The sequence below is a fragment of the Esox lucius genome, chromosome 7, assembly GCF_011004845.1.
Source record: "Esox lucius isolate fEsoLuc1 chromosome 7, fEsoLuc1.pri, whole genome shotgun sequence".
NCBI lineage: Eukaryota > Metazoa > Chordata > Actinopteri > Esociformes > Esocidae > Esox > Esox lucius.
In genome coordinates this window covers 40,000,915-40,073,003 of record NC_047575.1, presented here as the reverse complement: position 1 = coordinate 40,073,003, position 72,089 = coordinate 40,000,915, and the positions used below count along the sequence as shown (strand labels likewise).

The window sequence follows — 72,089 nt, the reverse complement described above, 5'->3', positions numbered from 1 at the left end:
AAGGGACAACTGAATTCTGATGTGACAACACCAAAACTTTCTCTTCAGGATACTTCCAGGGCTGTATTCACAGAGTGTGGCGCGGGAAGGAACTGGCAGTCAGTGGTAGTGCATTGCCTGATGGGCAAGTTGAAATGGCAGTGGGATGCACCAATCCTGTCGATCCTAATGTGAATAAAATGAGGAGAGCTGAACATAGAACACAAACGACAACTCAAGGACACACACCAATGTGTGGGGACGTAACAGTGAACGAGCACAAAGCTGATTTACTTTGTTATACATAATGTCAGTCTGTGCAAATATGGTTGGTATCCTAAAACGTGTGGAGATTTCTATATACTTTAACCCGGATTAAATACAAGTCAGTCATATGGATTAAATACAAGTCAGTACACAACCTACGCAACAACCTCAGGGTTTTCTACAAACAGAAAATAGATTTCTTATGGAGTTCATTTAATTTCAGAAGTCCTATAGTGAAAAATGTTGCTCAATGTCAACACATTGTGTTGCTAAACAATGGGACCTGAAGAATGTTGTAGAAATCCCATAAAAGTTAACTGTGCATCAGTTAGGAATGTATGAAGTTATATATTCCAATAGTCTGCTAATTATGAAGTTATTTATAGCATAAGTGGTGTAAAAAAAACAACAATAACATCTCAGAAGTATGAAGAACATCTAGTTAGGGGTGCTAATATTCCTTTACTAACTGCACTGTGGGTTACATCAATAATGAGGAACTATAAGAAAGATTTAAATTGTGGCTGCAAGCATGCTACATTAAAAATTAGGATGGCACAGATTTCAGCTAACTATTGCAATGTTTGGAGAGCGTGGAGGGAATTATGATCAGTTGCAAATACCAGGAAATGTTGGCACAAAATCTTCAGGCGTGCATTATAAAGCTGAAGAAGATAAAGTTCACCTTTCAGCATGACTACGACGCAAAGCTCAAATCCAAATCCACAAAAACATGGTTTCACCAGAAGAAGATTAATGTTTTGGAATGGCTCAGCCAGAGTCCAGACCTGAATTCAATTGAACATCTGTGGGGTGATCTGAAGAGGGCTATGCACAGCAGATTTGGAGCACTTTTGCAAAGAAGAGTAGGCAAATATTGCTACGACAAATGTGCCATGCTAAGAGACTGTTATGGAAATTCTTGAACTAATGTACATTTGAGAAATGTCTGTTTTTATATTACCTGGTATGTAAGTCTTTGGTTGTGACACACATGTCTGCATAATATCAGAGGATCACTAGGTACTCTGACCATCAGTTCATCTGTCTAGACCAATAAAGGTATCTGTCCTTTGTTCCTTAGGAATGTAGGAGAGGGGGATCCGGTATTTGCCTAGGGGGCATCATTGACTGGTATCAGCAGATTATAGGGTTGCTCGTAAATCTGTACATCTGTAAAAATCATTAGAGCTTCTATTGTCTGTCCAAATGCTGTAAGTCCTCTTCAGAGTAAAAGAGGTTATCCATGTGGGGAAGGACAGCCTGCACCTTGTGTGAAACCTAGGTAGTAATAGAACAAAGGGAATTTTTATTTTTCCCCCTCAAAGATTTCAGTTTGTTTTTCAATTGAATTGTTCACAGTATAGGTACCATTAAAGGTGAAAAAGTTCTGACATGATTTATCTTTGTCTCATTCTTTTATTTCAGAAGAACCTGGCATTTAAACAGGGTTGTGCAGACCTATTATATCCATTGCACAGTGAAAACAATAATGGGCCCAAAACCAAGCCTTGAGGAACACCAAAACATATGTTTGATTTGTTAGAGGACATGCCATGCACACACACAAACATATTGTCACGTTTGAGAGGCAGGACACAAAGTGCAGAGCTGCAGAACATCTTTGTAAAGTTTTTTTCAGAAACAAAACTACAAAAGGAGAGTATTACCGTGAACTGGAGGGCAGTAAACACAAAGCTAACTCAAAACAATGACCTTTTAAAGCTAACTTTAAAAGCAGACTTAAAATAGGATCCCCAATCAGAGGCAATAGGGAGCAGCTGCCTGTGATTGGGGATAATGAAAAATAACCGCATAGATGCCAAGGGGCAATATAAAACAATAAAGACTGTTATAACTTCTATTATTTATTTATTTAAATAGTTTTGATTTGTAATTGTTTTTGATGATCATTTCCTTATAAGTAATATTTTTTTTAAATGAAGGGAAAAATAAACCTTCCTGTCACGGTTGACAGTTGATTATACAGAGTTGACAGTACTTATTAAGGCCTAAATGTGCAAAGAATAAATGCATATTTTATTTTTGGTTCTTTCTTAGAATATTGGAATTGGAACCAAGATTTGTTAAGAACTGGATTCGATAAGCAGAATCGGGATTGGCATCAGATATGATATAATTGAAACGATACCCAACCCTAATGTGGACACCTCACATAATCTTCATATCACATGTCGCTAAGGGAGTTCAGATACTCTGATTCTACTGCATAAAAGGGAGGTGCTGAGAGTGGAAGATTGTCTTACCCAGGCGTGATCTTTTCTTGTCAGGTGATAATCTGCTCCAATCTTCAGTACAGAGAAAATACCAAACAAGAACAGTCATCACCTTCAAGGAAAACCTTTCTGATCAATCTCTGGATTGTTAAAAAAAGGAACATGAGTTAATATCTTCAAGGGGAACTGACTTTTACTTTTTGGTGTGATTGCTTGATTTGTATTATTTTCATCATCTAACATTCTGTTCATTATTTTAAATGTTTCTCCCTATATGCATGTTCCATCATTTGTGATGATATTGTTTTCACTAATGTTTCATTTACAGTGGTTTTAAAGTATGGATATGTTGAAAACTGTGCATGGTGCGTTGTACTGTGTGTAGGTGGATGCTAAAGCAGGGTTGTTTTGGATTGTCCTTCTATGAATATGATCTCATGGATCTGAATACAAACTACACAGTTTGAAAAAGAACTATCAATGTTGTGTAGTGGACAGAGCCCCAGTGTGGTTGGTGGTTACTGAGGAGGCATCATATTATTATAAATATATAAAGCAATAATTTGTGTCTGCTGTTAATGACAACCCTGTTTAATTCCTCCCAGGAGATAGTGTTTGTGCTGCATGGATTAACATTTACGCAGACAAATGGACACATCTACTTTGTATTTATTCTTCTGCTATATCTCTTCACCATTTTTATTAATTTAACATTGGTTTTTGCTATTGCTCTGGAGAAAATGTTGCATGACCCAATGTATTTATTCCTCTGTAATCTGTGTTTTAATGGTATAATTGGTGCTTCATCTTTCTACCCAAAAATACTTTATGACATTTTATTTGACTCTCATGTGATAACATACATTGGGTGCTTGACCCAGGTATTTGTAATCTACTCCTATATTTACTGTGAATGTACTAACCTGACTGTAATGGCTTATGACAGATATGTTGCCATCTGTAAGCCACTCCACTACCACTCTATTATGACTACTAACAACATGTGGACACTGATTTTTCTAACATGGCTTTTCTCATGGCTGGAATGTGGCATCGGTATGGGATTGTTAGTTAGGTTACCCCTCTGTAATATCAATATCGATAAACTATATTGCTCCAACTGGGCAGTGGTGAAGCTTTCATGCATTGATACAACTCTGAACAACATATATGGCTTTATTCAAATATCTTTTCACATTTCTCAATTTACATTTATTGTTATTTCCTATTTGAATATCATCCGTGCATGTTTGCATTCCCGAGCACATAGGAGTAAATTCACGCAGACCTGTCTGCCTCATCTGATTATACTGACTAACTTCCTCATATCTCTTCTCTTTGATGTGATGTACGCTCGCTATGGCAGCAACACCAGTCTGTTGGCCCTGAGGAATATCATGGCTGTGGAGTTTCTAGTTGTTCCTCCTCTGGTAAATCCTATCATATATGGAATGAATCTCAGTCAGATTCGGAACAGAGTTGGTCAGATGTTCAACCTTAAAGTTGCTGTTTGAAAATAAATATATTGTTGCTATGCACTTGTGTGTATCGTGTTTGTCAATTTGACATAAATCTGTGTTCTGGAACTTGAACAATAACAAGTAAAACATTTTTTTAATTGCCAGTCAGCTCAATATTGTCTAAGTTCCTCCCTTTGATTCAATAATTTGTGAAGATGTAATGTTTTAACTACAATGCTTTGACTACATACAAAAGTGATATATTGATCACTGTATTGTTCTGTACTGTAGGTGGATCTTGAAGTTGGGTGGTTTTGGTTTTTCCTGTTAACAATTTCATGTTTAATATTCTTTATTGAGCTTCATTATTTTCTTTGTTTTAAACCAAAGTAGGTTGTTAAAAATATTTTGCTCATTTTTGTTTGGATCTCAAGAATCTATAATATGAATATTGTACACCGCTGAGCCAAAACATTATGACCACCTGCCTATTATACTGTTGGTCCTCTGTGTGCCGCCCAAATGGCACCAAATCGGTGAGGCATTGATTGAGGCCAGGGGAATTTGCTGTAGGCACTTGGACGGTGGACAGGGATCGTCATGGGCACTCTGACCGTTATGCGACTACGCAGCCCCGTACACAGCAAGGTGTGCTGCACTGTGAGTGAAACATTCCTCCCGTAAAAACACCATTAAAATGTTTTGTGACTTGTACCACAGTAGACCTGCTATTGGTTCGGACCAGACGGGATAGCCTTCATTGCCCTCGCGCATCGACAAACCTTGAGCGCACAACACCCGGTTGCCGGTTAGGTACTCACCACTGCTGACCGGGAGCACCCTACAAGCCTTGTTGTTTCAGAGATGCTCTGACCCAGTCGTCTGGCCATAATAATTTGGCCCTTGTCAAAGTTGCTCAGGGTTTTACTCCAGCCAATTTCTCCTGCATCCAACATGTTAACAATGAGAGGTGATTGTTCACTTACCATCTAATCTACCCAGACCTTGACTGGTGTACAGTGAGGAGAACAAGTATTTGATAATCCGCCAATTTTGCAGGTTTTCCCACTTACAAAGCATGTAAAAGTCTGTCATTTTTATCATAGGTACTCTTCAACTGTGAGTGATGGAATCTAAAACAAAAATCCAGAATAAAACATTGTATGATTTTTAAGTAAATTCTTTGCATTTTATTGCATGACATAACTATTTGATACATCTGAAAAGCAGAACTTAATATTTGGTACAGAAACCTTTGTTTGCAGTTACAGAGATCATACGTTTCCTGTAGTTCTTCACCAGGCTACATTTTTGTCTCATCAGACCACATGACCTCCCATTCCTCCTCTGGATCATCCAGATGGTCATTGGCAAACTTCAGATGGACCTGGACATGCGCTGGCTTGAGCAGGGGGACCTTGCGTGCGCTGCAGGATTTTCATCCATCAAGATGTGCCATGCTAATAGACTGCTAACCAAAAAGACTGCATGCTCTAATAAAATCAAAAGCTGTTTAAACAAAGTATTAGTTTAAGGGTGTGCTCACTTATGCAACCAGGTTATTGTGAGTTTTTTATTCTTCCCCCTCAAAGATTTCAATTTGTTTTTCAATTGAATTGTTCACGTTATAGGTCACATTAAAGGTGGAATAAGTTCTAACATGATTTGTCTTGGTCTCCTTCTTTTACATCACAAGAACCTGGCATTTTAACAGGATTTTGTAGACTTTTTATATCCACTGTACATACAAGATTTTAATGAACATTCAACTATTTATTTAGGCTAGTATTGAATCATAATACATTCAACATGTCACACATTACTGTTTTTCAATAGGAGATTCAGCATTCTTGTGTAGGCTAATTAATCAAATGTAAATCTGAAATGCAAATTTAAATAATTTTTCAGAATTTTTTAAGCAATCAATTACAAATTCAACAAATGTATTACACAGTTATTGTATTATTAGGAGAGCAAAATAAAATTGCATACACATCCTATCATCTCTCTGAATTTTCTCTTGGCGGCTTTTGTATGGTGACTGTTGAACAATGGAGATGGAGCTACTGCCACCCCTTCATATATTTTTAACTATATTGATGTCATAGCTGTGTATACAGATGGTCAGTGCTACGTCAGCGCAAAGAATCACATCAGCAACTGACGATGGACAGCTCTGCTCCTACAGTAGATGTCGACAGCACTCAGCAGTAAAACTATATGAAGATTTTAGATGATAGCGACATAGTCAAGAGCAAAAATCACTAATATCAGTTGGGTGAGAAAAGCACCAAAATCACAACTGTTTGAATTAAGGAAAACTCACAATACCTGACTGAAAAGGCCAAAGCATCGCTTGTCAGTTTTCTAACTTCAGATGTTCAAAGATGGAACTTGGATAGTAGAGTAATACTTTTTAATCCTGGATTGAGGCTGGTTTTCTAACTGTACCTCTAATACTAAAAACCTTTACTTATAGTGGGGAGAACAAGTATTTGATACACTGCCGATTTTGCAGGTTTTCCCATTTACAAAGCATGTAGAAGTTTATAATTTTTATCATAGGTACTTCAAATGAGTGGCTGAATCTAAAACAAAAATCCAGAAAATAAAATTGTATGATTTTTATGTAATTAATTTGCATTTTATTGCATGACATAAGTATTTGATACATCAGAAAAGCAGAACTTAATATTTGGTACAGAAACATTTGCAATTACAGAGATCATACGTTTCCTGTAGTTCTTGACCAGGTTTGCACACACTGCAGCTGAGACCAAAAAGCTCTATTTTGTCTAATCAGACCACATGACCTTCCATTCCTCCTCTTGATCATCCAGATGGTCATTGGCAAACTTCAGACGGGCCTGGACATGCACTGGCTTGAGCAGGGGGACCTTGCGTGCGCTGCAGGATTTTAATCCATGACGGCGTAGTGTGTTACTAATGGTTTTCTTTGAGACTGTGGTCCGAGCTCTCTTCAGGTCATTGACCAGGTCATGCCGTGTAGTTCTGGGCTTCCTCATTGTAAGTAGGAAAACCTGCAAATTCGGAAGTGTATCAAATACTTGTTCTCCCCACTGTATTTGTTATTTTATCCATTTATTGCTACATGATTCTAGGCTTGATGGCCTTGAGTATTCTATTCTAGCACAGTGATTCCTGTATAATGTATCATTTAATACAGTAAAACAGAATCATTTTAATGAAACCATCAGCAAATTTAAAATGATGTATAAACACGAACAAGTAAGGCCATTCCAAGATTTTTCCACATTGAGAGTTATAACAGCAATGTGATGTTAAGTAGTCCTTTGGGAGTACATTATATTTTCATATAATTTTCATATAGCACTCCCACTTTAGAGGGGGCAGTGTGTCATTACTCCATGCAGCTCACGTTGCTATGACGTTCAAGTCCTCTGATGCGACCCAATAAAAGTGTGGTTCAGATGGTGGAAAAGTGTCATACTCATGGACGATCTGGCCTGGTCAGGAGATGGTAATCTACTATGTCCGTCAGTATGGAGACCATACAGAATAAGAACTGCGATCAACTTTAAGGTGAACAGGATTTATTTTCTTATATGTTGTTCAAAAACCGTTATCGTGAGTGATTATCTTCAAGAAGAACTTTCATTTAGGACTTTGAAATGACAATTTGATTACTTATTTACTTATTTAAGCTCAATATATTCTACCTTCCTGCCTAACTTTGTTTTTCAAAATAATATTAGGTGGATTCTAAAGCAGATTTATTTTGGGTTGTCCTTTAATCAAAATCATGTTCAAAATCTCATTAACTGTTTAAAGAAGAGCTGTCAGTGTTGATAAGCTGGCAGGGTTGCTGTTCAGACCACAAATACTGTTAGAATGTCTTTAAATTTGGATGAACTGTAAACACTAATGACATCTCAGTTCAACTCCTCCCTGGAGATAGTGTTTGTTCTGCATGGACTGAACTTGACACATGCAAGCAGACACATCTATTTTGTATTTATTCTCATCCTCTACCTCTTCACCATTTTTATTAATTTAACACTGATCTTAACTATTGTTCTAGAGAAAATGTTACGTGACCCAATGTATTTATTCCTCTGTAGTCTGTGTATTAATGGTATCATTGGTGCTTCATCTTTCTACCCAAAGATACTTTATGACATTTCATTTGACTCTCATGTAATAACATACATTGGGTGCTTGACCCAGATATTAGTCATCTACTTCTATGTTTATTGTGAATTTACCAACTTAACAGTGATGGCTTATGACAGATATGTTGCCATCTGTAAGCCACTCCACTACCACTGTATTATGACTATTAGAAAAGTGTGGACACTGATTCTTCTAACATGGCTTTTCTCATTGCTAGAAATCACCATTGGGATAGTACCAACAGTTAGGTTACCTCTCTGTGGTGTTGACATTGATAAACTCTACTGCTCAAACTGGGCAGTTGTGCAGCTCTCATGTGTTGACACGACTGGGAACAACATCTCTGGCTTTATTTTCATATGTTCTCATTTCTTCCAAGCGTTGCTTATTCTGATTTCCTATGTTAACATCATCAAAGCATCTTTACGTTCCCGGGCAGATAGGAGGAAGTTCATGCAGACCTGTCTGCCTCATATTATCACCCTGACCAATTTTGTCATATCTCAACTCTTCGATGTGATGTATGCTCGTTATGGCAGCAACACCAGTCTGTTGGCCCTGAGGAATATCATGTCTGTGGAGTTCCTAGTTGTTCCTCCTCTGGTAAATCCTATCATATATGGGATGAAACTCACTCAGATTCAAAATCGAGTACGACAAATGTTTTACATTAAAGTTGCTGTAGTTAGATTGAGGTAATACAGCTAGGCATTTCTGTGTATCAACGTGTGCTTTGACAATTTCTAAATATTAAAATCATGAAGTTTTATCCTTTGGTTTTGTCAGATTTTTCTGTCAAGATTTTTCTGTCTTGTTTATTACTATGGCAGATTTATTATTTTTTATAACAAATATACTTTTTTACATAATGAAATCATAACTTTCACAATGAAAATAAATTTGTGTGTCAGTAAATTGAAAAACCTGCCAAGAAACTGTACACAAAATGAATAACACAAACAATTATGTAGAAATATTTCTGAATGTTTTAAGAGAAAAACCACATGATCATTTTAATTCCAAAATAAATTATTTTCCCGAAGTCCAACTGAATTGTTTTAAAACTGTTTTGTTTATGTATAGTGCTCAACATAATTATTGCTACCTCAGGTACATTTAAGCAAAAAAAAAACCATTGAAAATCATCAAAAATATTCATGAAAAGAAAGATGTAGAGATAGTAACTACTACAATTATTAGCAAATATGAAAAAAATTGCCACTGTAGTTTAACTGGTTGAGCTTACACTCACATCAAACACTTTAGTGAAACATAAAAACAATTTATTTTGTATTAAATCTTTTTTATTCAAAAATGTGTCACAAATATTGGCACCTATATAAAATCATATTAACTAAATCTAAATTATATTCGGTAACACTTTTTTAAAGGCCAATTGTGTAACACATAATACAGCATGGAGAGTGCCTGCCTCAAGTGGAGGAGTTTAAGTATCTAGGGGTCTTGTTCACGAGTGAGGGAAGGATGGAACGGGAGATTGACAGACGGATCGGTGCAGCTTCTGCAGTAATGCAGTCGATGTATCGGTCTGTCGTGGTGAAGAAAGAGCTGAGCCGCAAGGCGAAGCTCTCGATTTACCAGTCAATCTACGTTCCTACTCTCACCTATGGTCATGAGCTTTGGGTCATGACCGAAAGGACAAGATCCCGGATACAGGCGGCCGAAATGAGCTTTCTCCGCAGGGTGGCTGGGCGATCCCTTAGAGATAGGGTGAGAAGCTCGGTCACCCGGGAGGAGCTCAGAGTAGAGCCGCTGCTCCTCCACATCGAGAGGGGTCAGCTGAGGTGGCTTGGGCATCTTTTTCGGATGCCTCCGGAACGCCTTCCTGGGAAGGTGTTCCGGTCCCGTCCCACCGGGAGGAGACCCCGTGGAAGACCTAGGACACGCTGGAGGGACTATGTCTCCCGGCTGGCCTGGGAACGCCTCGGTGTCCCCCCGGAAGAGCTAGAGGAAGTGTCTGGGGAGAGGGAAGTCTGGGCATCCCTGCTTAGACTGCTGCCCCCGCGACCCGGCCCCGGATAAGCGGAAAAAGATGGATGGATGGATAATACAGCATTATACATGTACTCATAATGCAATATAATACAGTAATAATGCAGTATAAGCATAATTAAAGACACTCGTAAAGACTTGTGAAGGCTCATGATTTTGTAGAAAAATACTCATTTATAATTATAATGACCTATAATGTACAGAAGTATAGTGAGTCACAATTACTGGTAAATCTTTTCTCAAGGATCATACAGCATTACAATTACCAACACTGTGATTCATCTAAAAGATGGGGTCAATGAGCTGCAAATCACTGTTAGTGCACAATTATTTTCATGGTGTGTAATAGCATACTTAAAAACCACTATAAAGTCATCTTTGATTGCTTTAGGTAAAATTATGAAATGTCTAATCACACAAACATAGTACACAAATTACCATTTATAAAGAATGAATAGGCATTCATAACTGCAGAAAGGATACCCTATTATAAAGTGACAAACCAATGACCATTTCTAAATGAGTCACAAACATATCTATAAAACATGTATCTTTAATTAAATGACAGAATTATGGATTTTATTATCAAGTTATCAAAATAAATGTTTTCAATGGGTGATAGGTCTGGACTGCGGGCCAGTTTAGCACCTGGACTCTATTACTACACATCCATGCTGTGGTAATATGTGCAGAATGTGGTTTCTCAGAATGTGGAACTCAGTCCATCTTAAATGAGCTCAGGCCCAGAGAAGGGAGAGGTGGTTCTGGACCTTGTTTATGTATGGTTTCTTCTTTGCATGGTAGAGTTTTAACTTGCATTGGTGTTCCAGCGGGTTTTCAGAAGTGTTCCTGGGCCCATGTAGTGATTTCCACAGCAGTGATTCAATGCCTGAAGGGCCCGAAGATCATGGCCATCCAATATTGGTTTTCGGCTTTGTCCCTTGCATACAGAGATTTTCCTAATCTTTTAATGATATTGTTTACCACAAATGATAAGATCCCCAAACTCCCCAAACTATTCAAGCAAAATGGGAGATGGGAAACTGTTGCAAACACAGCAGCATGCAACAAATAGCCAAAGAAACTAACAAAGACCATGTAGGAATGGAGGTGACTCAGGTACCTCTATATCTGTCTGATGTAAGATACTGAGAGAGCCTGCCCAGCTAAACATGCACCATGGACTGGTGACAGAAAACACTCCAGCAGAATTGAAAATCAGCCGTTGCCAGCTACAATAGTCATTTCCAAAAGTAACAATGTCTACACTGTATTTCTGATCAATTTGATGAAACGAGCTGTTAAAACAAGAAACCAGGCAAGCCTAGTTCTGCTGGCCCACAATTAAAAGTGATGAATGTAGTTGTCCTCCCTGGAAAAGAGTCTGTCTTTAACCACTGTGGTTAAAGAGTTGGTAGAGCATTTCAACATTAGATCTTTTTGTCATGCATTAACATTACACCAAACTTGAATATTTTGCTAGACAGCATTAAGCATTGTGTTGAACTGACTAACGTTTGCCTATTTTACATAAAGCTCTGGCTCACAATTAAAACATTTTATTAATTGAAATATCAACTCCATGAGGTTTTGCCTTTCAGCCTTCGTCAGAATAATTTGTCATGGAATTCCTGAGCCTTACTTCACCTCAATTACTTGATATTATTGACTTAGATTATGTGTTTGGCTTCATAAAATCATATTGTTACCTTGACCAATTCAGTGAAATCTTCTCTAAGGGATAGGTGAGTTGAGCCACCAGAAGCGTGGGAAACCTTCACTACCTAGCCTTTTCCTTGCTAACATATGGTCACTGGTTAACAAAATGGACGAAATACAACTGAGAATCATCTCACTAAAATGTATTATGGATTGCAGGGTCATTATTTTCTCAGAAACATGGCTTAACAACAACATACCCGACAACGTAACAGAGCTGGAATGGCACAATGTCTTCAGAGCAGATCGGACTGAAGCCGACTCCGGTAAGACCAGAGGTGGGCTGTGCATTTATGTAAACAAAACATGGTTTACAAACAATAACATAACCAGTCACTGCTCAACCAATCTGGTGTACCTGATGATCAGATGCAGGCCTTTATACTTGCCTCTGGAATTTACATCTATTGTTGTTACTATTGTTGTGTAATTTTGTTGCATTTGCCACCGCGTTATTAACATATGACAGACAATGACTACTGGACATCAGAACTGCACTAGAATCGTCTTTTTCGGGATACCCTTTGTTGTGCTTACCTGAGCAAGCACCTGGAAAATGAAGTAAATAAAGACCTAAACTAATAAAGACCTTCTCCAACCAGAAGCCGTGGATGAACAGAGAGATCCGATAACTGCTAACGGTACGCAGTGCTGCTTTCAGATCTGGCGATGCAGAAGCAGGGTTACAGCAGATGGAAAGAAGCAGTTCCTGAGCCTGCTGGTGTGAGAACAAAGTGACCTGTACTGCCTGCCTGATGGTAGGAGGGTGAACAGTTTGTGGTATGGATGTGAAGGGTGCTGGGCACTAGTGATGTGCTGGGCGGATTTCACCACCCGTTGCAGGGCGTTCTGGTCGGCCACGGAGCATCCGCCAAACCACACAGTGGCACAGTTCGTCAGAATGCTTTCGATTGTGCAGCAGTAGAGGTTCACAAGGATCTGGGAAGACAGACGGGCCTTCTTTAGCCTCCTCAAAAAGTACAAGCACTGCTGCACCTTTAGTTCAGGGTCCAGGATAGGTCATCAGAGATGTGGACACCCAGGAATTTGAAGCTGAACACATGCTCCATCTCAGTGCCATTGATGAGAACTGGGGCGTGACAGCAGCCTTTATAATTGTTGTAATCTACAATGAGCTTTCTACAAAGGGCCAGGGTGTTGTCTGCGAACCATGCCACCAGTCACATGAACTCCTCCCTCTAGGCTGACACTAGGGAACCAGTGTTGGAGGGAGGCAGGACTTAAGGTGGGCCGGAACTAGTCTTTCAAAGCACTTCATGATCGTGGAGATGAGTGCGACAGGTCAGAAGTCATTCAGGTTAGACGCAGACAACTTCTGTACTAGCACAATGGTTGTGGTCTTGAAGAACACTGGGACAACCACCTGGGCCAGTGACAGGTAGAAAGACCTTTGGCCAGCTGCCCAGCGCATGTAAGGTGCATACCTGTCTGCAGTCCGGACATGTCACCCGTGAAAAACATTTGGCGCATTACGTAACATAAAATATGACAAAGGAGACCCCGAACTGTTGAGCAGCTGAAATCCTATATAAAGCAAGAATGGGAAAATATTTCACTTTCAAAAGTACAACAATTGGTCTCCTCAATTCCCATACGGAGTATTCTTATAAGTGGTGATGCAACACAGTGCTAAACATGCCCCTGTCCCAAATATTTTTAAACGTTTTGCTAGCATCAAATTCCAAAAACGATTACATTTCTCAGTTTCAACACTTAATATGTTGTCCTTGTAATATTCTCAATTAAAAATCAATGATTTGCCCAGCATTGCATTCTGTTTATATTTGTATTTTATGCAGCATCTCAACAGTTTCAGAAACAGGGTTATACATCTCGGACCTTCTCTCTCAGTATGAACCCTCTAGACCCCTCAAGTCATCAGGGTCTGGTCTGTAAACTGTTCCCAGTGTAATGACAAAGGCAGGTAATCCAGCGTTTAGTAATTATACTTCAAAGAGCAGGAAGAACCAGAAAATCCTAGATTTGGCCCCAATATTGACCGCTTTTAAATCCAGGCTAAAAACCGTTTTCTTCTGCCTTATATTAATCTTTCATAGTCTTTCAGCCATCTAAAACGTGATGATTTTATTTGTATGCTTTGTTTTTTATGTTAAATGTATATCTACGACTGATATTCTCTCAAGAAGACAGTCAGCAGAAGACATTTCGTAATGGATCTGGCCTGTGAGCTTTGTGAGAACTACACAAACGTCAAGACAGCCAAGGAGACAGCACGTCCAACTCTTCCTTCTTTCCCAGCCTAGGCAGCTCACACCTCAAGGGAGAACATTCTTAAATTAAAACCTTACGATAACCTTGTTGCATACCCTATTATAACTGGGTATGTGCCTGTGTTCAGAATTAACCAATCACATTCAAACTCATGTTAAATAGAAGTCATTACACAGCTGCCATCATTTAAAATGACTCTGATTAATCACAAATAGTGACACTGGTTAATCACAAGTTCAGCTGTTCTCGGATTTTCCTGACATTTTCTTAGTTGCATCTCAGAGCAAAAGCCATGGTCCGCAGAGAGCTTCCAAAGCATCAGAGGGATCTCATTGTTTAAAGATATCAGTCAGGAGAAGGGTACAAAAGAAATTCCAAAGCATTAGATATACCATGGAACACAGTGAAGACAGTCATCATAAAGTGGAGAAAATATGACACAAAAGAGACATTACCAAGAACTGGACATTCCTCCAAAATGTATGAAAAGACGAGAAGAAAAATGGTCAGGGAGGCATCCATGAGGCAACATTAAAGGGACTGCAGGAATTTCTGGCAAGTGCTGGCTGTGTGCTACATGTGGTCAGAGCTCTCTTCAGGTCATTGACCAGGTTCTGCCGTGTAGTTCTGGGCTTCCTCATTGTAAGTAGGAAAACCTGCAAATTCGGCAGTGTATCAAATACTTGTTCTCCCCACTGTATTTGTTATTTTATCCATTTATTGCTACATGATTCTAGGCTTGATGGCCTTGAGTATTCTATTCTAGCACAGAGATTCCTGTATAATGTATCATTTAGTACAGTAAAACAGAATCATTTTAATCAAACCATCAGCAAATTTAAAATGATGTATAAACATGAACAAGTAAGGCCATTCCAAGATTTTTCCACATAGAGAGTTAAAACAGCAATGTGATGTTAAGTAGTCCTTTGGGAGTACATTATATTTTCATATAATTTTCAAATAGCACTCCCACTTTAGAGGGGGCAGTGTGTCATTACTCCATGCAGCTCACGTTGCTATGACATTCAGATCCTCTGATGCGACCCAATAAATGTGTGGTTCAGATGGTGGAAAAGTGTCATACTCAGGTACGATCTGGCCTGGTCAGGAGATGGTAATCTACTATGATCGTCAGTATGGAGACCATACAGAATAAGAACTATGAACAACTTTAAGGTGAACAGGATTTATTTTCTTATATGTTGTTCAAAAACCGTAATCGTGAGTGATTATCTTCAAGAAGAACTTTCATTTAGGACTTTGAAATGACAATTTGATTACTTATTTAAGCTCAATATATTCTAGCTTCCGGCCTAACTTTGTTTTTCAAAATAATATTAGGTGGATTCTAAAGCAGATTTATTTTGGGTTGTCCTTTAATCAAAATCATGTTCAAAATCTCATTACACTGTTTAAAGAAGAGCTGTCAGTGTTGTGAGGCTGGCGGGGTTGCTGTTCAGACCACAGTTACTGTTAGAATGTCTTTAAATTTGGAGGAACCGATCATTTCTGTGTGTTGTAAACACTAATGACATCTCAGTTCAACTCCTCCCTGGAGATAGTGTTTGTGCTGCATGGACTGAACTTGACGCAGACAAACAGACACATCTATTTTGTATTCATTCTCATCCTCTACCTCTTCACCATTTTTATTAATTTAACACTGATCTTAACTATTGTTCTAGAGAAAATGTTACGTGACCCAATGTATTTATTCCTCTGTAATCTGTGTATTAATGGGATCATTGGTGCTTCATCTTTCTACCCAAAGATACTTTATGACATTTTATTTGACTCTCATGTGATAACTTACATTGGGTGCTTGACCCAGATATTAGTCATGTACTTCTATGTTTATTGTGAATTTACCAACTTAACAGTGATGGCTTATGACAGATATGTTGCCATCTGTAAGCCACTCCACTACCACTCTATTATGACTGTTAGAAAAGTGTGGACACTGATTCTTTTAACATGGCTTTTCTCATTGCTAGAAGTCACCATTGGGATAGTACCAACAGTTAGGTTACCTCTCTGTGGTGTTGACATTGATAAACTCTACTGCTCAAACTGGGCAGTTGTGCAGCTCTCATGTGTTGACACGACTGGGAACAACATCTCTGGTTTTATTTTCACATGTTCTCATTTCTTCCAAGCATTGCTTATTCTGATTTCCTATGTTAACATCATCAAAGCATCTTTACGTTCCCGGGCAGATAGGAGGAAGTTCATGCAGACCTGTCTGCCTCATATTATCACCCTGACCAATTTTGTCATATCTCAACTCTTCGATTTGATGTATGCTCGTTATGGCAGTAACACCAGTCTGTTGGCCCTGAGGAATATCATGTCTGTGGAGTTCCTAGTTGTTCCTCCTCTGGTAAATCCCATCATATATGGGATAAAACTCACTCAGATTCAAAATCGAGTACGACAAATGTTTTACATTAAAGTTGCTGTAGTTAGATTGAGGTAATGCAGCTAAGCATTTCTGTGTATCAAAGTGTGGTTTGACAATTTCTAAATATTAAAATCATGAAGTTTCATCCTTTGGTTTTGTCTGATTTTTCTGTCAAGAGATTCTTGTTTATTACTATGGCTGATTTTTTTTTAATAACAAATATTCTTTTTAACATAATGAAATCATAATTTTCACAATGAAAATACATTTGTGTGTCAGTAAATTGAGCCACCTGCCAATAAACTGTACATAAAATGAATAACACAAACAATTATGCAGAAATATTTCTGAATGGTTTAAGAGACAAACCACATGATCATTTTATTTCCAACTGAATTGTTTTAAAACTGTTTTGTATATGTATAGTGCTCAACATAATTATTGCTACCTCAGGTACATTTAAGCAACAAAAAAAAACATTGAAAATCATCAAAAATATTTTATGATAAATTTAATGAAAAGAAATATGTAGAGAGAGTAACTACTACAATTACTAGCAAATATGTACAAAAAGGCTGAAAAAAAATTGCCACTGTAGTTTAACTGGTTGAGCTTACACTCACATCAAACACTTTAGTGAAACATTAAAAATAAAAAAATAAAAATTATGTATTAAATCTTTTTCATTCAAAAACATGTCACAATTGTTGGCACCTATTTAAAATCATATTAACTAAATCTAAATTATTCGGTAACACTTTTTTAAAGGCCAATTGTGTAACACATAATACAGCATTATACATGTATTCATAATGCAATATAATACAGTAATAATGCAGTATAAGCATAATTATAGACACTCGTAAAGACTTGTGAAGGCTCATGATTTTGTAGAAAAATACTCATTTATAATTATAATGACCTATAATGTACAGAAGTATAGTGAGTCACAATTACTGTTAAATCTTTTCTCAAGGATCATACAGCATTACAATTACCAACACTGTGATTCATCTAAAAGATGGGGTCAATGAGTTGCAAATCACTATTAGTGCACAATTATTTTCATGGTGTGTAATAGCATACTTAAAAACCACTATAAAGTAATCTTTGATTGCTTTAGGTAAATTTATGAAATGTCTAATCACACAAACATAATACACAAATTACCATTTATAAAGAATGAATAGGCATTCATAACTGCAGAAAGGATACCCTATTATAAAGTGACAAACCAATGACCATTTCTGAATGAGTCACAAACATATCTATAAAACATGTATCTTTAATTGAATGACAGAATTATGGACTTTATTATCAAGTCATCAAAATAAATGTTTTCAATGGGTGACAGGTCTGGACTGCGAGCCAGTTTAGCACCTGGACTCTATTACTACACATCCATGCTGTGGTAATACGTGCAGAATGTGGTTTGGCATTGTCTTGCTGAAATAAGCAAAAACATCATCTGGATGGCAGCACATGTTGCTCCAAAACCTGTATAAAATGTTCAGCATTAACAGTGCCTTCACAGATGTGCAAGTCCCTCATGCCATGTGCACTTATGCACCCCCATAACCTCTTCTGTTTAGTCTGGAGAATGCGGCGTCCATGATTCCAAAAAAATAATTTCACATTTTGATTAATCAGACCACAGGACAGTTTTGGACCTCAGTCCATCTTAAATGAGCTCAGACCCAGAGAAGGCAGCGGTGGTTCTGGACCTTGTTTATGTATGGTTTCTTCTTTGCATGGTAGAGTTTTAACTTGCATTGGTGTTCCAACGACATGCTGTGTTCACAGAAAAGGGTTTTCGGAAGTGTTCCTGGGCCCATGTAGTGATTTCCACTGCAGTGATTCAATGCCTGAAGGGCCCGAAGATCATGGCCATCCAATATTGGTTTTCGGCTTTGTCCCTTGCATACAGAGATTTCTCAGGATTTTCAGAATCTTTTAATGATATTGTTTACCACAAATGATGAGATCCCCAAACTATTCATCCTTTATAAATGGCTATTGTTGTATCACTTTATAATAAGGTATCATTTCAGCAGTTGTAGCCCATTTGTAAATGGTTATTGGTGTGTCACTTGATAATAAGGTATCTTTTCAACCTCTCCCCCAAACGGTCCTTGTCCAATACTACCATAGCAACTGGTCACTTTTTGAAGAAGGTCCACCAAACCTCCGTCATTAAGGCTCAAACTGGTAAAACGGTGTGCCTTCGCTATGGCACCTGCTGAAAATCTGACAACAGGTACACAAAATGTTTAGAGGGGGGAGTCATTTACTGTGACTTCCCTTGAGTTGTGAAATTCCTTAGTCAAAATGTATATATAATTATTAATTTGTCAAAAATATTACGTAATGCTGACGTTATACTTCTTTGTGCTAATCTAATCAAATGTGACCATTAATATAACTTAATTGCAACTACTATGTTAACTAGATAGCTAGCTACCTTTATTATTAGCTTGTTTTGTCAAGGCACTCGTGGGCTTAACCTTAACAGGTGACTTTCTGATGAAGTAAATAGGATGATGTTGACTGATAAAAAAGTTCAACTTGGTTCTGACTGATCATCTGACCCATTCCGTTAATCATTTTGGATGATGCCTTAATTCACAGTGAGGAGAACAAGTATTTGATACACTGCCGAATTTGCAGGTTTTCCTACTTCCAAAGCATGTAGAGGTCTGTTATTTCTATCATAGGTACACTTCAAATGTGAGAGATGGAAAAAAAATCCAGAAAATCACATTTTTATATAATTAATTTGCATTTTATTACATGACATAAGTTTGATTAACTGCACCTGTTTGAACTTGTTACCTGTATTAAAGACACCTGTCCACACACTCAATCAAACAGACTCCAACCTCTCCACAATGGCCAAGACCAGAGAGCTGTGTAAGGACATCAGGGATAAAATTGTAGACATGCACATGGCTGGGATAAGCTACAGGACAATAGGCAAGCAGCTTAGTGAGAAGGCAACAATTGTTGGTGCAATTATTAGAAAATCGAAGAAGTTCGAGATGACGGTCAGTGTCCCTCGGTCTGAGGCTCCATGCAAGATCTCACCTCATGGGACATCAATGATCATGAGGAAGGTGAGGGATCAGCCCAAAACTACATGGCAGGACCTGGTCAATGACCTGAAGAGAGCGTAGACCACAGTCTCAAAGAAAACCATTAGTAACACACTACGCCGTCATGGATTAAAATTCTGCAGCGCACGCAAGATCCCCCTGCTCAAGCCAGCGCATGTCCAGGCCCGTCTGAAGTTTGCCAATGACCATCTGGATGATCTATTGGCATCATCTATTGTTCAGGTGTTATGAGAGCCCATGTTGCTCTGATAGTGGCCTTCAGCTCTTCTGCATTGTTGGGTCTGGCGTATCACATCTTCCTCTTCACTATACCCCATAGATTTTCTATACGGTTAAGGTCAGGCGAGTTTGCTGGCCAATTAAGAACAGGGATACCATGGTCCTTAAACCAGGTACTGTTAGCTTTGGCACTGTGTGCAGGTGCCAAGTCCTGTTGGAAAATGAAATCTGCATCTCCATAAAGTTGGTCAAGAGTGGCTTGATACAAGGAATGCGACAGCTGAAACCCATGTCTTGCATATGTCTGAGCGTGGTGGTTCTTGAAGTACTGACTGCAGCTGCAGTCCACTCCTTGTGAATCTCCCCCACATTTTTGAATGGGTTTTGTTTCACAATCCTCTCCAGGGTGCGGATATCCCTATTGCTTGTACACTTTTTTTCTACCACATCTTTTCCTTCCCTTCGCCTCTCTATTAATGTGCTTGGACACAGAGCTCTGTGAACAGCCAGCCTCTTTAGCTATGACCTTTCGTGTCTTGCCTTCCTTGTGCAAGGGGTCAATGGTCGTCTTTTGGACAGCTGTCAAGTCAGCTGTCTTCCCCATGATTGTGTTGCCTACAGAACTAGACTGAGAGACAATTTAAAGGCCTTTGCAAGGTGTTTTGGGTTAATTAGCTGATTAGAGTGTGGTACCAGGTGTCTTCAATATTGAACCTTTTCACAATATTAAAATTTTTTGAGATGCTGAATTTGGGTTTTTTATAGGTTTTCAGTTATAATCATCAAAATTAAAAGAAATAAACACTTGAAATATATCAGTCTGTGTGGAATGAATGTACACATTATACAAGTTTGACTTTTTTAACGGAATTACTGAAATAAATCAACTCTTTGATGATATTCAAATTTTATGACCAGCACCTGTATGTACAGTTGGCAACAGTGGGACATGACTGTCACCAACACATTGATAATCAATTATATCTGTGTAGATGTTTAGGGTGTTAAACCCAGCCAGAATATCTGTGGAGAATGTTCCGTACCATGGGGCGTACCAGCGCTTCCCATACGGAAAATACATTTATTTTAAATATAGTTAAATGTATTTATACATTTTTAAATAGATTTCAGAATAAAAGGTGAAATACATTTTGATACCTGAAATTTATTTTGAATAAAGATAAATGTATGTATACATTTTTAAATACATTTCAGAATAAAAGGTGAAATACATTGTGATACCTGAAATGTATTTTGAATTAAGTTAAATGTTTTCAACAAATTCTGCATACATTCTACATACATTTTGCATTGCAAAAATATATTTAAAATAAATTTCTTTTCCGTATGGGTTGCCTGGTTTTAAGCCCAATATCTGTTCCAGTTTTGTACTAAATTTTGAACTAAAATGGGGCTCATCTTTAAGAAACATTCTATTTTAAATTCATCATACCCCGCCCATACACCATGTGGTTTTCTATAACTGTTGATCTCTGCCACTAGTTTTACTATGCCATTGTAATAACCGGTGTTGAGTTCCTATTTCCAAGTTTTGTCGTTATTCGAGTCATGTAGTTCAAATGCGTTTTCACCCAATGTAAAAGTCTTCTACGTATGCCCGTATTGTAATTCTATCTAAGATACTTCCCAAAACCTTTCAAATCTATACATTTGGCAAATTTTATGGTATAGCTCGAACTCGTATTGCTTGGATAGACATGTCTCGATGAGTTACTGGGCAGCGATATGTAGAAGCCACCGTCACCCACGCTGATCGCAGTCAATGTAAATGACGTGATCCTGAAAATCCAGGAGTTTTATCCAGCTTCTAGGTCAAGCACTTGTTCCGATGGTATCCAGCTGTTGAATTTCTCAGGCCAACCAAGCCATTTCACAAGACTCTTTTTCTTCCCTTTCTGTACTTTCTTATCCAAAACTGTTTCTACTTTAAAAGATTTATCCTTAGCCACGATTATTTTCAGTAATTCTTGTTCATAAAAGGTCCCAACTATCATATCACCATCGTAATCGTTTATTCTGTATACATTGTTATTGTCAAATATTCATCTGTGTACTGTGGATATACTGAATGTATAAGCTGTTAAACTGTTATAAGCATTAAGGCCAAATGTTGAATGTCTGTAGCAAAATGCAGATATTGAAAGTTGCATGTAGGAAAATAGGAAATCTTATTTAGATGGTTGCTAGGAAGAAGAAGTAGATTTAGCTTGGGTGTCTTAGGCAAACAGGACACAGATGGACAACGCACACACATACTGAGGAACTTTAAGCTGAAGACATAAAGCCCAAATATGACGCTTGTGCTGCATGTACACATATAAGGTATAGAACATAAATTGGACCAATGGCACACTGCTTGGCTACCTTAACGCCCCCACTTTTTAGGTGTGTTTGAAGTATAAGTAATGCTGTTATGACAGTTCATGTTTAGACATTGTGCGGCAACATTTGTCTCCAAAAGCTTTTGTAATAAACGGAATATGCGGTATGGTAATTGACCTGACTCCTGGTGTGTTATTCTCCTTTCCAACAAACCAACTCAGTGAAGTGTTAGACTTCAACAGTACCCTTTTTCGTAGCCTTTTGTAAACGCACCTCTCAGCTTTGAGAGTCTCACAGTATCCCCAACCTGGAACTTGTAGCTATGATTACCATTTCTCATTATTGTTGTACCATACCGGTTCTTCATAACTAATCTAACATTCTCTGCACAAACGTCAGCTGACTTCATCTTAATGGACCAATGGTAGCTATGGTTGTATCCATGAACTAAATCTTGAATAACCTCAACATAGCCATGAGTGTTGGCAGCTATGAGATACCTCCACATTCGTGATTTAATTGTTTTATTAAATCTCTCAACGATACTCGCTTTGACATCAATTGCTGTAGCAAAATGTTTTATGTTGTAAATCATTAACATTTCAAAGTGTGAATTAAAAAACTACTTCCTGCTGTTTAGACTTTTTGTGGTGTTCTTCCTTCTTTTAATATAATATCTTCAAACGCTCGCGTTACCTTAATAGCGCTTTTATTTCTCAGCACGCGAATCCATGCGTATTTGCTTAATAAATCTATGCATGTTAACATACATTTCATGTTATTGTTTTCCACACTGTAAGCACTCATGTCAACCAAATCCAGCTGAAATTTACAGTGGGGAGAACAAGTATTTGATACACTGCCGATTTTGCAGGTTTTCCCACTTACAAAGCAAGTAGAAGTCTGTTATTTTTAATCATAGGTACTCTTCAATTGTGAGTGACGGAATCAAAAAACTAAAATCCAGAAAATCACATTGTATGGTTTTTAAGTAATTAATTAGCCTTTTATTGCATGACATAAGTATTTGATACATCAGAAAAGCAGAACTTAATATTTGGTACAGAAACCTTTGTTTGCAATTTACAGAGATCATACGTTTCCTGTAGTTCTTGACCAGGTTTGCAAACACTGCAGCAGGGATTTTGGCCCACTACTCCACACAGACCTTCTTCAGATCCTTCAGGTTTCAGGGCTGTCACTGGGCAATACAGACTTTCAGCTCCCTCCAAAGATTTTCTATTGGGTTCAGGTCTGGAGACTGGCTAGGCCACTCCAGGTCCTTGAGATGCTTCTTACGGAGCCACTCCTTAGTTGCCCTGGCTGTGTGTTTCGGGTCGTTGTCATGCTGGAAGACCCAGCTACAACCCATCTTTAATGCTTTTACTGAGGGAAGGAAGTTATTGGCCAAGATCTCGCGATAGATGGCCCCATCCATCCAACCCTCAATACGGTGCAGTCGTCCTGTCACCTTTGCAGAAAAGCATCACCAAAAAATGATGTTTCCACCTCCATGCTTCACGGCTGGGATGGTGTTCTTGGGGTTGTACTCATCCTTCTTCTTCCTTCAAACATGGCGAGTGGAGTTTAGACCTAAAAGCTCTATTTTTGTCTCATCAGAACACTTGACCTTCTCCCATTCCTCCTCTGGATCATTCAGATGGTCATTGGCAAACTTCAGACGGGCCTGCACATGCGCTGGCTTGAGCAGGGGGACCTTGCGTGCACTGCATGATTTTAATCCATGATGGCGTAGTGTGTTACTAATGGTTTTCTTTGAGACTGGTCCCAGCTCTCTTCAGGTCATTGACCAGGTCCTGCCGTGTAGTTCCGGGCTGATCCCTCACCTTCCTCTTTGATACCCCACGAGATGAGATCTTGCATGGAGCCCCAGACCGAGAGAGATTGACCATCATCTTGAACGTCTTCCATTTTCTAACCCTAACCCTAACCCTAACCCTAACACAATCATGGGGAAGACTGCTGACTTGACAGCTGTCCAAAAGACGACCATTGACCCCTTGCACAAGGAGGGCAAAACACGAAAGGTCATAGCTAAAGAGGCTGGCTGTTCACAGAGCTCTGTGTCCAAGCACATTAATAGAGAGGCGAAGGGAAGTATAAAAAAGTATACAAGCAATAGGGATAACCGCACCCTGGAGAGGATTGTGAAACAAAACCCATTCAAAAATGTGGAGGAGATTCACAAAGAGTGGACTGCAGCTGGAGTCAGTGATTCAAGAACCACCACGCTCAGACAAATGCAAGACATGTGTTTCAGCTGTCGCATTCCTTGTGTCAAGCCACTCTTGAACAAGACACAGCGTCAGAAGCATCTCGCCTGAGCTAAAGACAAAAAGGACTGGACTGCTGCTGAGTTATGTTCTCTGATGAAAGTAAATTTTGCATTTCCTTTGGAAATCAAGGTCCCAGAGTCTGGAGGAAGAGATGAGAGACACAGAATCCACGTTGCTTGAAGTCCAGTGTAAAGTGTCCACAGTCAGGGATGGTTTTGGATGCCATGTCATCTGGTGGTGTTGGTCCACTGTGTAATAGTCCAAGGTCAACGCAGCCATCTACCAGAAAGTTTTAGAGCACTTCTTGCTTTCTGCTGCTGACCAACTTTATGGAGATGCAAATTTCATTTTCCAACAGGACTTGGCACCTGCACACAGTGCCAAAGCTAACAGTACCTGGTTTAAGGACCATGGTATCCCTGTTCTTAATTGGCCAGCAAACCTGGCCTGACCTTAACTCTATAAAAAATCTATGGGGTATTGTGAAGAGGAAGATGCGATATGCCAGACCCAACAATGCAGAAGAGCTGAAGGCCACTATCAGAGCAACCTGGGCTCTCATAACACCTGGGCTCTCATAACACCTGAGCAGTGCCACAGACTGATCGACTCCATGCCACACTGCATTGCTGCAGTAATTCGGGCAAAAGGAGCCCCAACTAAGTGTTGAGTGCTGTACATGCTTATACTTTTCATGTTCATACTTTTCAGTTGGCCTTCATTTCTAAAACTATTGATTTTGTATTGGTCTTAAGTAATATTCTAATTTTCAGAGATACTGAATTTGGGATTTTCATTAGTTGTCAGTTGCCAGAGTTGTATCCCCAGTCATATTGAGATATATTGAGATTTTTTTTTTGTTTCTTCAGATTATTTTGTTGAAATATTTAAAACCACTGCAGCAAAAGAGAAAGGGGTCAAGAATGTCAGGTAACTAGCTAAACTGATGACAGTCTGAATTTAATGATGCATTTACTTTAACCTGAATAGCCTTATTAACTAGGAGAAAATTGTTAGTAGCATTTTAAAACGTTTATTCTTTGTTTTCTATAAGTGTATGAATTGCATTACTAGGCAGGGAAAGTACAGAGACTTGAGAGTGAAGAACATAGTTTCCAATGTAAGTCAGGAGGCTAAGGGGTCCTTTAACATATTACAACCCCCATGGAATCCTTGGAATATCTTTTCTATTGTATTAATGTTTATTACTATTTCGTTACTATTTTGTATGTTGTAAGAAGTTAGTGTTTCAATGTCTATGGAGTAGGAGTCAGATAGTTAGGTTGTGGTTTTACAATTTTATTGTTTTATGAGTTTAGGGGAGTGCCCAAAAAGCACAAAACAAACCAGTCGTACCTATAATCTTTGATTGTTCCTTGCACATGTTAAAATTCAAAAGAGCTCATTAGAACTTCGGACTCAACATCAATAAATGTATTTTGCAAATGCAATGATGCCACGATCACAACTTTTATGTTTGCTTTAAATGCTAATTACGTTAGCTAGTTAGTCATGGCAGTTAATTCAGATGTGGTAAACTAACCTCAATCAATCAGTCTGGTGACATGAACATTCTAACAAACAGTGGCTATTAATTATTTGCCTTTGGAGATGGTTTTCTAGTTTTAAAGCCTCACTAGTTTATGTATGCTCAGTAAGGACGTCAATTCTCTGTTTTCATTCATTTCTGAAATTCTAGCTGATGGAAGGATAAACTTACCAATGGCACTATTAAACAAAGACAAAAAATGTATTTCAGTTTGTGCAAAAAATTGTTTGATTTCTTTATTCGGTTGATTCATGAAATCAAATCTTCCTATATTGGTGTCTCATCTATCCTTTTGACGGAACCCTGCCCATTCTCGCTTACAACGAATCTCAATTAATTAATCGAGATACAGTATAATGCAGTATAAAGACCAAACTTTTTATGGATGCTACTTGTATGTTTTTTAATGGTTATCTGCACCATTTACTTTCTAATGGCCATGAAACCGAACACATAAAAATGTACAATGACTTGATCTAAAATTGATCAAATTAAAATTGTTTGCAGTGCAAGAACATATTTAGCTTAAGGCAACAACTCTTCGCTTGAAAAACGTTTTAACTGTTTTCCGAATTTGATTGAGGTTCATCCCATATATGATGGGATTCACCAGAGGAGGCAGAACTAAGAACTCCACAGCCATGATATTCCTCAGGGCCAGCAGGCTGTTGTTGCTTCCGTAGTGAGCGTACATTGAATCAAAGAAGACAGATATTGAACAGTTAGCCAATGTGATCATATGAGGCAGGCAGGTCTGCATGAACTTCCTCATCCCTGCCTGGGAACGTAAAGATGCTTTGACAATGTTCACATAGGAAATAAGGATAATTATCGCTTGAGAGAAATTTAAAAAAGTTAGAATCAAGCCATAGAGGTTGTTCAGACTGGTGTCAACACAGGAGAGCTTCACCACTGCCCAGTTTGAGCAGTAGAGTTTATCAATGTCAACACCACAGAGGGGTAACCTAGCTAATAGGACACACCCAATAATGCATTCCATCCATGACAAAAACCATGTTAGAAGAATCAGTCTCCATACTTTCCTAATAGTCATAATTGAGTGGTAGTGGAGTGGCTTACAGATGGCAACATATCTGTCATAAGCCATCACTGTTAAGTTAGTAAATTCACAATGAACATATAAAAAAATAAAAAATATCTGAGTCATGCACCCAGAGTATGTTATCACATGAGAGTCAAATAAAATGTCATGAAGTATCTTTGGGTAGAAAGCTGAAGCACCGATGATTCCATTAAAACACAGGTTACAGAGGAATAAATACATTGGGGTTCGCAACATTTCTTTCAGAAATATAGTAACGACCAATGCTAGATTCAGAAAAATGGTGAAGAGATACAGGATGAGAGTAAACACCAAGTAGATGTGTCTGTTTGTCTGCGTTAAGTTTAGTCCATGCAGCACAAACACTATCTCCCGGGAGGAGTTGTACTGGGATGTCATTAACATCTAGTTGGTACACAAGGCTAGAGTTTTCGTGAACTGAAAATCTTTATTTTACCCAAGCATTTTCAGTTGGTTTATTTACACATTTAAACTAAGAATGACTTTTAAATGTGTATCACAACATTGATAGCTCTCCTTCAAACTGTGGTATTTTGATTTTAGGACAACCTAAAACCATCCAGCATCTGCACACAGCTAGACAACAGATAGTGCCTTGTTGTTAGTATAGTATTAAACATGCAAAATGTTTATCCTTAAAAAATCGTTCAACTCATTTAGGGATGATTAATAAAAAAGTTATGTCAATGTCCCCTTCAAGATGATCATTAATGGATATCATGAATGATAAAAAGCAGTTTGTATAGGATTCAACAATCACATTATGGTGTACATAAGAAATGTATATTTCCCAATAATTGAAAAAACGTTGGTGAGAAACCTAAAAAGTATTGAACTGAGTCCATCCATCCATCTTCTCCCGCTTTATCCGGGGCCGGGTCGCGGGGGCAGCAGTCTAAGCAGGGATGCCCAGACTTCCCTCTCCCCAGACACTTCCTCTAGCTCTTCCGGGGGGACACCGAGGCGTTCCCAGGCCAGCCGGGAGACATAGTCCCTCCAGCGTGTCCTAGGTCTTCCCCGGGGTCTCTTCCCGGTGGGACGGGACCGGAACACCTTCCCAGGAAGGCGTTCCGGAGGCATCCGAAAAAGATGCCCAAGCCACCTCAGCTGACCCCTCTCGATGTGGAGGAGCAGCGGCTCTACTCTGAGCTCCTCCCGGGTGACCGAGCTTCTCACCCTATCTCTAAGGGATCGCCCGGCCACCCTGCGGAGAAAGCTCATTTCGGCCGCCTGTATCCGGGATCTTGTCCTTTCGGTCATGACCCAAAGCTCATGACCATAGGTGAGAGTAGGAACGTAGATTGACTGGTAAATCGAGAGCTTCGCCTTGCGGCTCAGCTCTTTCTTCACCACGACAGACCGATACATCGACTGCATTACTGCAGAAGCTGCACCGATCCGTCTGTCAATCTCCCGTTCCATCCTTCCCTCACTCGTGAACAAGACCCCTAGATACTTAAACTCCTCCACTTGAGGCAGGCACTCTCCACCAACCTGAAGTGGGCAAGCCACCCTTTTCCGACTGAGGACCATGGCCTCAGATTTGGAGGTACTGATTTTCATCCCCACCGCTTCACACTCGGCTGCAAACCGTCCCAGTGCATGCTGAAGGTCCTGGTTAGAAGGGGCCAACACGACAACATCATCTGCAAAGAGCAGAGACGAAATTGTGTGGTCCCCAAACCTGACACCCTCCGGCCCCTGGCTGCGCCTAGAAATTCTGTCCATAAAAATTACGAACAGAACCGGTGACAAAGGGCAGCCCTGCCGGAGTCCAACATGCACTGGGAACAAGTCTGACTTACTGCCGGCAATGCGGACCAAGCTCCTGCTTCGGTTGTACAGGGACCTGACAGCCCTTAGCAAAGGACCCAGGACCCCATATTCCCCAAGCACCCTCCACAAGATGCCGCGAGGGACACAGTCGAATGCTTTCTCCAAATCCACAAAACACATGTGGATTGGTTGGGCAAACTCCCATGAACCCTCCAACACCCCGTAGAGGGTATAGAGCTGGTCCAGTGTTCCACGGCCCGGACGAAAACCACACTGTTCCTCCTGAATCCGAGGTTCTACTATCGGCCGTATTCTCCTCTCCAGAACCCTGGCATAGACTTTCCCGGGGAGGCTGAGAAGTGTGATCCCCCTATAGTTGGAACACACCCTCCGGTCCCCCTTCTTAAAAAGAGGGACCACCACCCCGGTCTGCCATCCCAGAGGCACTGTCCCCGACCGCCACGCGATGTTGCACAGGCGTGTCAACCAAGACAGCCCCACAACATCCAGAGACTTGAGGTACTCAGGGCGGATCTCATCCACCCCCGGTGCCTTGCCACCGAGGAGTTTCTTGACCACCTCAGTGACTTCAGCCCGGGTGATGGACGAGTCCACCTCTGAGCCCTCATCCTCTGCTTCCTCAATGGAAGACGTGTCAGCGGGATTGAGGAGATCCTCGAAGTACTCCTTCCACCGCCCGACAACATCCTCAGTTGAGGTCAACAGCTGCCCACCTCTACTGTAAACAGCGTTGGTAGGGCACTGTTTCCCTCTCCTGAGGCGCCGGATGGTTTGCCAGAATCTCTTCGAGGCCAGCCGATAGTCCTTCTCCATGGCCTCACCGAACTCCTCCCAGGCCCGAGTTTTTGCCTCCACAACCACCCGGGCTGCAGCCCGCTTGGCCTGTCGGTACCCGTCAGCTGCCTCAGGAGTCCCACAAGCCAACCAGGCCTGATAGGACTCCTTCTTCAGCTTGACGGCATCCCTTACTTCCGGTGTCCACCACCGGGTTCGGGGATTGCCGCCTCGACAGGCACCGGAGACCTTACGGCCACAGCTCCGAGCGGCCGCTTCGACAATGGCGGTGGAGAACATGGTCCACTCGGACTCAATATCTCCAACCTCCCTCGGGATCCAGTCGAAACTCTGCCGGAGGTGGGAGTTAAAGATCTCTCTGACAGGAGACTCGGCCAGACGTTCCCAGCAGACCCTTACAGTACGCTTGGGCCTGCCGAGTCTGTCCAGCTTCCTCCCCCGCCATCGGATCCAACTCACCACCAGGTGGTGATCAGTTGACAGCTCCGCCCCTCTCTTCACCCGAGTGTCCAAGACATACGGCCGCAGGTCAGATGAGACGACAACAAAGTCGATCATCGACCTGCGGCCTAGGGTGTCCTGGTGCCACGTGCACTGATGGACACCCTTATGCTTGAACATGGTGTTCGTTATGGACAAACTGTGACTAGCACAGAAGTCCAATAATTGAACACCACTCGGGTTCAGATCCGGGGGGCCGTTCCTCCCAATCACGCCCCTCCAGGTGTCACTGTCGTTGCCCACGTGGGCGTTGAAGTCCCCCAGTAGAACAATAGAGTCCCCAGTCGGAGCACTTTCCAGCACCCCTCCCAGAGACTCCAAGAAGGTCGGGTACTCTGCACTGCCGTTCGGCCCGTAGGCACAAACAACAGTGAGAGACCTATCCCCGACCCGTAGGCGCAGGGAAACGACCCTCTCGTTCACCGGGGTAAACTCCAACACATGGCGGCAGAGCTGGGGAGCTATGAGCAAACCCACACCAGCCCGCCGCCTCTCACCATGGGCAACTCCAGAGTGGTGAAGAGTCCATCCTCTCTCAAGGAGTGTGGTTCCAGAGCCCAAGCCGTGTGTAGAGGTGATCCCGATTACCTCTAATCGGAACCTCTCAACCTCACGCACCAACTCAGGCTCCTTCCCCGCCAGCGAGGTGACATTCCACGTCCCTAGAGCCAGTTTCCGTGTCCAGAGATCGGGTTGTCTAGGCCCCTGCCTTCGACTGCCGCCCGATCCTCTTCGCACCGGCCCCTTATGGTCCCTCCTGTGGGTGGTGAGCCCACGGGAGGGCGGCCCCACGTCGCCCGTTCGGGCTGAGCCCGGCCGGGCCCCATGGGGGAAGGCCCGGCCACCAGGCGCTCGCATACGAGCCCCAACCCTGAGTCATTAAAGTTATTTGAAAGTCTTCAAGGTAATTAGATGAGTAATAAACTACTAAAACAATATACAAATAATGATTAAGTTCTCCTTGAAGATGATCCCTTGCATGGTTCTTTTTATGTAGGGTCCTGAGCTGACCAGATCATACGTGGGTATGACACATATCCTCTTTCCACACCACACTTTTATTGGCAGAATCTGGAGTACCTGGAGAGAGTGATGACATATATCGCTACCTCTGGAGGTTCATTTCCTGATGAGACCACACCAATAAGGCCATTATAATGAGATTTAAAAATAATTTTATTGAAGTTCATATTCACATCCCACATATTGCAAAGACCTTAAACAACTTTAGGTAACTTTAGGAATTTCTATTTCTGTTGCATTACTTCAGCAGTTGTGCTTCAACAAAAAATTAACTTTAAAATAGCTAACACGATCCCTACGCAATCTAAACTTTGTATATTACAAAAGATTTTGGAGCTTACAGGACTTAATAAAGGATCTCCTCCTTCAGAGGTCTGGTGGAGTCCATGCCTCGATGGGACCTGCACAATATTACACGCGTGGTCATAATGTTATGGCTGACCAGTGTATGTATATGTGAGGTTCATTTTTCTTCGGTTTAGATTTTACTTTTCTTCTTGAACGTGGCCTGTTCTGTTTGTTTTTTAGACCTTTGATTTGAATGCTGCTTGTCCTTTTGTATAATTGATTACACCTATGTCTTGTTTGCCCCCTTGTTGTGTCCCTTTTTATGTTCCCTCTGCCTCAATGTTTCTTGATGGGCATTGTGTGTTCATATGTCTACAGCTTTGTTGCTTGTGAGACTTTTTTGATTAAACTACTTTTGCTCTTGAAACCTCTGTGCCTATGTCCTGCTACACATGCTGAATTGTGACTATATACAGTTAAGCCCAAAAGTATTCATACCCATACCAAATTCTGAGCCATAGTGAAATTTTATTTGACCAATAGGTTTCTTCTGGCTGGAAATTACATAAACAAGTGACAAAACACAGTAAGACATTGTGCTGTTATTGGTCAAATATAAATTCACTATGGCTCAAAATCTGGCATTGGTATGAACACTTTTGGGCTTAACTGTATATAAATGGTACAACTTAATATATTTTAAATATTTTTTGACAATTTATATTTACTAATTAACAAATACTATCCAAATATATGACTTCAGTTTGACTTTCAGTTGCCTAGAACTTTTGCACAGTATTGTTAATGAAAACACAAATCTCCATTTAAAACTGCAATGAAAAAATATTCTAATTTCAAATGATACAAATGCTCAGTTTGTCTAAAGGTCAAGAACTACAGGAAACATATGATCTCTGTAATTGCAAACAAAGGCTTCTGTACCAAATATTAAGTTCTGCTTTTCTGATGTATCAATTACTTATGTCATGCAATAAAAGGGAAATGTATTACTGTTGTGTGTTGTGTGTTGATTAATATTGTCTTCTAGTTCTGTAGTTTTGAATGTCTACCACATGGCTTCCTCCATGCCCGCTGTTGCTTTTTTGTCACACGAACAGTCATTGAGCCGATGTTACATGAGAACAACACCCTTTCGTGCATTATGTAGTAGCATTCATAGTTTAAAATATTTTTTATTTCCGTTAACCCGAATACTATTCGAATATCAACACATACTATACTGATAGTAAAATATGGTCCAATGTACTACCCTAGTTTGCACACATCTCAGTAGGGATTTTGTCCCACTCCTCTTTGCAGATCTTCTATAAGTCATTAAGGTTTCGAGGCTGACGTTTAGCAACTCGAACCTTCAGCTCCCTCCACAGATTTTCTATGGGATTGAGGTCTAGAGACTGGCTAGGCCACTCCAGGATCTCATTGTGCTTCTTCTTGAGCTACTCTGTTGCCTTGGCCATGTGTTTTGGGTCATTTTCAAGCTGGAATACCCATACACTACCCATTTTCAATGCCATGGCTGAGGGAAGGAGGTTCTCACCCACAATTTGACGGTGCATGGCCCTGTCTGTCATCCCTTTGATGCGGTGAAGTTGTCCTGTCCCATTAGCAGAAAAACTCCCCCAAAGCATAATGTTTCCACCTCCATGTTTGACGGTGGGGATGGTGCTCTTGGGGTCATAGGCTGCATTCCTCCACTCCAAACATGGCGAGTTGAGTTGATGCCAAAGAGCTCGTTTTTGGTCTCATCTGACCACAACACTTTACCCAGTTCTCTTCTGAATCATTCAGATGTCTATTGGCAAACTTCAGATATGCCTGTGCATGTGCTTTCTTGAGCAGCGGGACCTTGCAGGTGCTGCAGGATTTCAGTCCCTCACGGCGTACTGTGTTACCAATTGTTTTCTTGATTTTTATGTTGTTATTAATGTCCCTCACTGTTCAAATAAACACTGTAGTCAGTAAGGGGAGAGTTTGAATGGCCATGAAGGACTGGGGTCACCTGTGGAGCCAACTTTCCAGCACCCCTCCCAGAGACTCCAAGAAGGTTGGGTACTCTGAACTGCCATTCGGCCCATAGGCACAAACAACAGTGAGAGACCTATCCCCGACCCGTAGGCGCAGGGAAACGACCCTCTCGTTCACCGGGGTAAACTCCAACACATGCAGCAGAGCTGGGGAGCTATAAGCAAACCCACACCAGCCTCCCGCCTCTCACCATGGGCAACTCCAGAGTGGTGAACAGTCCATCCTCTCTCAAGGACTGTGGTTCCAGAGCCCAAGCCGTGCGTAGAGGTGATCCCGACTACCTCTAGTCGGAACCTCTCAACCTCACACACGACCTCAGGCTCCTTTCCCGCCAGCGAGGTGACGTTCCACGTCCCTAGAGCTAGTTTCCGTGTCCAGGGATCGGGTTGTCTAGGCCCCCGCCTTCGACTGCCGCCCAATCCTCTCCGCACCGGCCCCTTATGGTCCCTCCTGTGGGTGGTGAGCCCACGGGAAGGCGGCCCCATGTCGCTCGTTCGGGCTGAGCCCGGCCGGGCCCCATGGGGAAAGGCCCGGCCACAAGGCGCTCGCGAACGAGCCCCAACCCCGGGCCTGGCTCCAGGGTGGGTCCCCGGCTGCGCCATACCGGGCGACGTCACAGAACACAAAATGTTTTTCATCATTAAGGGGGTTTTGAACCGCTCTTAGTCTGACCCGTCGCCTAGGACCTGTTTGCCTTGGGAGTCTCTCCCAGGGGCATATAGCCCCAGACAACATAGTTCCTAGGGTCACTCGGGTACTCAAACCCCTCCACCACGTTAAGGTGGCAGTTTTTCCATTCAACCGGAATATTTTTTATTAACAACTTAATTTCAACTTTATACCTCCAATCAAGAATTATTACTGCTATCTTTTGTTGCTCTGTATTGAAACACGGGTAATATCCACAATTGGTTAACATGAAGTCACATTCTCTTCAAAAGTACATTTCCACATACATGTATTATCACATATTTCCTCAACATTAACTTATCGCAGTTTTATCTTAAACCATAAACACACATTTTCTCTCTAAACCATATACTCTGTTATCTCTCATTAACAAGTATTTCTGTATTCATTATACATTTTGTAAGTGTTCACATAATATAACAGAATAAATCCCATTTGCAGATAAGTTAAATTGTATTTACATTACATAAGTACAAATTTCAATTACTAATCATATTTGTTTCATAACTTTAACACTTAATTTCTATGAACCGAAACTGTGTTATAATCTAATACTACCACGTGCGTCTAATACTACCACGTGGTTTTCACCCAAAGCTACATCTGTAAACTACTTTTATTTATCTGTAAACGTTATTTCTTACCCGTAATGCATAGCCTTACACACACAGTTGCTCTACACATCCACAGTAATAAACTCAGAAATATCCCTAAGCAGTTAGGAATAGATAAGAGAAAACATTCGAGTGACCGTCGGCCGCCATTTCCTCTCAACTTCACAACGTTATCATTGGACTTGACTATTTACACACTTAACGTACCTTTAGCTTATTAAACACACAATCACTGGGGATTCATATTAGCTTATAACCCTTTGTAGTCATATAAATGATGTACAACAAACCTGGAAATATTGGAAATATGACGCCGTTATAAGAGACGCTGGACAACTGTTACACTTTTTCCATTCAACCGGAATATGAGCTTATCTTCCTCTGCGCCTCGCTAAAGGTCCCAGAGTGACGCGGCTGAAAGGTACTGCCACCTTGTGTCCATTATGTGCACCAGCATGTCATAGCATGCTTCTTTGCATTCTCTCAACAGTATTTAACTTGAAATAAAAGAAAACAAAACAAAAGATAATTATCTCAACAAAACCTATTTTTGTGTCACATGAAGAACAATGACATGTAACCAATGACACTTGCTGGAGGCGCCCCGGCTGTGATGTAAAGACAGTAACCCAACAGCATCCTCAGAAGTCAGCTGTTGTTTCAAGCGCGGAGTATATCGTTTCTGTTGTAAGTACAAGTTATTTTATTTGAAATAATTGATTTGAATTGTGCTGCAATTACAAAAGTTATCAAACGAGACATTTGAACTTTTTAAGAATTTGTAAATCAATTTTACGTTTGCGCAATACATGCATTTTTAGCTGTCTTTCATATTGCCTGTTTAAATCCCTGGTTTAGGCTGAGCGGAATTAAACACCAGCCATGTTTGGTAAACACATTTTTGGGCCTTCAAATATTGGAAAGAATTTTGACATTATTGTTAATCAGCTTTAATTACCTGTATACCCTTGTTAATCCTCTTTGTATTAATACCAAGTGACGAGCATCTGTGTCAGATGGACTGAGCGGTTGTGATCTTACACAACCGCCCAGCCCACAACCTGTGCAGATAGTTTTTGTGTAAGTTTAATTATTTACAGACATCTTGTACTAAAGTGTTATTAACAATTTTCACAATATGCATACAGCTGAACCTTGGTACTCCTCTTTTTATTCCAACAGATTTAGGACAGCCCGGTGATGATACAGAGTACATTACCATAATGGATTCAGTTACGGACATCCTACCTTATGGCTGCACAGCGTGAGGGTATTCATGCTTGAAAGCTGAAGGTAATACCGTCAGCTCATCAAGACTGCGCTGTATGTAAATGTATGTTTGAGTTAGAGTACTTTAACCTGAAAATTGGATCGTTATTTACACGTTAAGCTAGAAAAAATTGTTAAAAGATAATGCTAACAACAGACCAGACACGGAACAGACAACAACCTCTACACATAATTGATTGAACACACTCAAAAAACAAAAGAACCAACCAGTACTTTGTTACTCTGCGATGCACACAATAATCCTCAGATACATCATTCGTGTAGGCCTTTATTTCATCCTGCATGACAAAGGGGTCGGCAGAAACAGTTGCATACCATTGCAAAAACTAAACCTTTTCTTCAGCCATCATGGTATTCACATCGTAGTAATGTGGTTCCGGATGGGGGCCAACATAGTTCTCATTTGTTAAACACCAAACACCTTACAGCACTTATTTATTGCCTGGGAATTTAACATTCCGGAAACCAAAGGCCCATTTGTTAATAAACCAACATAACCCACCTGTTATAACACTAGTCTGGTTTGCTCATCACGCGTTGTAAAACATAAAATATGGACACATCAATATAATCATAAATGACAAAGTCACCGGACATGCATACCTCACTCCTGAAGTCCTGCCCGAACACGTCATACAGGATGTCCCACCCTAACACACGTACAAACCAGATGTCCCGCCCACCTGTCACATCAATCTGGAAGTCCCACCCTCCAGGGCAATAAATCACCATTCCGACACATTTTAACCTGCATTTACTACTGATACAACCTCCTACAGTTCCTGCTTGCTCTTGGTGCCTTTTGCCTTCTGGTTTGTTTCCAGGAAAAAAAGTCCAGGCAGGTCAGGTGATTGACAGGTGCTTTTTCAACAGTCACATCATTGGCAGCCATACATGCCCGTTCCATAACACTTCCTCCACCACGCTTCACAGAAGATGTGCTATAAAACTTCTCCCACCATGCTTCACAGAAGTGTTTATTTGTATTTTTTATTTAAAAAACCTCTGCATCATGCCTACTCCAGATTTCGCTGATATTGCTACACTTGTTCTGGCCCTTGGGCCATTTTGCATGTTTTTTTATTACGTGTTTTGTATACGCATTTCTGTATTTTTCAATGTAATTTCTCATCTAAAAATGTGATTGGATTGCAATGATTCTTTGAATGTATTATTATTTACAAACTAATTTGAGTGCAATGTTCAGAAAGCATTTTGTTAATATTTGGGAATGCCGTATTGATTCATTGAATCTCCTAAACAGATTTTCAAGTTGAGCACAATCTTACAGACTACAAAAGATAGCTCCATGATCCATGCCCTATTTACTGTCAGTGATGCTTGAAAAGCGTAATCTGCAAATGTGTCTCACAATGAGTCTCGTTAGTAATAACCATTTATTTCTTACCAGATAGAAAGTCTGAAGTACAGTAGGGCTCAGAATTAAAAAGCCGCTGCTGTATGGCAAACTTGGCTCACCAACTCAGCTGAATATACATGCAGATATGTTTGCTCAACTTTGTTGAGATCTACGGTATTTGTGGCAAGTGTGAATATGAACATCAACAATATTTCTGTGCTATTGTTTTGGAATTTCATTATAATGGTCTTATTAATGTGGCCTCGTCAGGAAATTAACCTCTAGAGATAGCAGTATATGTCATCAGTCTCTCCAGATACTCAAATTCTGCCCAATAAAAGTGTGGTGTAGAGAGTGAAGTGTCCAAACCTACGTATGATCTGGTATGTTCAGGACCCAACAACAAAATGAACAATGCAAAGGACACTCTTCCAGGTAAAATTGAGTGTTGTTTGTATTCTGTTTTAATCATTAATAATGTCATTATTTTATTTACATACACTACCCATATTTCATCATCGAACTCTAACAGTTCAGTATAGGAAGGTTTCTCCTTTACTTTATGTTCAAATATTTGGGAAGATTTTTTATTCAGTGAATAGTGTAAAGGTTAATCCCAAAATGTAAAATTAATAATTTGCAAATATATCATTCTATAAATGATATTGCTTCATACACACCAGAATGTGATTTATTTGTAATACTGTACTAACTCCACCCAATTTACTGTTCTCTAGCTAGGTGCTGACGCAACAAGGTTTGGGGTTTTCCTGCTATAAAAATACCAACGGAAATTAAACAAAATACCAAGCAGGAAGGTTTAGACTGTCATGCAATCAAAATACAAACAACACTGGTAAAAAGAGAGCTGTCAGTGTGGTTGGACTAGCCATACACATTTAGTGTTATGTTTTAAATAGACCACTTGATAACACTTGGATAAAAGCTAAATGTTCATACCCTGTGAACAATAGCCCTGTTTTGCTGTTGTTAATGACAACCCTGTTCAACTCCTCTCAGGAGATAGTGTTTGTGCTGCATGGACTGAATGTGACACAGAGAAACAGACACATCTACTTCGTATTTCTTCTTATCACCTATCTCTTCACCATTTTTATTAATCTAACATTGATCCTCACAATATTTCTGGAAAATATGTTGCAAACCCCAATGTATTTATTCCTCTGTAATCTGTGTATTAATGGTATCATTGGTGCTTCATCTTTCTACCCAAAGATACTTTATGACATTTCATTTGACTCTCATGTTATAACATACATTGGGTGCTTGACCCAGATATGTTTCATCTACTTCTATGTTTTCTGTGAATTTACCAACTTAACAGTGATGGCTTATGACCGATATGTTGCCATCTGTAAGCCACTCCACTACCACTGTATTATGACTATTAGAAAAGTGTGGACACTGATTCTTCTAACATGGCTTTTCTCATTGCTCGAAGTTACTATTGGAATAGTGCTAACAGCTAGATTACCCCTCTGTGGTGTTGACATTGATAAACTCTACTGCTCAAACTGGGCTGTGGTGAAACTGTCTTGCATTGACATCACTCTGAACAACCTCTACGGTTTCATTTTCACATCAACTCAAGTCTCACAAACAATACTTATCCTGGTATCATATGTGAACATCATCAAAGCATCTTTGCGTTCTCAGGCAGGAAGGAAGAAGTTCATGCAAACCTGTGTACCTCATCTGATCACACTGATTAACTTTACCATATCTCTTGTCTTTGATGTGATGTTCGCTCGATATGGCAGCAACACCAGTCTGTTGGCCCTGAGGAATATCATGGCTGTAGAGTTTCTGGTTGTTCCTCCTCTGTTAAACCCTATCATATATGGGATGAACCTCAATCAGATTCGGAATAGAGTAAGAAAGGTGTTCAATTGTAAAGTTTCTTCTGTAAGCTAAATTTTTTGTTGTTTGGTTTAAATGTGATTTGGAAGAGATGTACATATACTGATGGGGTCAATGGGTCACAGACACTAAGCAGTTTAATTGAATATCAAAGATATGCAAATAGTAAACATATGTACTTAATTTTTACTTTATAAACATGTCCCAATTTTTGGGACAAAACATTATTTCAGCTGTAAATCTCTGTTTTGTTAAACCTCCATAGTTTTTGATCAATGTTTTAACTGAAAAATATAATAACTTTACAGAGACATTTATGAATGTCTCAGAATTTATTGTTAGAAATATAGTTAGATTAACTTAACTAGCAGTGCAGATACAGTATGTATAACTGGTAATTAATGTGCACCTCAATTACAGTAATTTGTTAAAATCTATGATAGGAAAATGTCTAGCTGAGTATCATTACAGTAATAATAAACTCATAAAATATTTTTGATTAACAAAAATAAATAAATAATTAAACCATGTGATGGCTAATAGTTTTAACAAATTATATGTGAAACCATAACAAACCATGCTTGAAATGTCAAAGTTGTTGGAGTGGCTTTCTGTATCACTATATTTGCTGGAGATAATCAGAATAAATGACCAATACAGCAGATTTTACTCATAGTATAGGGCTGTTCTATTAGTACAAAAAACTGAAATATTATGGGCATGAATTAACAAAATGAACAAATAAAAACAGAACAATAAAGGAATACCCCAACTTATCCCACTATACTTGGTACCCTTTCCAAGATCAATACCCCAAAAGTGTTCACCACCTTTCCCCCACACCTCCCAGACCATCTTCTGTCTCGTTCCCTTTTGGTGCAAGGGATCTTGTATCAAGATTAGATCCATTAATTAACCTGCCTGCAAGGTTATATTTCTATAGAATCATAAAAAGGTAGGGCCTGAAACAAGAGAGATAGTATAGTAAAAGCAAGATCCACTGTCAAGAAATCTGTCATCAAAGTCCGGTGGCTACATTGAAGAATCTAAAATGAAAAGGCTTTTAAATTGTTAAACACATGTGTGTTATTTGATAGTTTTGATGTTTACACTATTATTTTACAATGTGGAAAATAGTAAAAACATAGAACAATCCCTGAGTGAGGTTTGTGTGGGCTATATGTGAGAGAATTCTTATCTAGGCTGGAATAAAATGATGTACTACACACAATGAGTACCATGCGTGTCATGAAGTATGTCAGTAGACCATCCACCATCAGATGGTTTGGAGAATGTTTTTTATATTCCGTTCAACTCATCCGTGAAACATATGGAGGTATTGCTATGGCTTGGGCAGGAATGGCTGCAACTTTATTTTCATTTACTGTACAATGAGGATCTCTGAATGGTCTGGTAGAAACTCACTAATTAGAACTCTAAGGCAGGTAAGACAGATTTTCTTTCACACAATAACAGTTTATTATATTTGCAAATAGAGACAGAGAGAGACTAACTCCAGAACAGTGAAAGTCTGTCTGATATACAGTTAAAAAAAAATCAACATGTTTATATGGTCTAAACCAGTTTGGTTTAATCCTCTTGTCAGTTTCATTCTCCTCCGCAAGTTTCCAAATACCTCCAGACTTCCAACTGTCCACCGATGTCTTGTCCCTTTCCAAATTACAGCACCATCAACATATCTTGTATTCTTCCTACTTGTCTAAAAACAGGCTCGGTACCTATCTAATCGGTCCAATACTAAGCTAGTAGTTCTCAACTCCCCTATACTGTTGTAGAATTAATCAATACATCAGCTCAATACATTTCTATAACAATGGCTTTTCATGATTGTCACGTCCTGGCTCTGCGCTGGGCTGGGGCCATAAGCCAGGACCGGATAGAAGGTGGTGCCTCTAGGCACCTCCACTCAGTTTGGTCTCCCCAATTGGAGGCAGGTGTAGATCCAATTGGGGACCCTATTTATGTTCTGTGTTTGGCCACATCCGGTGTGGTTCATTTTTGTTTTGTTTTGTACTGAACGCCCTACGTCACTGGTTGCTGCTTTTGTTTTGTTTTGTTTTTGATTAAAACTATGGATTACTACCACCCTTTCGTCTCTGCGCCTGTGTCCTACCACCACCGTGACAATGATGCAGCAGGATACGGACCAAAACATTTCCCGGTTGCTACAAAAGAATTATTCTGGGCCAACAAATTTTAAGTTATTGAGTGGCCAAAACAATCCCGATCTGAAGACAAGACTGAAGCAAAAGGCCCAAAGCAAACATGAACTGAAGATGGTTCAGGGCAGAAGGACATCCCACCCTGCGCCTGGTGAAGCCTATGGATTACTGACTTCAGGAAATGATTGCATGCAAGTGATATGCGACTGTTATGACCCAGCAGCTTGTCTAGGGAACAAGAGGTTGCAACATAAAACACCCCCCGCCCCAACCCAACCTAGTGTGTTTAGAAATTGACCGCCTACGTGTAGAATGTAGACCCCAGGGCGGCTTCCCTATTCCCTGTCCCCAAAAATACAATCGAAAAGGGCCAATAACCAAAAAAGAATAGCAATGCTTACAAAAATAAACAAAGAAAATATCTACCAGAGCTACATAAGGACAAAGAGACAACTGAATTCTGATGTGACAACACCAAAACTTTCTCTTCAGGATACTTCCAGGGCTATATTCACAGAGTGTGGCGCGGGAAGGAACTGGCAGTCAGCGGTAGTGCATTGCCTGATGGGCAAGTTGAAATGGCAGTGGGATGCACCAATCCTGTCGATCCTAATGTGAATAAGATGAGGAGAGCTGAACATAGAACACAAACGACAACTCAAGGACACACACCAACGTGTGGGGACGTAACAGTGAACGAGCACAAAGCTGATTTACTTTGTTATACATAATGTCAGTCAGTGCAAATATGGTTGGTACCCTAAAACGTGTGGAGATTTCTATATACTTTGCCCGGATTAAATACAAGTCAGTCATATGGATTAAATACAAGTCAGTACACAACCTACGCAACAACCTCAGGGTTTTCTACAAACAGAAAATAGATTTCTTATGGAGTTCAGTGAATTTCAGAAGTCCTATAGTGAAAAATGTTGCTCAATGTCAACACAATGTGTTGCTAAACAATGGGACCTGAAGAATGTTGTAGAAATCCCATAAAAGTGAACAGGGGACAGAAAAATTAACTGTGCATCAGTTAGGAATGTATGAAGTTATATATTCCAACAGTCTGCTAATTATGAAGTTCGGACAGTATTTATAGCATAAGTGGTGTAAAAAAAATAACAATAACATCTCAGAAGTATGAAGAACATCTAGTTAGGGGTGCTAATATTCCGTTACTAACTGCATTGGGGGTTACATCAATAATGAGGAACTATGAGAAAGATTTAAAGTGTGGCTGCAAGCATGCTACATTAAAAATTAGAATGGCACAGATTTCAGCTAACTATTGCAATGTTTGGAGAGCGTGGAGGGAATTATGATCAGTTCCAAATACCAGGAAATGTTGGCACAAAATGTTCAGGCGTCCGTTATAAAGCTGAAGAAGATAAAGTTCACCTTTCAGCACGACTACGACCCAAAGCTCACATCCAAATCCACAAAAACATGGTTTCACCAGAAGAAGATTAATGTTTTGGAATGGCTCAGCCAGAGTCCAGACCTATATCCAATTGAACATCTGTGGGGTGATCTGAAGAGGGCTGTGCACAGCAGATTTGGAGCGCTTTTGCAAAGAAAATTAGGCAAATATTGCCACGTCAAATGTGCCATGCTAAGACACTGTTAAGGAAATTATTGAACTAATGTACATTTGAGAAGTCTGCTTTTCTATTACCTGGTATTTAAGTCTTTGGTTGTGACACATGTCTGCATAATATCAGAGGTACTCTGACCATCAGTTCATCTGCCTAGACCAATAAAGGTATCTGTCCTTTGTTCCTTAGGAATGTAGGAGAGGGGGATCTGGTATTTGCCTAGGGGGTATCATTGACTGGTATCGGCAGATTATAGGGTTGCTCGTAAATCTGTACATCTGTAAAACTCATTAGAGCTTCTATTGTCTGTCCAGATGCTGTAAGTCCTCTTCAGAGTAAAAGAGGCTATCCATGTGGGGAAGGACAGCCTGCACCTTGTGTGAAACCTAGGTAGTAATAGAACAAATGGAATGTGTTCTGTTGAGTTAGGACAGCTGTGCAGTTTCATTTCCTTATAAGTAATTTTTTTTAAATGAAGTGAAAAATAAACCTTCCTGTCACGGTTGACAGTTGATTATACAGAGTTGACAGTACTTATTAAGGCCTGAATGTGCAAAGAATTAATGCATATTTTATTTTGGGTTCTTTCTTAGAATATTGGAATTGGAACCAAGATTTTGTCACGGTTGTGGTGGGAGAAGGACACAGGTGCAGAGTAAAGGTAACTTAAATAATCCATGTGTTAATAAAGAAGGATTCAAACAAACAAAAAGCAGCAACCAGTGACCTGGGTCGTCTAAGACAGGACAAAACCAAAATGAACCACGCTGGCTTGGCCAACACCATGAACTTAAATAGGGTCCCCAATTGGAGGCAACACCGGCGGAGGCTCAGCACACGGGGCTGCCGGCACAGGCCGGGGAAGCGGAGGGACAGGAGACGGGAGAGCTGGCGGAGGGACCGGAGCCGGCGGGAGAGCCGGCTGCAGGGCAGGAGAGGGCGCCGCCGGATGAGGCGACGGCTGCAGGGCAGGAGAGGGTGCCGCGGGACGAGGCGGCGGCTGCAGGGCAGGAGAGGGCGCCGCCGGACGAGGCGACGGCTCCTGGGCAGGAGAGGGCGCCGCCGGACGAGGCGACGGCCCCAGGGCAGGCGAGGGCGCCGCCGGACGAGGCGACGGCCCCAGGGCAGGCGAGGGCGCTGCGGGACAAGGCGGCGGCTGCTGGGCAGGTGAGGGCGCCGCTGGGTGAGGCTGCAGTTCCTGGGCAGGTGCGGGTGCCGCTAGATGAGGCGGCCCGTCATTGGCGGCCAGTCATCGGCGGCCTCGGGCGGCGGCGGCCAGTCATCGACGGCCTCGGGCGGCGGCGGCCAGTCATCGACGGCCTTGGGCGGCGGCGGCCAGTCATCGGCGGCCTCTCATCGGCGGCCTCGGGTGGCGGCGACCAGTCATCGGCGGCCAGTCATCGGCGGGCTCGGGCAGCGGCGGCCAGTCATCGGCGGGCTCGGGCAGCGGCGGCCAGTCATCGGCGGCGGCGGCCAGTCTTCGGCGGGTTCCAGTCTTGGCTGCGGCTCCCAGGCAGCGGGGGGCGCTGGCGGCGCTGGCTGTGGCTCCCAGGCAGCGGGGGGCGCTGGCGGTGGTGGCTGAGGCTCCCAGGCAGCAGGGGGCGCTGGCGGTGGTGGCTGAGGCTCCCAGGCAGCAGGGGGCGCTAGCGGCGCTGGCTGAGGCTCCCAGGCAGCAGGGGGCGCTAGCGGCGCTGGCTGCGGCTCCAGGGCAGCAGGGAGTACCGGTACGGCTGGTCCTGAAAGCCCCACCAGTCCTCACTTCGCCCTACATCCAGGAAAGCCCCCACTGGCCCCACCGGCGTTGTTGCCCGACACCTAGGAGCTGGCACCGGTCAGGGCTGGGGCAACTGGACCACCTCACACGTGAGCATAGGTGGCAAGGTCGCGTCCTTCCACTCCTCCAGGGATGGCGGCCACACCTCAGGGTCCTCCGCTTGCCCCCACAGCCCCCCAAGACACACGGAGGTTTGCTTTCGTCGCCTCTGTCGACGTCTCCTCTTGGGTGGACGCTGTGTTAGCCCGGTGTGCCGCAGGGGACGGTAGGGGTTCTCCTCCTCCTCCGTGTCGCTGTCAGGCCAACCGAGGAGTTCCCCTACCGTCCATTTCTGCCGTGTCTCTTTGAGGTGGTTCATTCTGTCACGGTTGTGGTGGGAGAAGGACACAGGCGCAGTGTAAAGGTAACTTAAATAATCCATGTTTTAATAAAGAAGGATTCAAACAAACAAAAAGCAGCAACCAGTGACCTGGGCCGTCTAGAACAGAACAAAACCAAAATGAACCACGCTGGCTTGGCCAACACCACGAACTTAAATAGGGTCCCCAATTGGAGGCAACACCTGCCTCCAATTGGGGAGACCAAAGAGGATTAGAGGTGGCTAGATGCCACCTCCTGTCCTGTCCTGGCTATGCCCCGAGCCCAGCGCAGAGATGGCTAGGGGCACAGCCAGGACGTGACAGATTTGTTAAGAACTGGATTCGATAAGCAGAATCGGGATTGGCATCAGAAATGATATAATTGAAACGATACCCAACCCTAATGTGGACACCTCACATAATCTTCATATCACATGTCGCTAAGGGAGTTCAGATACTCTGATTCTACTCCATAAAAGGGAGGTGCTGAGAGTGGAAGATTGTCTTACCCAGGCGTGATCTTGCCTGGTCAGGTGTTAATCTGCTCCAACCTTCAGTACAGAGAAAATACCAAACAAGAATAATCATCACCTTCAAGGAAAACATTACTGATCAATGTCTGGATCGTTAAAAAAGGAACATGAGTTAATATCTTCAAGGGGAACTGACTTTTACTTTTTGGTGTGATTGCTTGATTTGTATTATTTTCATCTTACATTCTGTTCATTAATTTAAATGTTTCTCCCTATATGTATGTTCCATCATTTGTGATGATATTGTTTTCACTAATGTTCCATTTACAGCAGGGTTGTTTTGGATTGTCCTTATATGAATATGATCTCATGGATCTGAATACAAACTACACAGTTTGAAAAAGAACTATTAATGTTGTGTAGTGGACAGTGCCCCAGTGTGGTTGGTGGTTACTGAGGAGGTATTATATTATTTTAAATATATAAAGCAATAATTTGTGTCTGCTGTTAATGACAACCCTGTTTAATTCCTCCCAGGAGATAGTGTTTGTGCTGCATGGATTAACATTTACGCAGACAAATGGACACATCTACTTTGTATTTATTCTTCTGCTATATCTCTTCACCATTTTTATTAATTTAACATTGGTTTTTGCTATTGCTCTGGAGAAAATGTTGCATGACCCAATGTATTTATTCCTCTGTAATCTGTGTTTTAATGGTATAATTGGTGCTTCATCTTTCTACCCAAAAATACTTTATGACATTTTATTTGACTCTCATGTGATAACATACATTGGGTGCTTGACCCAGGTATTTGTAATCTACTCCTATATTTACTGTGAATGTACTAACCTGACTGTAATGGCTTATGACAGATATGTTGCCATCTGTAAGCCACTCCACTACCACTCTATTATGACTACTAACAACATGTGGACACTGATTTTTCTAACATGGCTTTTCTCATGGCTGGAATGTGGCATCGGTATGGGACTGTTAGTTAGGTTACCCCTCTGTAATATCAATATCGATAAACTATATTGCTCCAACTGGGCAGTGGTGAAGCTTTCATGCATTGATACAACTCTGAACAACATATATGGCTTTATTCAAATATTTTTTCACGTTTCTCAATTTACATTTATTGTTATTTCCTATTTGAATATCATCCGTGCATGTTTGCATTCCCGAGCACATAGGAGTAAATTCACGCAGACCTGTCTGCCTCATCTGATTATACTGACTAACTTCCTCATATCTCTTCTCTTTGATGTGATGTACGCTCGCTATGGCAGCAACACCAGTCTGTTGGCCCTGAGGAATATCATGGCTGTGGAGTTTCTAGTTGTTCCTCCTCTGGTAAATCCTATCATATATGGAATGAACCTCAGCCAGATTCGGAACAGAGTTGGTCAGATGTTCAACCGTGAAGTTGCTGTTTGAAAATAAATATATTGTTGCTATGCACTTGTGTGTATCGTGTTTGTCAATAAATCTGTGTTCTGGAACTTGAACAATAACAAGTAAAACATGCAGCACTGTCTTAATTTAAACATTATTCTTTCAAGTATGAATATTAAGATTTTTCTTTTCTGTTGGGCCTATTTAGTTTTCATATTTATTTGTCATGGCATTAACTTCCATGACATTTTTGGAATTAATGACTTCAGTGTTTGGGTTCATGAAATCATCTTGTTACCTTGCCTGTCACGTCAAATTAGCTGATTAGTTAGTTGAACCACCTGTAAGGAGGAAACCATACACCAACTATTTAAACAATACACAACTCCCTCAAGGAACTTTCATTTTAAACTTTTAAATGTCTTACCTTGTTTTGATGTTTTTTAATTGCCAGTCAGCTCAATATTGTCTAAGTTCCTCCCTTTGATTCAATAATTTGTGACAATGTAATTTTTTAACTACAATGCTTTGACTACATACAAAAGTGTTATATTGATCACAGTATTGTTCTGTACTGTAGGTGGATCTTGAAGTTGGGTGGTTTTGGTTTTTCCTGTAAACAATTTCATGTTTAATATTCTTTATTGAGCTTCATTATTTTCTTTGTTTTAAACCAAAGTAGGTTGTTCAAAATATTTTGCTCATTTTTGTTTGGATCTCAAGAATCTATAATATGAATATTGTACACCGCTGAGCCAAAACATTATGACCACCTGCCTATTATACTGTTGGTCCTCTGTGTGCCGCCTAAATGGCACCAACTCGGTGAGGCATGGATTGAGGCCAGGGGAATTTGCTGTAGGCACTTGGACAGTGGACAGGGATCGTCATGGGCACTCTGACCGTTATGTGACTACGCAGCCCCGTACACAGCAAGGTGTGCTGCACTGTGAGTGAAACATTCCTCCGGTAAAAACACCATTAAAATGTTTTGTGACTTGTACCACAGTAGACCTGCTGTTGGTTAGGACCAGACAGGATAGCTTTCATTGCCCTCGCGCATCGACAAACCTTGAGCGCACAACAACCGGTTGCCGGTTAGGTACTCACCACTGCTGACCGGGAGCACCCTACAAGCCTTGTTGTTTCAGAGATGCTCTGACCCAGTCGTCTGGCCATAATAATTTGGCCTTGTCAAAGTTGCTCAGGGTTTTACTCCAGCCAATTTCTCCTGCATCAAACATGTTAACAATGAGAGGTGATTGTTCACTTACCATCTAATCTACCCAGACCTTGACTGGTGTACAGTGAGGAGAACAAGTATTTGATAATCCGCCAATTTTGCAGGTTTTCCCACTTACAAAGCATGTAAAAGTCTGTCATTTTTATCATAGGTACTCTTCAACTGTGAGTGGTGGAATCTAAAACAAAAATCCAGAATAAAACATTGTATGACTTTTAAGTAAATTCTTTGCATTTTATTGCATGACATAACTATTTGATACATCTGAAAAGCAGAACTTAATATTTGGTACAGAAACCTTTGTTTGCAGTTACAGAGATCATAAGTTTCCTGTAGTTCTTGACCAAGCTAAATTTTTGTCTCATCAGACCACATGACCTCCCATTCCTCCTCTGGATCATCCAGATGGTCATTGGCAAACTTCAGATGGACCTGGACATCTGCTGGCTTGAGCAGGGGGACCTTGCGTGCGCTGCAGGATTTTCATCCATCAAGATGTGCCATGCTAATAGACTGCTACCCAAAAAGACTGCATGCTGTAATAAAATCAAAAGCTGTTTAAACAAAGTATTGGTTTAAGGGTGTGCACACTTATGCAACCAGGTTATTGTGAGTTTTTTATTCTTCCCCCTCAAAGATTTCAATTTGTTTTTCAATTGAATTGTTCACGTTATAGGTCACATTAAAGGTGGAATAAGAACCTGGCATTTTAACAGGATTGTGTAGATTTTAATGAACATTCAACTCTTTATTTAGGCTAGTATTGAAACATTATAAATTCAACATGTCACACATTACCGTTTTTCAATAGGAGATTAAGCATTCTTGTGTAGGCTAATTAATCAAATTTAAATCAAAAATGCAAATCTAAATAATTATTCATGAAAATAAATACAAGATTTTTTTTTGCAATCACCAATTACCAATTCAACAAATGTATTACACAGTTATTGTATTATTAGGAGAGCAAAATAAAATTGCATACACATCCTATCATCTCTCTGAATTTTCTCTTGGCGGCTTTTGTATGGTGACTGTTGAACAATGGAGATGGAGCTACTGCCACCCCTTCATATATTTTTAACTATATTGATGTCACAGCTGTGTATACAGATGGTCAGTGCTACGTCAGCGCTAAGAATCACATCAGCAACTGACGATGGACAGCTCTGCTCCTACAGTAGATGTCGACAGTACTCAGCAGTAAAACTATATGAAGATTTTAGATGATAGCGACGTAGTCAAAAATCACTAATATCAGTTGGGTGAGAAAAGCACCAAAATCACAACTGTTTGAATTAAGGAAAACTCACAATACCTGACTGAAAAGGCCAAAGCATCGCTTGTCAGTTTTCTAACTTCAGATGTTCAAATATGGAACTTGGATAGTAGAGTAATACTGTTTAATCTTGGATTGAGACTGGTTTTCTAACTGTACCTCTAATACTAAAAACCTTTACGTATAGTGGGGAGAACAAGTATTTTATACACTGCCGATTTTGCAGGTTTTCCCACTTACAAAGCATTTAGAAGGATATAATCTTTATCATAGGTACTTCAAATGTGAGTGACTGAATCTAAAACAAAAATCCAGAAAATCTAATTGTATGATTTTTATGTAATTCATTTGCATTTTATTGCATGACATAAGTATTTGATACATCAGAAAAGCTGGTTAGGCCACTCCAGGACCTTGAGACGCTTCTTACGGAGCCACTCCTTAGTTGTCCTGGCTGTGTGTTTCGGGTCGTTGTCATGCTGGAAGACCCAGCTATGACACATCTTCAATGCTCTTAATGAGGGAAGGAGGTTGTTGGCCAAAATCTCGCAATATATGGCCCCATCCATCCTCCCCTCAATACGGTGCAGTCGTCCTGTCCCCTTTGCAGAAGAGCATCCCCAAAGAATGATGTTTCCACCTCCATGCTTCACAGGGATGGTTTTCTTGGGGTTGTACTCATCCTTCTTTTTTCTCCAAACACGGCGAGTGGAGTTTAGACCAAAAAGCTCTATTTTGTCTAATCAGACCACATGACCTCCCATTCCTCCTCTTGATCATCCAGATGGTCATTGGCAAACTTCAGACGGGCCTGGACATGCGCTGGCTTGAGCAGGGGGACCTTGCATGCGCTGCAGGATTTTAATCCATGATGGCGTAGTGTGTTAATAATGGTTTTCTTTGAGACTGTGGTCCGAGCTCTCTTCAGGTCATTGACCAGGTCCTGCCGTGTAGTTCTGGACTTCCTCATTGTAAGTAAGAAAACCTGCAAATTCGGCAGTGTATCAAATACTTGTTCTCCCCACTGTATTTGTTATTTTATCCATTTATTGCTACATGATTCTAGGCTTGATGACCTTGAGTATTCTATTCTGGCACAGTGATTCCTGTATAATGTATCATTTAGTACAGTAAAACAGAATCATTTTAATGAAACCATCAGCAAATTTAAAATTATGTATAAACACGAACAAGTAATGCCATTCCAAGATTTTTCCACATTGAGAGTTAAAACAGCAATGTGATGTTAAGTAGTCCTTTGGGAGTACATTATATTTTCATATAATTTTCAAATAGCACTCCCACTTTAGAGGGGGCAGTGTGTCATTACTCCATGCAGCTCACGTTGCTATGACGTTCAAGTCCTCTGATGCGACCCAATAAAAGTGTGGTTCAGATGGTGGAAAAGTGTCATACTCAGGTACGATCTGGCCTGGTCAGGAGAAGGTAATCTACTATGTCCGTCACTATGGAGACCATACAGAATAAGAACTGTGATCAACTTTAAGGTGAACAGGATTTATTTTCTTATATGTTGTTCAAAATCCGTAATCGTGAGTGATTATCTTCAAGAAGAACCTTCATTTAAGACTTTGAAATGAAAATTTGATTGCTTATTTTCTTATTTAAGCTCAATATATTCTAGCTTCCTGCCTAACTTTGTTTTTCAAAATAATATTAGGTGGATTCTAAAGCAGATTTATTTTGGGTTGTCCTTTAATCAAAATCATGTTCAAACCTCATTACACTGTTTAAAGAAGAGCTGTCAGTGTTGTAAAGCTGGCGGGGTTGCTGTTCAGACCACAAATACTGTTAGAATGTCTTTAAATTTGGATGAACTGTAAACACTAATGACATCTCAGTTCAACTCCTCCCTGGAGATAGTGTTTGTGCTGCATGGACTGAACTTGACGCAGACAAGCAGACACATCTATTTTGCATTTATTCTCATCCTGTACCTCTTCACCATTTTTATTAATTCAACACTGATCTTAACTATTGTTCTAGAGAAAATGTTACATGACCCAATGTATTTATTCCTCTGTAATCTGTGTATTAATGGGATCATTGGTGCTTCATCTTTCTACCCAAAGATACTTTATGACATTTCATTTGACTCTCATGTAATAACATACATTGGGTGCTTGACACAGATATTAGTCATCTACTTCTATGTTTATTGTGAATTTACCAACTTAACAATGATGGCTTATGACAGATATGTTGCCATCTGTAAGCCACTCCACTACCACTGTATTATGACTATTAGAAAAGTGTGGACACTGATTCTTCTAACATGGCTTTTCTCATTGCTAGAAGTCACCATTGGGATAGTACCAACAGTTAGGTTACCTCTCTGTGGTGTTGACATTGATAAACTCTACTGCTCAAACTGGGCAGTTGTGCAGCTCTCATGTGTTGACACGACTGGGAACAACATCGCTGGCTTTATTTTCATATGTTCTCATTTCTTCCAAGCATTGCTTATTCTGATTTCCTATGTTAACATCATCAAAGCATCTTTACGTTCCCGGGCAGATAGGAGGAAGTTCATGCAGACCTGTCTGCCTCATATTATCACCCTGGCTAACTTCTCTACATCCTTATTTTTTGACTCGATTTATGCTCGTTATGGCAGCAACACCCGTCTGTTGGCCCTGAGGAATATCATGTCTGTGGAGTTCCTAGTTGTTCCTCCTCTGTTAAATCCTATCATATATGGGATGAAACTCACTCAGATTCAAAATCGAGTACGACAAATGTTTTACATTGAAGTTGCTGTAGTTAGATTGAGGTAATGCAGCTAGGCATTTCTGTGTATCAACGTGTGCTTTGACAATTTCTAAATATTAAAATCATGAAGTTTTATCCTTTGGTTTTGTCAGATTTTTCTGTCTTGTTTATTACTATGGCAGATTATAATTTTTTTTATAACAAATATACTCTTTTACATAATGGAATCATAATTTTCACAATGAAAATAAATTTGTGTGTCAGTAAATTGAACCACCTGCCAAGAAACTGTACACAAAATGAATAACACAATCAATTATGCAGAAATATTTCTGAATGTTTTAAGAGAGAAACCACATGATCATTTTAATTCCAAAATATATTATTTTCCCAAAGTCCAACTGAATTGTTTTAAAACTGTTTTGTGTATGTATAGTGCTCAACATAATTATTGCTACCTCAGGTACATTTAATAAAAAAAAATACATTGAAAATCATCAAAAATATTCATGAAAAGAAAGATGTAGAGATAGTAACTACTACAATTATTAGCAAATATGTACAAAAAGGCTGAAAAAAATCGCCACTGTAGTTTAACTGGTTGAGCTTACACTCACATCAAACACTTTAGTGAAACCTAAAAAATTTAAATAATGTATTAAATCTTTTTTATTCAAAAATGTGTCACAATTATTGGCACCTATATAAAATCATAGTAACTAAATCTAAAGTATATTCGGTAACACTTTTTAAAGGCCAATTGTGTAACACATAATACAGCATTATTCATATACTCATAATGCAATATAATACAGTAATAATGCAGTATAAGCATAATTATAGACACTCGTAAAGACTTGTGAAGGCTCATGATTTTGTAGAAAAATACTCATTTATAATTATAATGACCTATAATGTACAGAAGTATAGTGAAACACAATTACTGGGAAATCTTTTCTCAAGGATCATACAGCATTACAATTACCAACACTGTGATTAATCTAAAAGACGGGGTCAATGAGCTGCAAATCACTATTAGTGCACACTTATTTTCATGGTGTGTAATAGCATACTTAAAAACCACTATAAAGTAATCTTTGATTGCTTTAGGTAAAATTATGAAATGTCTAATCACACAAACATAGTACACAAATTACCATTTATAAAGACTGAATAGGCATTCATAACTGCAGAAAGGATACCCTATTATAAAGTGACAAACCAATGACCATTTCTGAATGAGTTACAAAACATGTATCTTTAATTAAATGACAGAATTATGGACTTTATCAAGTTATCAAAATAAATGTTTTCAATGGGTGATAGGTCTGGACTGCGGGCCAGTTTAGCACCTGGACTCTATTACTACACATCCATGCTGTGGTAATACGTGCAGAATGTGGTTTCTCAGAATGTGGACCTCAGTCCATCTTAAATGAGCTCAGGCCCAGAGAAGGCAGAGGTGGTTCTGGACCTTGTTTATGTATGGTTTCTTCTTTGCGTGGTAGAGTTTTAACTTGCATAGGTGTTCCAACGACATGCTGTGTTCACAGAAAAGGGTTTTCAGAAGTGTTCCTGGGCCCATGTAGTGATTTCCACTGCAGTGATTCAATGTCTGAAGGGCCCGAAGATCATGGCCATCCAATATTGGTTTTCGGCTTTGTCCCTTGCATACAGAGATTTCTCAGGATTTTCAGAATCTTTTAATGATATTGTTTACCACAAATGATGAGATCCCCAAACTATTCATCCTTTATGAATGGCTATTGTTGTATCACTTTATAATAAGGTATCATTTCAGCAGTTGTAGCCCATTTGTAAATGGTTATTGGTGTGTCACTTGATAATAAGGTATCTTTTCAACCTCTCCCCCAAACGGTCCTTGTCCTATACCACCATAGCAACTGGTCACTTCTTGAAAAAGGTCCACCAAACCTCCGTCATTAAGGCTCAAACTGGTAAAACGGTGTGCCTTCGCTGTGGCACCTGCTGAAAATCTGACAACAGGTACACAAAATGTTTAGAGGGGGGAGTCATTTACTGTGACTTCCCTTAAGTTGTGAAAATGTATATATAATTATTAATTTGACAAAAATATTACGTAATGCTGACGTTATACTTCTTTGTGCTAATCTAATCAAATGTGACCATTAATATGACTTAATTGCAACTACTATGTTAACTAGATAGCTAGCTACCTTTATTATTAGCTTGTTTTGGCAAGGCACTCGTGGGCTTAACCTTAACAGGTGACTTTCTGATGAAGTAAATAGGATGATGTTGACTGATAAAAAAGTTCAACTTGGTTCTGACTGATCATCTGACCCATTCCGTTAATCATTTTGGATGATGCCTTAATTCACAGTGGGGAGAACAAGTATTTGATACACTGCCGAATTTGCAGGTTTTCCTACTTCCAAAGCATGTAGAGGTCTGTTATTTCTATCATAGGTACACTTCAACTGTGAGAGATGGAAAAAAAATCCAGAAAATCACATTTTTATATAATTAATTTGCATTTTATTACATGACATAAGTTTGATTAACTGCACCTGTTTGAACTCGTTACCTGTATTAAAGACACCTGTCCACACACTCAATCAAACAGACTCCAACCTCTCCACAATGGCCAAGACCAGAGAGCTGTGTAAGGACATCAGGGATAAAATTGTAGACATGCACATGGCTGGGATAAGCTACAGGACAATAGGCAAGCAGCTTAGTGAGAAGGCAACAATTGTTAGTGCAATTATTAGAAAATGGAAGAAGTTCGAGATGACGGTCAGTGTCCCTCGGTCTGAGGCTCCATGCAAGATCTCACCTCATGGGACATCACTGATCATGAGGAAGGTGAGGGATCAGCCCAAAACTACATGGCAGGACCTGGTCAATGACCTGAAGAGAGTGTAGACCACAGTCTCAAAGTAAACCATTAGTAACACATTACACCGTCATGGATTAAAATTCTGCAGCGCACGCAAGATCCCCCTGCTCAAGCCAGCGCATGTCCAGGCCCGTCTGAAGTTTGCCAATGACCATCTGGATGATCTATTGGCATCATCTATTGTTCAGGTGTTATGAGAGCCCAGGTTGCTCTGATAGTGGCCTTCAGCTCTTCTGCATTGTTGGGTCTGGTGTATCACATCTTCCTCTTTACTATACCCCATAGATTTTCTATACGGTTAAGGTCAGGCGAGTTTGCTGGCCAATTAAGAACAGGGATACCATGGTCCTTAAACCAGGTACTGTTAGCTTTGGCACTGTGTGCAGGTGCCAAGTCCTGTTGGAAAATGAAATCTGCATCTCCATAAAGTTGGTCAAGAGTGGCTTGACACAAGGAATGCGACAGCTGAAACCCATGTCTTGCATATGTCTGAGCGTGGTGGTTCTTGAAGTACTGACTGCAGCTGCAGTCCACTCCTTGTGAATCTCCCCCACATTTTTGAATGGGTTTTGTTTCACAATCCTCTCCAGGGTGCGGATATCCCTATTGCTTGTACACTTTTTTTCTACCACATCTTTTCCTTCCCTTCGCCTCTCTATTAATGTGCTTGGACACAGAGCTCTGTGAACAGCCAGCCTCTTTAGCTATGACCTTTCGTGTCTTGCCTTCCTTGTGCAAGGGGTCAATGGTCGTCTTTTGGACAGCTGTCAAGTCAGCTGTCTTCCCCATGATTGTGTTGCCTACAGAACTTGACTGAGAGACAATTTAAAGGCCTTTGCAAGGTGTTTTGGGTTAATTAGCTGATTAGAGTGTGGCACCAGGTGTCTTCAATATTGAACCTTTTCACAATATTCAAATTTTTTGAGATGCTGAATTTGGGTTTTTTATAGGTTTTCAGTTATAATCATCAAAATTAAAAGAAATAAACACTTGAAATATATCAGTCTGTGTGGAATGAATGTACACATTATACAAGTTTAACTTTTTTAACGGAATTACTGAAATAAATCAACTCTTTGATGATATTCAAATTTTATGACCAGCACCTGTATGTACAGTTGGCAACAGTGGGACATGACTGTCACCAACACATTGATAATCAATTATATCTGTGTAGATGTATAGGGTGTTAAACCCAGCCAGAATATCTGTGGAGAATGTTCCGTACCATGGGGCGTACCAGCGCTTCCCATACGGAAAATAAATGTATACATACATTCTACATACATTTTGCATTGCAAAAATATATTTAAAATACATTTCTTTTCCGTATGGGTTGCCTGGTTTTAAGCCCAATATCTGTTCCAGTTTTGTACTAAATTTCGAACTAAAATGGGGCTCATCTTTAAGAAACATTCTATTTTAAATTCATCATACCCCGCCCATACACCATGTGGTTTTCTATAACTGTTGATCTCTGCCATTAGTTTTACTATGCCATTGTAATAACCGGTGTTGAGTTCCTATTTCCAAGTTTTGTCGTTATTTGAGTCATGTAGTTCAAATGCGTTTTCACCCAATGTAAAAGTCTTCTACGTATGCCCGTATTGGAATTCTATCAAAGATACTTCCCAAAACCTTTCAAATCTATACATTTGGCAAATTTTATGGTATAGCTCGAACTCGTATTGCTTGGATAGACATGTCTCGATGAGTTACTGGGCAGCGATATGTAGAAGCCACCGTCACCCACGCTGATCGCAGTCAATGTAAATGACGTGATCCTGAAAATCCAGGAGTTTTATCCAGCTTCTAGGTCAAGCACTTGTTCCGATGGTATCCAGCTGTTGAATTTCTCAGGCCAACCAAGCCATTTCACAAGACTCTTTTTCTTCTCTTTCTGTACTTTCTTATCCAAAACTGTTTCTACTTTAAAAGATTTATCCTTAGCCACGATTATTTTCAGTAATTCCTGTTCATAAAAGGTCCCAACTATCATATCACCATCGTAATCGTTTATTCTGTATACAGGAGGTACCCGCGGAATTCATTGTTATTGTCAAATATTCATCTGTGTACTGTGGATATACTGAATGTATAAGCTGTTAAACTGTTATAAGCATTAAGGCCAAATGTTGAATGTCTGTAGCAAAATGCAGATATTGAAAGTTGCATGTAGGAAAATAGGAAATCTTATTTAGATGGTTGCTAGGAAGAAGAAGTAGATTTAGCTTGGGTGTCTTAGGCAAACAGGACACAGATGGACAACGCACACACATACTGAGGAACTTTAAGCTGAAGACATAAAGCCCAAATATGACGCTTGTGCTGCATGTACACATATAAGGTATAGAACATAAATTGGACCAATGGCACACTGCTTGGCTACCTTAACGCCCCCACTTTTTAGGTGTGTTTGAAGTATAAGTAATGCTGTTATGACAGTTCATGTTTAGACATTGTGCGGCAACATTTGTCTCCAAAAGCTTTTGTAACAAACGGAATATGCGGTACGGTAATTGACCTGACTCCTGGTGTGTTATTCTCCTTTCCAACAAACCAACTCAGTGAAGTGTTAGACTTCAACAGTACCCTTTTTCGTAGCCTTTTGTAAACGCACCTCTCAGCTTTGAGAGTCTCACAGTATCCCCAACCTGGAACTTGTAGCTATGATTACCATTTCTCAATATTGTTGTACCATACCGGTTCTTCATAACTAATCTAACATTCTCTGCACAAACGTCAGCTGACTTCATCTTAATGGACCAATGGTAGCTATGGTTGTATCCATGAACTAAATCTTGAATAACCTCAACATAGCCATGAGTGTTGGCAGCTATGAGATACCTCCACATTCGTGATTTAATTGTTTTATTAAATCTCTCAACGATACTCGCTTTGACATCAATTGCTGTAGCAAAATGTTTTATGTTGTAAATCATTAACATTTCAAAGTGTGAATTAAAAAAATACTTCCTGCTGTTTAGACTTTTTGTGGTGTTCTTCCTTCTTTTAATATAATATCTTCAAACGCTCGCGTTACCTTGATAGCGCTTTTATTTCTCAGCACGCGAATCCATGCGTATTTGCTTAATAAATCTATGCATGTTAACATACATTTCATGTTATTGTTTTCCACACTGTAAGCACTCATGTCAACCAAATCCAGCTGAAATTTACAGTGGGGAGAACAAGTATTTGATACACTGCCGATTTTGCAGGTTTTCCCACTTACAAAGCAAGTAGAAGTCTGTTATTTTTAATCATAGGTACTCTTCAATTGTGAGTGACGGAATCAAAAAACTAAAATCCAGAAAATCACATTGTATGGTTTTTAAGTAATTAATTAGCCTTTTATTGCATGACATAAGTATTTGATACATCAGAAAAGCAGAACTTAATATTTGGTACAGAAACCTTTGTTTGCAATTTACAGAGATCATACGTTTCCTGTAGTTCTTGACCAGGTTTGCAAACACTGCAGCAGGGATTTTGGCCCACTACTCCACACAGACCTTCTTCAGATCCTTCAGGTTTCAGGGCTGTCACTGGGCAATACAGACTTTCAGCTCCCTCCAAAGATTTTCTATTGGGTTCAGGTCTGGAGACTGGCTAGGCCACTCCAGGTCCTTGAGATGCTTCTTACGGAGCCACTCCTTAGTTGCCCTGGCTGTGTGTTTCGGGTCGTTGTCATGCTGGAAGACCCAGCTACAACCCATCTTTAATGCTTTTACTGAGGGAAGGAAGTTATTGGCCAAGATCTCGCGATAGATGGCCCCATCCATCCAACCCTCAATACGGTGCAGTCGTCCTGTCACCTTTGCAGAAAAGCATCACCAAAAAATGATGTTTCCACCTCCATGCTTCACGGCTGGGATGGTGTTCTTGGGGTTGTACTCATCCTTCTTCTTCCTTCAAACATGGCGAGTGGAGTTTAGACCTAAAAGCTCTATTTTTGTCTCATCAGAACACTTGACCTTCTCCCATTCCTCCTCTGGATCATTCAGATGGTCATTGGCAAACTTCAGACGGGCCTGCACATGCGCTGGCTTGAGCAGGGGGACCTTGCGTGCACTGCATGATTTTAATCCATGATGGCGTAGTGTGTTACTAATGGTTTTCTTTGAGACTGGTCCCAGCTCTCTTCAGGTCATTGACCAGGTCCTGCCGTGTAGTTCCGGGCTGATCCCTCACCTTCCTCTTTGATACCCCACAAGATGAGATCTTGCATGGAGCCCCAGACCGAGAGAGATTGACCATCATCTTGAACGTCTTCCATTTTCTAATAATTGCGCCAACAGTTGTTGCCTTCTCACCAAGCTGCTTGCCTATTGACCAGTAGCCCATCCCAGCCTTGTGCAGGTCTACAATTTTATCCCTGATGTCCTTACACAGCTCTCTGGTCTTGGCCATTGTGGAGAGGATGCAGCCTGTTTATTTGAGTGTGTGGACAGGTGTCTTTTATACAGATAACCATTTCAAACAGGTGCATTCAATACAGGTAATGAGAGGAGAACAGGACGGCTTCTTAAAGAAGAACTAACAGGTCTGTGAGAGACGGAATTCTTGCTGGTTGGTAGGTGAATATATACTTAAAATGCAAATTAATTATTTAAAAATCATACAATGTGATGTTCTGGATTATATTCCGTCTCTCACAGTTGAAGTGTACCTATGAAAGAAATTACAGACCTCTACATGCTTTGTAAGTAGGAAAACCTGCAAAATAGGCAGTTTATCAAATACTTGTTCTCCCCACTGTATATGAAGGGCATCAACATTACAACCCATTCTATTGTGATAAACATACAAATCACTGTTCCACTCACTAATAACTACTTTATTATTCTTTAAAAGTTTCTTGGTTTTTCAACTGATTTGGCAAATTGTGCAAATTTATGAGCTTTTTTATCCAAGTGTTTGATTTTGGAGTTCTGTGTAGCTAGCTACACTGGCTTCCAAAACCATTCACCCCAGTTGCACTTGTCCATATTTTGTTTTACGACATGGAGTCTAATGGATTTAATTTGGAGATTTTGCCACTGACCAACAAGAGAATATGTAAATCTAGAAAGTATTATAAATTAATAAATATTAGAAAAAGACAAAGTATTTGATTACCATTGAAGTGTTACCAATAATGACCATTTAAACCCTTGTGTGTAATTCTTTAGGAAATATGAGAAATTGCGGCCACTGAAGCATTTCATATAATAATACAAAACAATAAGTATAATAGGAGCTTAACTTGTCTTTGCAATATGTTAACAGTTCGCTCAAAAGGAAAGGCAAAACCCAAACAGAACAATTCAGAAATCAAACTTTTTACTGAAATCCAAAGTTTTATGAGACTTTTTTGATGCCTTGACTGAAAAGCTTATTTGATGCGTGACATTGCAGAATCCTTGACACACAAGGGCCAAATAGCTGATACTGTTTGGTATCGTGTACCAGCCACTGGAGCACAAAATGCATGGACAGGCACAGCTCCGCTATACTTCCTCAAGATAACCGACAACAGTTGTGCTCATAAGTTTGCATATTCTGGCAGAAATTGTAAAATGTTGCCATTGATTTGGAAAATATGACATTCCTTTTCCAAAAAAGTTGATAAGGAAAGTTTTGAGTGAGGAACAGAAGCGTTCAATTTGCAGTGGTCTCTTAATTTTAAACCTTCTGTTCCTCACTGAAAACTGCCTTTTTCAACTTTTTTGGAAAGGAAAGAAAAAAGTGCAGCAGTCTCTTAAATATTTTCTGGAGCTGTAGTTGACTATAACAGACTTTTTCTTCTGGTGAAAAGATGAGAGAATCATGGAAACCCCTCTGCTTTTACTCAGCGCAAGGGGTTGTGGTCTATATTACCCCAAATCGCTTGCATGAACGCATACTTCAAAAATCCAACAGAAATAGTAGAACATCAGGGAACTGCTGGCATATTTTCCGCGTAGTATGGGTTGCGACATAAACATTTCTCGCATTTGAGATTCAGCCTATATCTGTTCCCACTGCTTCCTAGTCCTTGTGTGTTATTGTGTTCCTCTTTACGTGTTCATGGTGATATTATACGCTGTTTCAGCAGTACCTTTTTTCCAGGCATTGTAGAATCATATGAACATATGTTTCATTAAAGTTAAATGTGCCTTGATAATGAGAACAACAGGAACATCTGTGTTTAGATGCTCTGTACGTTATGCTCTGCCAACCTCAGGAATATGAAATGTTTAGATTGACCATTAGGCATTGGGGTCCTTGTGGAGATGTGATCTGTGCTAGGTAGAAACGCCCCTCAATGTATATAACCGCTAGCAACCATCTTTACAGTGAGATCGATTGAACATGTAACATCAGATAACTCAGCTGCAGTGCTTTTAATAAAGTTTATGTTTCTCCCATGATGTTCGACCGAGTACGTTCTTACTAAAGTAACCACTATACGAACCACTATCCAACAGCTTTGACCCATTGTTTCCTGTGTAACTCTCTGTATAGAATGTCCTCTGTAACTGAACTCGCTGTTCACAAGTGTTTTGTGCGGCCACATTATGAACACCCATATCCTGCGTCTGCCTCCCCGCTCTCACCACGTTACAGGTGCCTTGAATAATAGCATGTCAAAAGTATTAAACATTTTAGCATTTCTAAATAGTATAAACAATATGTGCATAAATGTCATCAAACAGAAGTAGAGAATCCTACAGAGTCATAGAAATTGTTTGATTTAGAATCCAAACTCAAACTAAATTAACCTCTAGAGGTTTGTTGTAAATGTTGTCACTCCCTCCAGATACTTTGATTCTGCCCAATAAAAGTGTGGCGTGGAGAGAGAAGTGTCATATCCACATGTGATCTGGTCTGTTCAGGACCCAAAATCAAAATGAACAATGGAAAGGATCCTCTTCCAGGTAAAACTGATTGTTGTTTGTATTCTGTTTTATACATTCATTTATTACCTTGAAGACTTTGAATTGACTTTGTTTTATAATCTAACTCCTACAGTTTGATAATGGACGGTTTCTCCTTAACTTTGTATATCAACCATGATATACATCAATGATATACATCAGCTTCAACAAACTTTGAAAATACTATGTATTTATTGATAATCAAATTTCTTCAGTGAATAGTTAAGGTTTCTCCAAAGCTGTGAGTTGAATGATTTGCAAATAAATAATTTCATAAAGTATATTGCTTCATATACACCAGAATGTGATACATGTCTAATACTGTACTTACTGCTCTCTATTTCCTGTTCTCTAGCTGAGTGCTGAATCGAGATGGTTTTGGGTTTTCCTGCTATCAGTATACCAACGTAAATCAATCAAAATACCAAGCAGGAAGGTTTGGGTTGTACTGCAATCAAAATACAAACAACACTGGTAAAAAGAGAGCTGTCAATATTGTTAGACAGGCCGTACGCAATTAAAAGCAAAATGTTCAGGCAGGTCATGTAAACAGTAGCTGCCTGTACCTGTTGTCAATGACATCCCTGTTCAACTCCTCCCAGGAGATAGTGTTTGTGCTGCATGGACTGAATGAGACGCAGACAAACAGACACATTTACTTTGTATTTATTCTCATCCTCTACATTTTTACAATGTTTATTAACGTAACACTAATCTGTGCCATTGTTCTAGAGAAAATGTTGCATGACCCAATGTATTTATTCCTCTGTAATCTGTGTGTTAATGGTATAATTGGTGCTTCATCTTTCTACCCTAAGATACTTTATGACATTTTATTTGACTCTTATGTGATAACATACATTGGGTGTCTAACCCAAATATTTGTCATCTACTTCTATGTTTTTTGTGAATGTACCAACTTAACAGTGATGGCTTATGACAGATATGTTGCCATCTGTAAGCCACTCCACTACCACTGTATAATGACTATTAGAAAAGTGTGGACACTGATTCTTTTAACATGGCTTTTCTCATGGCTGGAAGTTACTGTTGCAATAGTGCTAACAGCTAGGTTACCCCTCTGTAGTGTTGACATTGATAAATTCTACTGCTCAAACTGGGCAGTTGTGAAGCTGTCATGTGTTGACACCACTCTGAACAACCTCTACGGTTTCATTTTTACATCATACCATTTTTCCCAAATGATACTTATCTTGATATCGTATGTGAACATCATCAAAGCATCTTTGCGTTCCCAGGCAGGAAGGAGGAAGTTCATGCAGACCTGTCTGCCTCATCTGATCACACTGAGTAACTTTGTCATATCTCTTCTCTTCGATGTGATGTACGCTCGTTATGGCAGCAACACCAGTCTGTTGGCCCTGGGGAATATCATGTCTGTGGAGTTTCTTGTTGTTCCTCCTCTGATAAATCCTATCATATATGGGATGAACCTCAATCAGATTTGGAATAGTGCAAGAAAGATGTTCAGCTGTAAAGTTTCTGCTCTAAGCTAAATGTTTGTTGTGGTGTAATTGTGTGTGTATTGTCTGATGGGGTCAATGGGTTGCAGACTTCAAGCAGTTATTGAATATAAAAGATATGCAAATACTGAACATACACTCACCTAAAGGATTATTAGGAACACCTGTTCAATTTCTCATTAATGCAATTATGTAATCAACCAACCACACGGCAGTTGCTTCAATGCTTCAAGGGTGTGGTCCTGGTCAAGACAATCTCCTGAACTCCAAACTGAATGTCAGAATGGGAAAGAAAAGTGATTTAAGAAATTTTGAGCGTGGCATGGTTGTTGGTGCCAGACGGGCCGGTCTGAGTATTTCACAATCTGCTCAGTTACTGGGATTTTCACGCACAACCATTTCTAGGGTTTACAAAGAATGGTGTGAAAAGGGAAAAACATCCAGTATGTGGCAGTCCTGTGTGCGAAAAGGCCTTGTTGATGCTAGAGGTCAGAGGAGAATGGGCCTAACTGATTCAAGCTGATAGAAGAGCAACTTTGACTGAAATAACCACTCGTTACAACCGAGGTATGCAGCAAAGCATTTGTGAAGCCACAACCTTGAGGCGGATGGGCTACAACAGCAGAAGACCCCACCGGGTACCACTCATCTCCACTACAAATAGGAAAAAGAGGCTACAATTTGCACAATCTCACCAAAATTGGACAGTTGAACACTGGAAGAATGTTGCCTGGTCTGATGAGTCTCGATTTCTGTTCAGACATTCAGATGGTAGAGTCAGAATTTGGCGTAAACAGAATGAGAACATGAATCCATCATACCTTGTTTCCACTGTGCAGGCTGGTGGTGGTGGTGTAATGGTGTGGGGGATGTTTTCTTGACACACTTTAGGCCCCTTAGTGCCAATTGGGCATCGTTTAAATGCCACGGCCTACCTGAGTATTGTTTCTGACCATGTCCATCCCTTTATGACCACCATGTACCCATCCTCTGATGGCTACTTCCAGCAATATAATGCACCATATCACAAAGCTCGAATCATTTCAAATTGGTTTCTTGAACATGACAATGAGTTCACTGTACTGAAATGGCCCCCACAGTCACCAGATCTCAACCCAATAGAGCATCTTTGGGATGTAGTGGAACGGGAGCTTCGTGCCCTAGATGTGCATCCCACAAATCTCTATCAACTGCAAGATGCTATCTTATCAATATGGGCCAACATTTCTAAAGAATGCTTTCAGCACCTTGTTGAATCAATGCCACGTAGAATTAAGGCAGTTCTGAAGGCGAAAGGGGGTCAAACACAGTATTAGTATGGTGTTCCTAATAATCCTTTAGGTGAGTGTATGTACTCATCCCACCCTGGCTTAGATTTACGGCGGGATGTAAATGTAAAATGTTCTTTGGCTAAAATAAATCACTGCACAAAAATAAATCACTGCATTTGACTCACACAGCCTCAGTCACCTCAGTCACCTCGTCCACTGTCCAGGAATTGTGACAGAAAAAAATACAAGAATCGACAGAAGAAAGATCGTTTAATAGTTCTAAACATTTTTTAGGGTGTTTTTTTACTCACTGCTTGTCTCTCCCATGACTTCATTCCTCTCTCCTACAGCATTCATCACAATTACATGCACATGGCCTATTATGCAAATTAGGTGATGATGTCATTTAGCGACTTCTAGCAACTTTTAGCCAATAGCTACTTTCCTTTCTAAGAAGTTGGCAACACTTCTCACGTTCTTTAGGCGCCCGCACTAGAGCCTAAGAGGAGAAATGATATTTTGTGAATTAAATTAATTCCAAAATCAGTATTGGTCACCAAGATGGCGCCGTTGAGGATGGCTGCTGTATTTCGTGATCCCAACCAACTTTACAGATTTGTTTTATTGTTGTTACTATTACTGTGTAATGTTGCTATATTCACTTTGTTGTGCTTACCTGAGCAAGCACCTGGAAAACGGGGCCAACGAAGGGAGCGTGGGGTGGAGTTTCGGTCCGACTGCGGCTGTGTTGCACCATGAAAAGGGAGAAATCAATAAAGATGCTCGGACACAATGCTTTCTCTCAGGCAGATTCATTGAGAATGAAGCATCGTGGGCAAGAGCACTCCCTTCTTCCACATGCATACAAACTTTGAAAAAAAAAAACATCCATGCTGTTTCGAGTGAGATATGGGTTTCTGAATGTCCTCTGTCTTCAGTCTCTGGGTGAGCTGTTAGAAAACTCCTCGGACTGTGACAAAAATTTGAATATTCCCACCCTCCACCCCCTCCCAACAGAGCAAACCTAATGTCTCCACCGTCTATATCCTCCATGTTGTTACTGATTCAGAAGCACCATGTCGAAGCACCACTTAAACTGTGCTGTTGTTGGCTGTAAAGAGGAGCACAAAACACTTCATCGCGTCCCAGCCGCAGAGGACAGAACAGCGGCATGGCTTGAAAGAGGCAATGTCCCTGCTACAGTTGTCAAAAAATTGTCGATTTGTGCTAACCACTTTGAGACGGGCTGTTTCTGGAAGTTTAACATGGCACCTCATGGCAAAGAACTCTCTGAGGATCTGAAAAAAAGAATTGTTGCTCTACATAAAGATGGCCTAGGCTATAAGAAGATTGCCAAGACCCTGAAACTTAGCTGCAGCACGGTGGCCAAGACCACACAGCGGTTTAAAAGGACAGGTTCCATTCACAACAGGCCTCCACAACATGGTGGATCAAAGAAGTTGAGTGCACATGCTCAGTGTCATATCCAGAGGTTGTCCTTGAGAAATAGACATATGAGTGCTGCCAGCATTGCTGCAGAGTTTGAAGTGTTGGGGGGGTCAGCCTATCAGTGCTCAGACCATACGCCGCACACTGCATCAAATTGGTCTGCATGGCTGTAGTCCCAGAAGGAAGCCCCTTCTAAAGATGATGCACAAGAAAGCCCGCAAACAGTTTGCTGAAGACAAGCAGACTAAGTACATGGATTAATGGAACCATGTCCTGTGGTATGATGTGACCAAGATAAACTTATTTGGTTCAAATGGTGTCAATTGTGTGTGGCGGCAACCAGGTAAGGAGTACAAAGACAGAGGAGTACAAAGAATAGGGTCATGGCCAGTCCAAATAGCTTTAGCTAAATTAATAACAAAGTTAATACAGGAGAAAATCACACCAGTCCAACTTTCTCCACGGCAACCAAAGCTGTCAATGGTGGGACATTTAAACAGCAGGAATGGTTTACCTGACATTGGGAAACCTTTTATATTATTACTGGTACATTTGTCACACAATTTTGTGTTGTACTAGCTGCACTACGCGACACTGACCACCCATAGAACCAACGGTAATTTAGGTAAATTAGCACTTAACTTATCTTTGACAATGACGAATTTCTTCTCTTTCACAATTGAATTGTTAACCCACCCTGATCGAATATACAGATAGCCCACCACCATTTTTATAGAGATGTATGGAGGTTAAATACTTTTTTTAATATATTTTTTGGGGGTTATGTAATTTGTTTTAGACAAGTTTCAAATAGTGAAATTCAACTTCCGCAGCAGACCAAACATCATGTCATACTGTATCAAAGTGATCAGAGGTAATTACTTTTTCTTCACCAGAAGAACGGTTGCTAAAACATTTCAGTAAAAACTTGACTGTGATCTGTCATTTGTAACACAAACAAAAAGGAAATAAAACGTTATTGAACAAAATAGTAAAGTGGTCGATAATAATAGGGGGTCGTATTTTTTTAGCCATGTCGCTAATTTGCCTCTTGAATGTAAATGAAGAAATTGAGATTTCTGCCTATACTGCCATTGCCGTTTATAACAGCAATTTTTGTGCACATACAGGTGCTGGTCATAAAATGTGAATATCATCAAAAAGTTGATTTATTTCAGTAATTCCATTAAAAAAGGAAAACGTGTATAATTTATACATTCATTCCACACAGACTGATATATTTCAAGTGTTTATTTCTTTTAATGTTGAGGATTATAACTGACAACTAATGAAAACCCCAAATTCAGTATCTCAGAAAATTTAATTATTGTGAAAAGGTTCAATATTGAAGACACCTGGTGCCACACTCTAATCAGCTAATTAACCCAAAACACCTGCAAAGGCCTTTAAATGGTCTCTCAGTCTAATTCTGTAGGCAACACAATCATGGGGAAGACTGCTGACTTGACAGCTGTCCAAAAGACGACCATTGACCCCTTGCACAAGGAGGGCAAAACACGAAAGGTCATAGCTAAAGAGGCTGGCTGTTCACAGAGCTCTGTGTCCAAGCACATTAATAGAGAGGCGAAGGGAAGTAAAAAAAGTATACAAGCAATAGGGATAACCGCACCCTGGAGAGGATTGTGAAACAAAACCCATTCAAAAATGTGGAGGAGATTCACAAAGAGTGGACTGCAGCTGGAGTCAGTGATTCAAGAACCACCACGCTCAGACAAATGCAAGACATGTGTTTCAGCTGTCGCATTCCTTGTGTCAAGCCACTCTTGAACAAGACACAGCGTCAGAAGCATCTCGCCTGAGCTAAAGACAAAAAGGACTGGACTGCTGCTGAGTTAGGTTCTCTGATGAAAGTAAATTTTGCATTTCCTTTGGAAATCAAGGTCCCAGAGTCTGGAGGAAGAGATGAGAGACACAGAATCCACGTTGCTTGAAATCCAGTGTAAAGTGTCCACAGTCAGGGATGGTTTTGGATGCCATGTCATCTGCTGGTGTTGGTCCACTGTGTAATAGTCCAAGGTCAACGCAGCCATCTACCAGAAAGTTTTAGAGCACTTCTTGCTTTCTGCTGCTGACCAACTTTATGGAGATGCAAATTTAATTTTCCAACAGGACTTGGCACCTGCACACAGTGCCAAAGCTACCAGTACCTGGTTTAAGGACCATGGTATCCCTGTTCTTAATTGGCCAGCAAACCTGGCCTGACCTTAACTCTATAAAAAATCTATGGGGTATTGTGAAGAGGAAGATGCGATATGCCAGACCCAACAATGCAGAAGAGCTGAAGGCCACTATCAGAGCAACCTGGGCTCTCATAACACCTGGGCTCTCATAACACCTGAGCAGTGCCACAGACTGATCGACTCCATGCCACACTGCATTGCTGCAGTAATTCGGGCAAAAGGAGCCCCAACTAAGTGTTGAGTGCTGTACATGCTTATACTTTTCATGTTCATACTTTTCAGTTGGCCTTCATTTCTAAAACTATTGATTTTGTATTGGTCTTAAGTAATATTCTAATTTTCAGAGATACTGAATTTGGGATTTTCATTAGTTGTCAGTTGCCAGAGTTGTATCCCCAGTCATATTGAGATATATTGAGATTTTTTTTTTGTTTCTTCAGATTATTTTGTTGAAATATTTAAAACCACTGCAGCAAAAGAGAAAGGGGTCAAGAATGTCAGGTAACTAGCTAAACTGATGACAGTCTGAATTTAATGATGCATTTACTTTAACCTGAATAGCCTTATTAACTAGGAGAAAATTGTTAGTAGCATTTTAAAACGTTTATTCTTTGTTTTCTATAAGTGTATGAATTGCATTACTAGGCAGGGAAAGTACAGAGACTTGAGAGTGAAGAACATAGTTTCCAATGTAAGTCAGGAGGCTAAGGGGTCCTTTAACATATTACAACCCCCATGGAATCCTTGGAATATCTTTTCTATTGTATTAATGTTTATTACTATTTCGTTACTATTTTGTATGTTGTAAGAAGTTAGTGTTTCAATGTCTATGGAGTAGGAGTCAGATAGTTAGGTTGTGGTTTTACAATTTTATTGTTTTATGAGTTTAGGGGAGTGCCCAAAAAGCACAAAACAAACCAGTCGTACCTATAATCTTTGATTGTTCCTTGCACATGTTAAAATTCAAAAGAGCTCATTAGAACTTCGGACTCAACATCAATAAATGTATTTTGCAAATGCAATGATGCCACGATCACAACTTTTATGTTTGCTTTAAATGCTAATTACGTTAGCTAGTTAGTCATGGCAGTTAATTCAGATGTGGTAAACTAACCTCAATCAATCAGTCTGGTGACATGAACATTCTAACAAACAGTGGCTATTAATTATTTGCCTTTGGAGATGGTTTTCTAGTTTTAAAGCCTCACTAGTTTATGTATGCTCAGTAAGGACGTCAATTCTCTGTTTTCATTCATTTCTGAAATTCTAGCTGATGGAAGGATAAACTTACCAATGGCACTATTAAACAAAGACAAAAAATGTATTTCAGTTTGTGCAAAAAATTGTTTGATTTCTTTATTCGGTTGATTCATGAAATCAAATCTTCCTATATTGGTGTCTCATCTATCCTTTTGACGGAACCCTGCCCATTCTCGCTTACAACGAATCTCAATTAATTAATCGAGATACAGTATAATGCAGTATAAAGACCAAACTTTTTATGGATGCTACTTGTATGTTTTTTAATGGTTATCTGCACCATTTACTTTCTAATGGCCATGAAACCGAACACATAAAAATGTACAATGACTTGATCTAAAATTGATCAAATTAAAATTGTTTGCAGTGCAAGAACATATTTAGCTTAAGGCAACAACTCTTCGCTTGAAAAACGTTTTAACTGTTTTCCGAATTTGATTGAGGTTCATCCCATATATGATGGGATTCACCAGAGGAGGCAGAACTAAGAACTCCACAGCCATGATATTCCTCAGGGCCAGCAGGCTGTTGTTGCTTCCGTAGTGAGCGTACATTGAATCAAAGAAGACAGATATTGAACAGTTAGCCAATGTGATCATATGAGGCAGGCAGGTCTGCATGAACTTCCTCATCCCTGCCTGGGAACGTAAAGATGCTTTGACAATGTTCACATAGGAAATAAGGATAATTATCGCTTGAGAGAAATTTAAAAAAGTTAGAATCAAGCCATAGAGGTTGTTCAGACTGGTGTCAACACAGGAGAGCTTCACCACCACCCAGTTTGAGCAGTAGAGTTTATCAATGTCAACACCACAGAGGGGTAACCTAACTAATAGGACACACCCAATAATGCATTCCATCCATGACAAAAACCATGTCAGAAGAATCAGTCTCCATACTTTCCTAATAGTCATAATTGAGTGGTAGTGGAGTGGCTTACAGATGGCAACATATCTGTCATAAGCCATCACTGTTAAGTTGGTAAATTCACAATGAACATATAAAAAAATAAAAAATATCTGAGTCATGCACCCAGAGTATGTTATCACATGAGAGTCAAATAAAATGTCATGAAGTATCTTTGGGTAGAAAGCTGAAGCACCGATGATTCCATTAAAACACAGGTTACAGAGGAATAAATACATTGGGGTTCGCAACATTTCTTTCAGAAATATAGTAACGACCAATGCTAGATTCAGAAAAATGGTGAAGAGATACAGGATGAGAGTAAACACCAAGTAGATGTGTCTGTTTGTCTGCGTTAAGTTTAGTCCATGCAGCACAAACACTATCTCCCGGGAGGAGTTGTACTGGGATGTCATTAACATCTAGTTGGTACACAAGGCTAGAGTTTTCGTGAACTGAAAATCTTTATTTTACCCAAGCATTTTCAGTTGGTTTATTTACACATTTAAACTAAGAATGACTTTTAAATGTGTATCACAACATTGATAGCTCTCCTTCAAACTGTGGTATTTTGATTTTAGGACAACCTAAAACCATCCAGCATCTGCACACAGCTAGACAACAGATAGTGCCTTGTTGTTAGTATAGTATTAAACATGCAAAATGTTTATCCTTAAAAAATCGTTCAAATCATTTAGGGATGATTAATAAAAAAGTTATGTCAATGTCCCCTTCAAGATGATCATTAATGGATATCATGAATGATAAAAAGCAGTTTGTATAGGATTCAACAATCACATTATGGTGTACATAAGAAATGTATATTTCCCAATAATTGAAAAAACGTTGGTGAGAAACCTAAAAAGTATTGAACTGAGTCATTAAAGTTATTTGAAAGTCTTCAAGGTAATTAGATGAGTAATAAACTACTAAAACAATATACAAATAATGATTAAGTTCTCCTTGAAGATGATCCCTTGCATGGTTCTTTTTATGTAGGGTCCTGAGCTGACCAGATCATACGTGGGTATGACACATATCCTCTTTCCACACCACACTTTTATTGGCAGAATCTGGAGTACCTGGAGAGAGTGATGACATATATCGTTACCTCTGGAGGTTCATTTCCTGATGAGACCACACCAATAAGGCCATTATAATGAGATTTAAAAATAATTTTATTGAAGTTCATATTCACATCCCACATATTGCAAAGACCTTAAACAACTTTAGGTAACTTTAGGAATTTCTATTTTTGTTGCATTACTTCAGCAGTTGTGCTTCAACAAAAAATTAACTTTAAAATAGC

At 40.1% G+C, this 72,089-nt stretch overlaps 9 protein-coding genes across 9 annotated transcripts; 7 read left to right on the top strand and 2 right to left on the bottom strand.

Annotated features, from left to right (window-relative positions):
* The first annotated feature begins 3,061 nt into the window (after positions 1–3,061).
* On the top strand, positions 3,062–3,997 carry LOC114839543 (olfactory receptor 8I2-like). Its single transcript, XM_029121222.2, has one exon. The coding sequence runs from the start codon at positions 3,062–3,064 to the stop codon at positions 3,995–3,997; it is 936 nt and encodes a 311-aa protein (XP_028977055.2).
* Positions 3,998–7,960: 3,963 nt separating this feature from the next.
* LOC105008330 (olfactory receptor 4S1-like) lies at positions 7,961–8,797 on the top strand (the record flags this gene model as incomplete). Its single annotated transcript, XM_013134650.3, has 1 exon — positions 7,961–8,797. A coding segment is annotated over one exon (837 nt), but the record flags the coding sequence as incomplete, so codon positions are not given.
* A 6,817-nt stretch (positions 8,798–15,614) lies between these two features.
* Positions 15,615–16,562, top strand: LOC114839542 (olfactory receptor 4S1-like). The gene has a single exon (XM_029121219.2). The coding sequence runs from the start codon at positions 15,615–15,617 to the stop codon at positions 16,560–16,562; it is 948 nt and encodes a 315-aa protein (XP_028977052.2).
* Positions 16,563–26,528: 9,966 nt separating this feature from the next.
* Positions 26,529–27,293, bottom strand: LOC117594681 (olfactory receptor 4S1-like). Its single transcript, XM_034293000.1, has one exon. It carries the CDS (start codon positions 27,291–27,293, stop codon positions 26,529–26,531), a length of 765 nt encoding a protein of 254 aa, XP_034148891.1.
* An 11,196-nt stretch (positions 27,294–38,489) lies between these two features.
* On the top strand, positions 38,490–45,201 carry LOC117594680 (olfactory receptor 4S1-like). Its single transcript, XM_034292999.1, has 5 exons — positions 38,490–39,408; positions 44,165–44,341; positions 44,542–44,641; positions 44,711–44,827; positions 44,934–45,201. Exons 1-5 carry the CDS (start codon positions 38,490–38,492, stop codon positions 45,199–45,201), a joined length of 1,581 nt encoding a protein of 526 aa, XP_034148890.1.
* Positions 45,202–46,274: 1,073 nt separating this feature from the next.
* Positions 46,275–47,210, top strand: LOC117594679 (olfactory receptor 8I2-like). Its single transcript, XM_034292998.1, has one exon. The coding sequence runs from the start codon at positions 46,275–46,277 to the stop codon at positions 47,208–47,210; it is 936 nt and encodes a 311-aa protein (XP_034148889.1).
* Positions 47,211–51,540: 4,330 nt separating this feature from the next.
* On the top strand, positions 51,541–52,488 carry LOC117594678 (olfactory receptor 4S1-like). The gene has a single exon (XM_034292997.1). It carries the CDS (start codon positions 51,541–51,543, stop codon positions 52,486–52,488), a length of 948 nt encoding a protein of 315 aa, XP_034148888.1.
* Positions 52,489–62,784: 10,296 nt separating this feature from the next.
* LOC105008372 (olfactory receptor 4S1-like) lies at positions 62,785–63,726 on the top strand. Its single transcript, XM_010867663.4, has one exon. The coding sequence runs from the start codon at positions 62,785–62,787 to the stop codon at positions 63,724–63,726; it is 942 nt and encodes a 313-aa protein (XP_010865965.4).
* A 6,528-nt stretch (positions 63,727–70,254) lies between these two features.
* On the bottom strand, positions 70,255–71,196 carry LOC106024382 (olfactory receptor 4S1-like). The gene has a single exon (XM_013134652.2). The coding sequence runs from the start codon at positions 71,194–71,196 to the stop codon at positions 70,255–70,257; it is 942 nt and encodes a 313-aa protein (XP_012990106.2).
* Between the last annotated feature and the right edge of the window lie 893 nt (positions 71,197–72,089).

Bases quoted from the DNA above. Each gene is read 5' to 3' on its own strand.
- LOC114839543 (XM_029121222.2), top strand. From the start codon at position 3,062: ATGACAACCCTGTTTAATTCCTCCCAGGAGATAGTGTTTGTGCTGCAT.
- LOC114839542 (XM_029121219.2), top strand. From the start codon at position 15,615: ATGACATCTCAGTTCAACTCCTCCCTGGAGATAGTGTTTGTGCTGCAT.
- LOC117594681 (XM_034293000.1), bottom strand. From the start codon at position 27,293: ATGTATTTATTCCTCTGTAACCTGTGTTTTAATGGAATCATCGGTGCT.
- LOC117594680 (XM_034292999.1), top strand. From the start codon at position 38,490: ATGACAACCCTGTTCAACTCCTCTCAGGAGATAGTGTTTGTGCTGCAT. The intron at 39,409-44,164 runs GTAAAGTTTCTT...CGGCGGCTGCAG, and splicing joins AGTAAGAAAGGTGTTCAATT to GGCAGGAGAGGGCGCCGCCG. The intron at 44,342-44,541 runs GTGAGGCTGCAG...GGCGGCGACCAG, and splicing joins GCAGGTGAGGGCGCCGCTGG to TCATCGGCGGCCAGTCATCG.
- LOC117594679 (XM_034292998.1), top strand. From the start codon at position 46,275: ATGACAACCCTGTTTAATTCCTCCCAGGAGATAGTGTTTGTGCTGCAT.
- LOC117594678 (XM_034292997.1), top strand. From the start codon at position 51,541: ATGACATCTCAGTTCAACTCCTCCCTGGAGATAGTGTTTGTGCTGCAT.
- LOC105008372 (XM_010867663.4), top strand. From the start codon at position 62,785: ATGACATCCCTGTTCAACTCCTCCCAGGAGATAGTGTTTGTGCTGCAT.
- LOC106024382 (XM_013134652.2), bottom strand. From the start codon at position 71,196: ATGACATCCCAGTACAACTCCTCCCGGGAGATAGTGTTTGTGCTGCAT.